A 72,089-nucleotide genomic window follows, 5' to 3' on the forward strand; every position below is an offset into this window, starting at 1 on the left:
CCTGTGGTGTTCGGTCAGGGCGACCGACGCTGCTTGGGGTCCACTGGGGTGATGTGATGGCAGCTAGATGGTGAACCTTCCCACAGGTGAAGTATGTCCCCAGGGCTTCCCAGTAAGGTGGATGGTGATGGTGTGAGGTGCAGACAATAACGAGGACACAGGGTTGCAGTCTCTTTACCTCTTTACTGAAGACTTCAGGATCCGCAATCCAGAGCACAGTTAACAGGGCTGTCTGAGATCAGCCGGTCCAAAGGCACATCCAGAGTTCCCTTTGCAGGTGGAAATCGTTGCCTATCACTAGCGCCTGTGTGTTGTAGTGCTTCCCTGCTGAGCATTCGGGATAGTGCTCACAACTTCTATTCTCGTTCTTTCTAATTCGTTCCAGTTCTTTCTAGTTCTCCGTCCCCCAGGTATGTTATGGCTAGGACGCACCCGTTTGATGGGAAGGCTCGGAGTTCTTCTGGGACCCTAGAGACGCCCCTCTCCACGCGTTGCCCCCTATGTCTGCTTAGGTGATGTAAGGTAGATAGCCAACCTATAATTAACTGTCCTGCTGGAGTTTGAAGTAAGGCATAGTCAGTTACTTCCTCGGTGTTCCGGCCACCGGTTACGCGCCTCAGTAGGATGTTGCCGTTCTCCGGGCACGACTCCTACTGGCTCTCCTTTGTGCTTGATCTCGTTTCTCACTGTCCACAATAACCTTCGCTTCGTGTCTCTTTCTTAGGATACCACCGCGGGTGGTGCAGGCGCGGTTCCGGCCTAATAAATAAAACCTTTTGCTCCCCCTAGTGGCCGGAGTGTGAAGTGTAATGTGTGCTGGTGATACCTGGTCAGATGAACTCCTTTAGTGCCATCAGACGTACCATCACTCCCCTTAGTGGTAAAGCGATACTACTGCAACGACCAGGTCTCTGGGGAGCTGCACATACAATCGGATCCTAGTACTGCTCTTTATGTTTTTAACTTTTATTTTTTCTATTATTATTTCCTTAGTTTTTATGAATTCATGCACGGATCAGCATATCCCAGATATATTCTCATGTGTCTCCAGTTGGACCCTAAAGTCTCCTATGTATGCGCCTGATACAAAGGCATCTCTTCCTCCATTGAGATGTACACATTATCTGATGAAAAGAGGATTTCCCTTTGACTGCAAACAGAACAAGAATGATGGACGTTTTTTATCATATGCGTTTATGTTTACATAGGGGATGGGAGAACTACAATACCCAGATAGATTAGCGAAATTAGGATTATTTAGTCTAGAAAAAAGACGACTGAGAGGCGATCTAATAACCATGTATAAGTATATAAGGGGACAATACAAATATCTCGCTGAGGATCTGTTTATACCAAGGAAGGTGACGGGCACAAGGGGGCATTCTTTGCGTCTGGAGGAGAGAAGGTTTTTCCACCAACATAGAAGAGGATTCTTTACTGTTAGGGCAGTGAGAATCTGGAATTGCTTGCCTGAGGAGGTGGTGATGGCGAACTCAGTCGAGGGGTTCAAGAGAGGCCTGGATGTCTTCCTGGAGCAGAACAATATTGTATCATACAATTATTAGGTTCTGTAGAAGGACGTAGATCTGGGGATTTATTATGATGGAATATAGGCTGAACTGGATGGACAAATGTCTTTTTTCGGCCTTACTAACTATGTTACTATGTTACTATGTTACATACTTTGTATCGGTGGTGACATGTTGTGGGGAGCTGTGTGGGTTAATTTTATCCAGCCGTGCGCGTGCGCGCTATTGATGCGGTGGCTCCTTCCCCTGCCTCGGCGTCTCTAGGCTCTCTGCAGCTGCGCAGTGAATAATTATTCCTGCGCGTGCACAGTCATGCCTGACGCCAACGGCCGGTGCAGGACCCGCGGCTCGCAGTGCGCACGTGCCGCTTACGCTGGAGCTATTGGCCGGTTCACAACAGGTGAGCAGCCGCACAATTACCACCAATGGGATATAAAAGGTCCTTGCAGGGATATAGAGCTATCCCCTTGACAAAGCTGACATACTAAAAAGCGAAACGTGCGTTGGGGCGCTCTTGGATGCGATCTAGTGCCACCTTCCCCATTTATCCTTGGTAAGTTTTGCTCCTGCTGCATATTTGCACATTTAGACCACATGATCCTGACACAGATATATTGCATTTGGAACATATCTTCCCTTTTACTTTTCACTATGTATTATGTACTATTGGGGTATAGGTGGCGCTATTGATCTGGCACATCATCCGGTTTTAGCATTATAATATTTTTTTGGAATATATTTATATTACTTGATATGTTTTTGTAATAAAGTTTAATATTTTTTAACCCTAAATACTCCTGCTTCTTCCGATTTTCTTTGTTGATTTATTTCTAGATGCTAGGATCTATACAAGCAAATATGATATGATGCTTGCTCCATGTGGATGGTGTACTCACGTCTTGAGAGACACCCTCCACATAGAAAGCTTGCACTTGCAGGCGTCAGGAGATTTTCTCCATGTTACGAGAGGACTTCCTGAATACTGTTTCCTCAGCCTAGGATTGAGAAAGTTGCCTACCCTTGGTTAGGCTGCTGAATTTTCTTTAGGTTCTCTATATTTACTTACTTTTTTTCATCTTTTTCTTTATCTGCTTTCTGTTCCCCATTCGTTCTTTTCTTCCCATCCTTCCCTAACCTTCTATTTACCCTCCCAGGCCCTACCCTCAGGATATTTGGCACATCCTACACCCGGGGGACAGAGACTATTCATACTTCTCCCATCTTCACAACTCCTATAGTAGGATAGACCATTTTCTGGTCTCACATCACTTTCTTAGCTGGAGTCCCACAGCATCCATAGGGGTAATGACATGGTCAGATCATGCTCCCATCTTTTTCTCATTCCAGCCACCCAATTTGAACCACAGATCTTGGCAGTGTCGCCTAAGTCCGAACATTCTTCAGGACCCTGAGACACTTAACACAATTAAAACCACCATCCAAGAATTTTTAATAAACCATGGGGGAGACCCTACCCCATTGCCCACCCAGTGGGAGGCCCTAAAATGCATAATTAGGGGGATTTTACTACAGGAGGGTTCCAGACATAAACAGGACAAAGACTGCGCACCTGAAGGAGCTGCTTGTGCAGATACACACCCTGGAACAGGAACATAAACATGATCTAGCTAGTGCAACCCTTATTAAGTTAAAAAAAGGCAAGAGAGGACTTGAACAAATTAGTAGATCAAGGTTTTACCAAATACAGGGAAAGATTGCAGGGTTTCTTTTATGAGTTTGCTGACAAGTGCGAGGGCCCGTTGGCTAGAAGTATTCACCCATGGAGCCCCAATACCTATATACCCTCTGTTCGCAATACTGGAGGGGTGGAGATGAATGAATCAGGCCAGATTGCTAAATCATTCAGGGACTATTATGAATTGCTCTATAACATCACGGGCCACTATGCAGACATGTCCCCCACACGTGTGCAAACGAAAATAGATTAATATATCAGAGAGACTGCCCTACCCTTGTTATCGGCGGATGTCAGGGAGACCCTGGATTTGCCTTTTAGTGATGAGGAGCGTACGCAAGCAATCAAAATGTCCCCAACTAATAAAAGTCCTGGCCCAGACAGCTACACAGCCAAATTTTACAAATTACTAGCCCCCCAATTAGCACCCTTTTTGACCAAAGTAACATAGAAACGTACATAGTATTTAAGGTTGAAGGAAGACTTTAAGTCCATCTAGTTCAACCCATAGCCTAACATGTTGATCCAGTGGAAGGCAAAAAAAACCCATACGGCAAACACTAAGCTCCACATTGGGGGAAAAAAATTCCTTCCAGAGTCCACATACGGCAATCAGACTAGTTCGCTGGATCAACGCCCTATCAAGGAATCTAGTATATATAACCTGTAACGTTATACTTTTCAAGAAAGGCATCCAGTCCCTTCTTAACTTAACTTATTTATCTCCCTAATCTCCCATTGCCTCTCTGGCGTGGCACGTGGTACAGGCAAAATGATAGCAATGAGATTGGTCACCTATCTACCAGACTTAATTCATACTGACCAGGTAGGGTTTGCCCCTAGGCGAGGGACAATACTATTAAGACACTGCTACTTATGTCCCACAGTGGGTCCTAACCTACAGGAGAAGACAATGGCTTTATATCATAACCCCACTGCTATAGTAAAATGCAACGGTGTCTTTTCAGATTATTTTAAGATATCAAATGGAATGAGACAGGGCTGCTCGCTGTCACCGCTGCTGTATATTATAGTGATGGAGCACCTAGCGATAGCCTTTAGAAACAACCCCAATATTACGGGTATACAGGTTGGTCCTAGAGTACATAAACTCTCCTTGTATGCAGATGACTTATTGCTGTATATCACGAACCCGAGACTTTCACTACCCGTGGTCATGAGGGAGTTTGATAGGTATAGCAGGGTAAGTAACTTTAAAATCAATCCATCTAAGTCTGAGATACTTAATATTACGGTGCCAGGTTGGGAGAGGGTGTTGCTACAAAACTCTTTTCCCTTTCAGTGGTGTTCCACATCAATGCAATATCTTGGGGTACAGTTGACATCAGAGACATCTCAATTATATCAGGCAAACTTCACCCCTCTTTTAACGCGTATTACAGCCAATCTTCAAAGATATGAGAGAGCTAGATTGTCCTGGTTTGGTAGCATGAGTTTCAAAATGATTATTCTCCCCAGACTGTTGTACCTGTTCCAGGCAGTCCCGTTGATACTCAAAGGTACATTTGTTAAGTATTTAGATGCAGTCTGTAGTAACTTCATATGGGGACTGAAGAGACCTCGACTTGCTCGCTTACTGCTTAGCAAACCCAAATCAGAGGGCAGTACGGGCATGCCAAACTTGAGAAACTACCATCGGTCAACTATAGTGATACGGGCCTTGGACTGGTTTCATGATCAGGGAGGAAAACAATGGGTCTCGAAAGAAAGGTCTCTTTCACCACTAGCCCTGACTTTGCTACTTTGGATCCCTAAGACACATCGATACTGGACCAACTCCCTACCTTTTCTGACACGTGATCTACTTAAAATATGGGACTGTTCTATTTTGGCACAGAGTTTCTCAAACAGCCCCAGTACCATGACCTCTGTGTTTGACAATCCCGAGTTTCCCCCGGGAGTGTTGGAGTAGTGGTCCAACACCCCCAAACTCCGAGTGATGCACATCTCTAGGATGTTAGAGAGATGGCAATCACTTCTGGAACTGAGGGAGGAATTTCCAGAACTCCACATCTCATGGTTTGCATATTTGCATCTACGTTCCTTCGTCCCTCCAGCTGGCTTCATTAAACGAGCCACTGGAATCATTCATGATGCAAGAAACGAGCCCTGCACACTCAGTCTCACAAGTATACACAATTCTAAAGTCAGAGAGAGTTGAGAATAAGTCATGGTTTGCCTTGGATTGGGAACGGGAGATTGGGCTAGAGTTTTCTTTTGAGCAATGGAAAAGAGCTTTTTTTTGTGCACACAGGCTCCCTTTGGCTTGTAGGTCTCAGGAAACAAACTTTAAACTTTTAACTAGATGGTACAGATGTCCATCCCTCCTTCATAAGATTTATCCACTGGTATCTGACCTCTGCTGGAGATGCAAGGTATCTTAGGGTACCATGCTCCACATCTGGTGGGATTGTCCACCAATTAAAAGACTTTGGAATAAGGTGTTTGAAATGTATTCAAAGGTTTCTTGTGACGTCATTCAAAGTAACCCACACCTGGGCCTACTGTCAATGAGTGCAGGCTCCTTCAGGAGCATCAAGGTAGGACTCCTAAAACATTGCATAACGGCCACTCATACTATTATTACTAGGATGTGGAATTCTAAGACAACCCCCAATATCGGGGATTGGATAGTTGAAATGGATTTCCTATGCAGGATGGAGAGGCTATTTACCGTTACGACATAGCGTGAGTATACGTTTTACAAAACATGGCAGAATTGGATAATGTTTTGCAAATCATCTGAATTCCTAACACTCTTGGAGACAAATTAGGGGAGTAGGGTAGAACAGAGAGGCAGTTAACACAAATAGGAGAGATTTAACTCTCCCCATACTTCTCCTCTCAGTTCCCATCTCTTCCCACACTCCCCCACTTTCTTGTCTGTTTAATCCGACCCCCCCCCCCCTATTTCCTCCTTTCTCTTTTTTCCGTACTTTCAATTACCTACTCTACACTCTTTTTTCTTTTCATTATATCTTGTTTCTCGGATGTTTATGATTATAAGGAATATGATACTGAAGACAGCATTATGCCAACGCTCTGGACAATCAATTAATGGTTATTGGGTGAATCCGACTCATGTGAGGCGGTTATGCTTTACTTGATTGTTTCGATGTCTTACTTGACTGTTTTGCTATTTTTGCTTTTCCTTGTTGTTGCATGGATACTTTACTTTTTTGTATGTTATATATGAAAATATTCAATAAAAACTGTTTAAGTAAAAAACTCGGTTGACTCCTTTGTAAAAATCCTTTTCTTTTTAACCCCTTAATGTCCAATGATGGGCACAGTCCGTCATTGGACACCGCCCCCGTTTAGTACTGACATGTGCCCGGAGCAGCTGCGGGAGGAATCACGATTCACCCGCGGCTGTTAAGATGTTAAATGCCACTGTCAAACGCTGACAGTGGCTTTTAAGGCCGGTTTCACATTTGCGGTTGTGTCCGCAGCGTTTCTTCCACAATTATCCGAATGCGTTGTGTATTCCTAAATTTAACGTTAGAGACACATGTGTCTGTGATTGGTTGCGTTTTGCCACGTTTGACGACGCATGCGTCGTTTCGTCGTCTGCGGTTTGGCGTGGTAAACGCTACATGTAGTAATTTTAGAGGCGTCAATTTGCCGCCTAGAAACGTATGCGGTTGTTAGCGGAAAGAATGCGGCAAAAAAACGCATTGCTGTCTATGTGAACACATGCGGCAGCAAGCACACGCATTTGCTTGCGTTTGTGAACGGATGCGTTGCACTGTAGGAAACAGGTCTAGACACTGATTAGCCACCCCCCCTCCCCCCCAAATACAAAGTGATAAAGGGAGGGAGTGGATATTTGCAGGTCACTACTGAGCAGACAGAAAAGCTTTCCTGATGCAGCAGAGCAGACACAGGAAGGAATCTACACTCTGAACAATGTGAGTATATCCTAGCCAATGTCTTTATTTTCTATTTTCTGTCTCTATATGCCCTAATTTCTGCCATTTCTTTCTTTCTGCATACATCAGAATGTCATCTTCTTCTGAGGAGGAGCAACGTCCTGGGCCTTCACAAGCTGAACATCAGTGAAGTGAGTACTCTCCTCCTCAGATTAGTAAGTATTCACTGTCACATCTACACGTGTGACTTTTTTTTTCTTTTTCCTTTTTATAGAGCACTCCTTCCACTGCGGCAGAGGCTGAGCAGCAGCAGCGGGTTCACGGTCGGGTGGCAAGACAGCAGCATGTAAGTATAGCTGGCTGACAGTTTATTGCATCCTCACTTTACTATTCTTGAATCTTCCTTTCTTTACTTTACTCTTTCTTTACATTTTTTTTCTCGACTCCTTTTTTATCTTGACTTTCATTATTCATGCCAGTTTTCTGTCTCTGTTTTCTTTCTTTTCCTTGTGTTAATGTCTCCAACCTTAATGTCTTAATTTGTTTTTTAGGTTCCAGAACGGGATGAGGACCTAATTGAAAATGACCTCCTTATCTCCCTGGTCCATGAGCGAGTCCCGTTGTGGGACTCGGACAACGTGATGATCCGGCGGCTATGGAATGAGGTGGCCAAAGCGATGTGGGATGGCTGGGACAACGCCCCGACTTGGGTCCGAAATGCATTTTCTAAGTATTGCAATGTAGTGTGATGCAGCAGAGACCTTTGCCGGGATCACACAACTGTGTTTCAGGAGTTTCTCTTTATCACACACAGTTGTGTGAGCATGGGCAAAAGTCCATTGTCTAACCATTATTTTTTGTTTTTTCAACAGTGCTCAAAGTCAAAATACGCTGGCATTCGATGAAGGACTGCTTCAACAAGGAGCTTTGTCAAGAGAGCCATGTTCCTAGTGGTTCTGGTAAAGAAAGGTAGGAGACAAAAAAAGCGCAAATAGGGTCTTATCCCCAGGATTGTTTCTAATCAATTATGAGAGAACTGCTCACCTGGTGGTACACAGTAAAAGCGTGTAGTTGTCAGCTGCTGCAGATCCACAGGTCGGCGCTGCGACCTCTTAGAACCGTTAGTGGTTCTGGAGCAAGGATCCGAAAATATAAATACCACCACATTCTGGCATTTTTAAGACCGGTCCTTGACCAGAGAACATAAGTATTTTTTCAGTGTATTAGGTTGTGTTGTATTGCCATAATCTGTATGTTTCTATTCCAAAGGAGTTGGCTTTTGTAAATGCTTGGTATTAATTTTTTTTTCTTTTTTCACAGCACATGGAGCAGCACTCTTGACGCTGGTTGTGGAGCGGTCCTTCATCAGACAGCCACGGACCCGTCCCAGCCATCCAGCAACGCTGCAGCAAGTGGGCCTGCCACACTAACTGGAGACCAGTAAGCTGGTCCATCAGGTGTTCCCCTTTCCCAGTCCTCTGCCTCTGCCCCTTTTTTGGGGGGGCAATTCCCAGCAGCGGCAGAGTGCCTCGGACAGGTCACTCATGCCCGAGTTTTTGCACTTGAGCTCGGTTTTTCACTATGGACTCAAGGCATTGGGTGACCGCCTGTATACTGCCATTAGCCATATGAATACACGTATCCAGGAGGTCACCAAAAGCCTTGACCAAGTAAAAGCCTCCAGAGGCCAGCACATCATTTTTTTATCAAATTGAACAGGGCATGTCAGAACACCTTACTCCTGATCTCCAGCTTAGTGTCATGCAGGCCTGCAATGCTGCTTACATGCAGGCTATAATTATGTAGATACCCTATAGCTAAAAAAAACTTTTATTGTTAAAATCTAGGCAAACTATCCCACTTGTAGTGACAATCAAAAAACAAAAGAACGTGCTCAACCCAAAAACCTTGTGGGTGATCCTAGAAGACTCTGGACAAGCACCTAAAATATTCCCTGCCTAACTGCGGAGGTAGACGCCCTAGGGGGGAACGTTATGGCGCCCCCGCTCCACAATGGCTGACCCTAAAGGCCCTAATGTACCCTGCAGCCACTAGTGTGATCCTCTACCCACAGGCTACAGGAACCCCTGCAGCTAGACAAAGTGGTGCTGTACTAAGGACAAAAACTAGATCCCCGAAAGAAATAGAATAAAAACAAACATGATCACATAGGGCGATATGCAGTGTTTAGATAATTGTTGTCTGCAGACAGTAGAGCAAACTGATCTAACAAATGTGGTTGGTATTAGATATAAACTTCGATGAACTCCGGCACTCAGAAAAATTAGTTCATGTGATTATTTTTATTATAATCAATTTATTCTCAATTGATTCTCATATATGATGCCACAGGTGATAGTAATATGAACAAAAAATGTTTACAGACTATTTACACAACGTTTCGACTTATCATGCCTTTTTCAAGTTATGTCTGTTTTTAGTATACGAGTTCCTATATAGATGAGAGGTATGGCATCCCACTGTAACAAGATATCAAATTCACATAGCCAGCAGGGCAGAGAGAGCTTAGTGAAGTCCGGGATGTGGAGCCTGGCTGCGTTCCAAAGTGAAAGTCACTTTGGAATGCAGCCAGGCTCCACATCCCGGACTTCACTAAAGGTACCTTCACACATAACGATTTCGTTAACGATATCAAAAAAGACAGCAAATTGGTCCCGCATGTGGCCAACTTCAGCAGTTGACCGCAGCGGGTGATGCTGGTAATCTGGCAATGGGTTTGCAACTGGTTCATCCAGTTCAATGTTGGGTTGCTCCTTAGCCATTATGTAATTGTGGAGAACCACACAGGCTTTGATCACCTCGTCGACTGTCTCCATTTTTAGATTAATGGCTGTTGCAAGAATGCGCCATTTTGAGACTAGAATCCCAAAAGTACACTCTACTGTTCTTCGGGCCCTGGTCAGTCTGTAGTTAAAGATCCTTTTGGTGCGGTTCAAGTCCCGACTGAAATATGGCTTCAGTAGGTTTTCACACATCTGAAAGGCCTCATCCCCAATCATAACAAATGGCATTGGTGGGCCTTGAGTGTTGGGGAGAGGTCATGGCCATGGAAAATTAAAATTTTTGCCATACACATGTCAGCCCATATCCAAGTTCTTGAAAGTCTGGGAATCGTTGCCACGGCCAAAAGCTCCAATGTCCACGGCGATGAAGCGACAGTCCGCATCTGCTATTGCCATGAGCACAACAGAAAAATATTTTTTGTAGTTGAAGTACTCCGATCCAGTTCTGGCTGGTTTGATAATGTGGATGTGCTTTCCTTCCACCGCACCCAAACAGTTGGGGAAATCACACACACCCTAGAATTTCTCTGCAATTCCCATCCACATGTCCTCGGTGGGTAGGGGTATAAACTCATCCCAGAGAACATTCCACAAAGTCCGACAGGTGTCCGCAACTATTCCGGAAAGGGTGGAAATTCCAAGCCGGTGTTGGAAGTGGAGGGATGATAAGCTTTCTCCGGTTGCCAGAAATCTGTAATAAAATAAAAAATAAATTACAATCAATTCTATTTATGGTGCTGTTCTGCTAAAGACAAAGGAAAATACAAAGAATACATGTCAGACCAAACAAAATTATGACTGGCATTTGTTTAGAATTGTTACGTACCTTAATGTAACCAGCAGACGTTTCTCTGCTGGAATCGCTCTACGGAGCTGGGTGTCCTGGCTCCTTGGACACGAGCAAGCAAATCCCAGAAAGAGTCTTGCGACATCCTGGTATATTCCGGGAATTTGCCGGGTTGGCATTAAGCTTGCCATATAGCGTGTGATAGGCTCCACGGCTCTCACGTAGTTCAATAATGGGGTGTCTCCAAAAATGCCTACGACGTCTCCTTCTCCATCTTTCGCAATTTCGGTCTTGCTCCCAAGCAAACGCACAGGCTAGAAACAGCTTGATGCTTAAATCCAGGTTAAAGGGCCTCTGTCACCTGAATTTGGAGGGAACAATCTTCAGCCATAGGGGCGGGGTTTTCGGGTTTTTGATTCACCCTTTCCTTACCCGCTGGCTGCATGCTGGCTGCAATATTGGATTGAAGTTCATTCTTTGTCCTCCACAGTTCACGCCTGCACAAGGCAAGATTGCCTTGTGCAGGCATGTACTACGGAGGACAGAGAATGAACTTCAATCCAATATTGCAGCCAGCATGCAGCCAGCGGGTAAAAAAAGAGTGAATCAAAAACCCGAAAACCCCGGCCCTATGGCTGAAGATTGTTCCCTCCAAATTCAGGTGACAGAGTCCCTTTAAAATAAAAGCTCTCAATGCGAAGATCCATCATGACACAGGATACAATAGCACACTGTTAAGATTTCAGCAGTCCTAGGGTCTATATATAGATATCCCATAATACATGCCCTCTGTAGTCCCGTTGGCGGTGTCTGGTTATCTAGATTTTTCTCCTGTAAAATTTTCCACCATGTGCACAAAAAACGCAAACGCATGACAAAACGCATGGAAAAGCGTGAAAACGCGGCGTTTTATAAACTGCATGCGTTCCCGCATGCGTCTAAAAAACACTGCGTTTGTATGTGTTTCTATGCGTTTTTTCCTGCACTTGCAGATGCGGATTAAACGCTGCGGATTCGAACGCAAATGTGAAACTAGCCTTACATGGATGCACAGGAAGCTCGTCTTTACCTACTCTGATCACTACCCATCTCATATTACTGCAGGTCACCAATGGGTTGGCATGACAATCCGGGGTCAGCAGGAGACCCCTGTGGTTGTCATTGCTGGATAGCTATGAGCGCTGCCTGGTGGTCGGCGCTCATAGCAAGTGAGCATATCTGCTACATTGAGTAGGGCTGCAGCCCTGCTCTATATAGCAGAGCCGATCCGACAAGTGCAGCTTCTAGTCTCCCATGGAGACTATTGGAGCAAGTAAAAAAAAAATGTTTTAAAAATATTTAAAAAATAAAAAGAATATAAAAGTTCAAATCGCCCTTTCGCCCCATTCAAAATAAAACAATTAAAAAAAAATATACACATATTTGGTATCACCACATTCAGAATTGCTCGATCTGTCAATATATAAAAATAATTAATCCAATCGGTTAACGGCGCAGTGAGAAAAAAATAAAAATGCCAGAATTACATTTTTTTTTTGCTGCAACATTGCAATAAAATAAATATAAAATATAAAAGAATTTATATGGTATCAATAAAAATGTATAATAGGCGTGTAAAAAATAAGCCCTCATCAAGCCCCAGATCCTGAAAAATGGAGACGCTACGGGTCTCGGAAAATGGCAACTTTGTATTTTATTTTTTTTGCAAAATTTGGAATTTTTATTCACCACTTAGATAAAAAATAACCATGACATGTTTGGTGTCTATGAACCCGTAATTACCTGGAAAATCATAATGGTAGGTCAGTTTTAGCATTTAGTGAACCTAGTAAAAAAGCCAAATAAAAAACAAGTGTGAGATTGCACTTTTTTTGCACTTTTTTGCTATTTCACCGCACTTGGAATTTTTTCCCCATTTTCTACTGCACAACATTGTAAAGCCAATGGTGTCATTCAAAAGTACTACTCGTCCCACAAAAACCAAGCCCTGACATGGCCATTTTCACCAAAAACTAAAAAAGTTATGGCTCCGGGAAGAAGGGGAGCAAAAAATGAAAATGCAAAACCAAAAATACCCCTGGTCGGTAAGGGGTTAATAAAGCTGTAGAAAACATGATCTGTGTTATCCCAACATCCCTATGAGGCCGGAGTCACACTACAGCGAGATACGGCCAAGTCTCACAGGTTAAACACAAGCTCTGGCACCGGCACTCAGGAGCGGAGTGTGCAGCTCCATGTATTGTTATGCAGCCGCACGCTCCGCTCTGGAGTGCTGGTGCCAGAGCTTGCTTTTAACCTGCGAGACTCGGCCGTATCTCGCTGTGTGTGATCCCGGCCTAAATGAAAGTTAAACCCAATAGTGATCTCATGGCTGATGGCCATATGGCCACAATTAATACTGATTTGTGCAAATGCTATAAGGACATATTCCTCTGCCCTACTCAGGGGTGTCAAACTGCATTCCTCGAGGGCTGCAAACAGGTCATGTTGATTTCCTTGTACTGCACAGGTGATAATTTAATCACCTACACAAATAATGAGTTGGTGATTAAATTATCACCTGTGCAGTACAAGGAAATCCTGAAAACATGACCTGTTTGCAGCCCTCAAGGAATGCAGTTTGACACCCCTGCACATGACAAATGAATGCTCTGGAGTTTCATGCTAGTTACCCAACTACAAAATTAGCTTTATGAACAGTTAGCAGCTACCAAAAAATCACTCCACTTTCTCATTTCATACTGCTGAATTTATCATGTGTTCAAATTTTACAAAACCACAGCCAAAATGACTAATTTTTCTTGTGCCAATACCATAACTCCTGCTAATAAGCAAACAAATAGGAATATTTTGTATTATTGCAAATATCATAATTTGCATATAAAATAGAATCTTAACGGAGGAAAGGTTTAATTAATATGTCTAATCGGCCAAAGAATAGCCTACGCAGGAGGGCTTCGTAATGAAGTGTTATAATCTATATATATAATTGTCTAAGGGGTACTTCCGTCTTTCTGTCTGCAACTTCCGTAACGGAAATCCCGTGTCACTGATTGGTCTCGCCAGCTGCCTGTCATGGCTGCCGCGACCAATCAACGACGGGCACAGTCTGATTAGTCCCTCCCTACTCCCCTGCAGTCAGTGCCTGGTGCCCGCATACTCCCCTCCACACACCGCTCACACAGGGTTAATGCAAGCAGTAACGGGCTGCGGGTACCGCACTCCATTACCGCTATTAACCCTGTGTGTCCCCAACTTTTTACTATTGATGCTGCCTATGCAACATCAATAGTAAAAAGATGTAATGTTAAAAATAATTAAAAAAAAAAAAAAACCTGCTATGCTCACATTCCGTAGTCTGGCGATGCGCTCGCGGCTGCAGCCATCTTCCGTTCCCAGAGATGCTTTGCAAAATTACCCAGAAGACTTAGCGGTCTCGCGAGACCGCTAAGTCATCTGGGTAATTTCGCAATGCATCCTGGGAACGGAAGATGGTGGCAGCCGCACGCATAGGGACAGCTTTGCTGGATCCCGGCTGGAGAGTATATAACTATTTTTTATTTTAATTATGTTTTTTTAACATGGATATGTGCTCATACTGCTAAATACTACGTGGGCAGTGTTATATAGCACGTGGGCTGCGTTATATACAGCGTGGCTGCTATATACTATGTGGCCAGAGTTATATACTACGTGGGCAGTGTTATATACCGCGTGGGCTGCATTATATACCGCGTGGGCTGCGTTATATACCACGTGGCTGCTTTATACTACGTGGGCAGTGTTATGTACTATGTGGGCAGTGTTATATACCACGTGGGCAGTGTTATATACCACATGGGCTGCGTTATATACCACGTGGCTGCTATATACTACGTGGGCAGTGTTATATACTATGTGGGCAGTGTTATATACCACATGGGCTGCGTTATATACCACGTGGCTGCTATATACTGCGTGGGCAGTGTTATATACCACGTGGCTGCTAAATACTACATGGCCAGTGTTAGATACTATGTGGGCAGTGTTATATACTGCGTGGGCAGTGTTATATACTGCATGGGCTGCGTTATATACTGCGTGGCTACTATATACTACGTGGCCAGTGTTAGATACTATGTGGGCTGTGTTGTGTACTGCGTGGCCTGTGCTATATATTACATGGCCACTGTTATATACTGCATGGCCTGTGTTATATACTAAGTCGCCTGTGTTATATACTGCGTGGCTGCTGTATACTGTGTGGGCTGTGTTATATACTATTTGGGCTGTGTTATATACTGCATGGCCACTGTTATATATTGCGTGGCCTGTATTAATGCATCAGGTATTCTACAATATGTATGTATGTATATAGCAGCCACATAGTATATACCACAGGCCACGCAGTATTTGTCTGCTATATACTACATGGCTCCTATATACTATGTGGCCTGTGCTATATACTATGTGGCTGCTTTATTTATACATACAGTACAGACCAAAAGTTTGGACACACCTTCTCATTTAAAGATTTTTCCGTATTTTCATGATTATGAAAATTGTAAATTCACCCTGAAGGCATCAAAACTATGAATTAACACATGTGGAATTACATACTTAACAAAAAATTGTGAAACAACAGAAAATATGTCTTACTTTCTAGGTTCTTCAAAGTAGCCACCTTTTGCTTTGATGACTGCTTTGTACACTCTTGGCATTCTCTTGATGAGCTTCAAGAGGTAGTCACCAGAAATGGTTTTCACTTCACAGGTGTGCCCTGTCAGGTATAATAAGTGGGATTTCTTGCCTGATAAATGGGGTTGGGACCATCAGTTGTGTTGTGCAGAAGTCTGCTGGATACACAGCTGATAGTCCTACGGAATAGACTGTTAGAATTAGTATTATGGCAAGAAAAAAGCAGCTAAGTAAAGAAAAACGAGTGGCCATCATTACTTTAAGAAATGAAGGTCAGTCAGTCCGAAAAATTGGGAAAACTTTGAAAGTGTCCACAAATGCAGTGGCAAAAACCATCAAGCGCTGCAAAGAACCTGGCTCACATGAGGACCGCCCCAGGAAAGGAAGACCAAGAGTCACCTCTGCTTCTGAGGATAAGTTTATCCGAGTCACCAACCTCAGAAATCGCAGATTAACCGCAGCTCAGATTAGAGACCAGGTCAATCCCACACAGAGTTCTAGCAGCAGACACATCTCTACAACAACTGTTAAGAGAAGACTTTGTGCAGCAGGCCTTCATGGTAAAATAGCTGCTAGGAAACCACTGCTAAGGACAGGCAACAAGCAGAAGAGACCTGTTTGGGCTAAAGAACACAAGGAATGGACAATAGACCAGTGGAAATCTGTGCTTTGGTCTGATGAGTCCAAATTTGAAATCTTTGGTTACAACCACCGTGTCTTTGTGCGACGCGGAAAAGGTGAATGGATAGACTCTACATGCCTGGTTCCCACCGTGAAGCATGGAGGAGGAGGTGTGATGGTGTGGGGGTGCTTTGCTGGTGTCACTGTTGGGGATTTATTCAAAATTGAAGGCATACTGAACCAGCATGACTACCACAGCATCTTGCAACGGCATGCTATTCCATCCGGTTTGCGTTAAGTTGGAAAATGATTTATTTTTCAAGAGGACAATGACCTCAAACACACCTCCAGGCTGTGTAAGGGCTATTTGACCAAGAAGGAGAGTGATGGGGTGCTACGCCAGATGACCTGATGGTTTGGGGTGAGCTGGACCGCAGAGTGAAGGCAAAAGGGCCAACAAGTGCTCAGCATCTCTGGGAACTCCTTCAAGATTGTTGGAAGACCATTCCCAGTAACTACCTCTTGAAGCTCATCAAGAGAATGCCAAGAGTGTGCAAAGCAGTCATCAAAGCAAAAGGTGGCTACTTTGAAGAACCTAGAATATAAGACATATTTTTTGTTGTTTCTCACTTTTTTGTTAAGTATATAATTCCACATGTGTTAATTCATAGTTTTGATGCTTTCAGTGTGAATTTACAATTTTCATAGTCATGAAAATACAGAAAAATCTTTAAATGAGAAGGTGTGTCCAAACTTTTGGTCTGTACTGTACATACATACATACATATTCTAGATCTAATGTTACAAATAATAATGGCAATGGCTGGGCAATATACTACGTGGGCTGTGCAATATACTACGTGGACATGCATATTCTAGAATACCCGATGCGTTAGAATCGGGCCACCATCTAGTAGGAATATAAACAGATGAGAAAAGACATTCCATAGTCAGAGACAGTCTATAGGAAACCAGTAAGTGACAGCATGACATAAGCAATATTTCTGAACACTCTACCAATAATCCCCTCCAATAACTATGTGTCAGTGTCTATTGCTGGCACCGAGTCCTCTGTACAGTGTAGTATATTATAAATGACTGCTATTTAAAATGTGACAGGTTTTGCATGTTTATTTAATTTTTCTGCATTATTCCTAAATATTAAGTATAAAAGTTTAATGCTTGAGCATAGTTAAATTCTGGCAAGCTATGCTGCAACTATTTATGTGATATAATAACAATTACTGGTCCCTAATCATGTATGAGAGAATAATTACAATTCACATAATGTTAAATTGCATGGACCAAATGTCATGATGTGCTGACATACAGGAGGTCATAATAGCCTATTGGAGCAGTCTAGTGCCAGAATATAGATCGTAATAAACTTCATGTGTACTTTGCTGGCATGGCTTCAGGGCACTGTCTGAATTTTTCACAGTCCTGCAGATTAATGTTGATCATTATTTCTTGTAAAATGGTTCATTTCTGTAGTAAAGTTATGTTTAAAGTGGTAATAGGAAGACCGACATTGATGTCATATCTCTACTAGGGATGAATGAATGTGCTCGATAATACTCGGATATCACTCAAGTATCTGGGTGCTTGGTTCTCGAATTTGAAACTCGAATACCCACCCACCTGTATTTCCCTTGTTACACAATCAATAAGCATGCGGGGATTGCCTGTGAGTCACTGAAATGCCGTAGCCATCTTGGTAGTGGCATTACTGTCAATGGTTGGCCGCATTATCTCATCAGAGGTTATAAAAGGACCAGCACTGCTGCTCTCGGCTCACTGACGCCATTGCATAGCTCAAGGACAGTTCTTATTGGACAGAAAGATTGCTTGTCGAGGCCTGTGTATGCAAAGTTAAATGAATCAGAGTCCTCTAGTGTTGATTCTGGTGTTGCTGCTGAACCATAATACTAATAGTCCTTGTAAGGCCGGAGTCACACTACTATACTGACGAGTGCTATGCTATAAAAAATCGCATAGCACTCGGACCAATGTTAATCTAAGGGGCAGCTCCCATCATCTGTTTTTTTCTCGTCCGTATTATACGTGCGAGTGAAATCGCAGCATTCTGAAATTTGCACCATATATCGGCCGAGACTCGCTAATGAAAGTCTATGGGTGCAAGGAAAACTCGCACACCACACAGGCCATCAATGTGACTTGCGAGAAATACGCACTGGTGTCCTTTCGAAAAGCTGGCAATTCAGGGAGTTGTAATGTAAAATCAATTAACACTGACAGGTTAAAATAGAATAGATAAAATAAATGTATACACATAGTATAGGTATATATACAGTTAGGGCCAGAAATATTTGGACAGTGACACAAGTTTTGTTATTTTAGCTGTTTACAAAAACATGTTCAGAAATACAATTATATATATAATATGGGCTGAAAGTGCACACTCCCAGCTGCAATATGATAGTTTCCACTTCCAAATCGGAGAAAGGGTTTAGGAATCATAGCTCTGTAATGCATAGCGTCCTCTTTTTCAAGGGACCAAAAGTAATTGGACAATGGACTCTAAGGGCTGCAATTAACTCTGAAGGCGTCTCCCTCGTTAACCTGTAATCAATGAAGTAGTTAAAAGGTCAGGGGTGGATTCCAGGTGTGTGGTTTTGCATTTGGAAGCTGTTGCTGTGAGCAGACAACATGCGGTCAAAGGAACTCTCAATTGAGGTGAAGCAGAACATCCTGAGGCTGAAAAAAAAGAAAAAATCCATCAGAGAGATAGCAGACATGCTTGGAGTAGCAAAATCAACAGTTGGGTACATTCTGAGAAAAAAGGAATTGACTGGTGAGCTTGGGAACTCAAAAAGGCCTGGGCGTCCACGGATGACAACAGTGGTGGATGATCGCCGCATACTTAATTTGGTGAAGAAGAACCCGTTCACAACATCAACTGAAGTCCAGAACACTCTCAGTGAAGTAGGTGTATCTGTCTCTAAGTCAACAGTAAAGAGAAGACTCCATGACAGTAAATACAAAGGGTTCACATCTAGATGCAAACCATTCATCAATACCAAAAATAGACAGGCCAGAGTTAAATTTGCAGAAAAACACCTCAAGAAGCCAGCTCAGTTCTGGAAAAGTATTCTATGGACAGATGAGACAAAGATCAACCTGTACCAGAATGATGGGAAGAAAAAAGTTTGGAGAAGAAAGGGAATGGCACATGATCCAAGGCACACCACATCCTCTGTAAAACATGGTGGAGGCAACGTGATGGCATGGGCATGCATGGCTTTCAATGGCACTGGGTCACTTGTGTTTATTGATGACATAAGAGCAGACAAGAGTAGCCGGATGAATTCTGAAGTGTACCGGGATATACTTTCAGCCCAGATTCAGCCAAATGCTGCAAAGTTGATTGGACGGCGCTTCAAAGTACAGATGGACAATGACCCCAAGCATACATCCAAAGCTACCCAGGAGTTCATGAGTGCCAAAATGTGGAACATTCTGCAATGGCCAAGTCAATCTCCAGATCTAAACCCAATTGAGCATGCATTTCACTTTCTCAAATCCAGACTTAAGACGGAAAGACCCACAAACAAGCAAGACCTGAAGGCTGCGGCTGTAAAGGCCTGGCAAAGCATTAAGAAGGAGGAAACCCAGAGTTTGGTGATGTCCATGGGTTCCAGACTTAAGGCAGTGATTGCCTCCAAAGGATTTGCAACAAAATATTGAAAATAAAAATATTTTGTTTGGGTTATGTTTATTTGTCCAATTACTTTTGACCTCCTAAAATGTGGAGTGTTTGTAAAGAAATGTGTACAATTCCTACATTTTCTATCAGATATTTTTGTTCAACCCTTCAAATTAAACGTTACAATCTGCACTTGAATTCTGTTGTAGAGGTTTCATTTCAAATCCAATGTGGTGGCATGCAGAGCCCAACTCGCGAAAATTGTGTCACTGTCCAAATATTTCTGGCCCTAACTGTAGGTATATACTGTATATGTCATTGACACAAATATATATACCGTATATATTATTATTATTTTATAATAAAAACAGGTACAATAATCTTGAACAATACAAGTCACAACTAGTACAGGAGGAGAGAGGACCCTGCCCGCAAGGGCTCACGATCTTCAAGGTATAGATGAGGATACAGTAGGTGAGGATAGAGCTGGTCGTGCAGTGGTTTGGTCGATCGGTGGTTACTGCAGGTTGTAGGCTTCGCGGAAGAGGTAGGTCTTCAGGTTCTTTTTGAAGGTTTCGATGGTAGGTGAAAGTCTGATATGACGTGTTGAAGTGGGAGCCCACGCAATTTTTTTTGCTTGGAGGATGGAACTTGTGGAGCCAATAAATAGGCTTCCACATTATTTATTCATGATTATTTGGGCCGGGATACATTATATGTCCATTTTGAAAGCCGGCTAAAAAAGTTCGCCATACAAATGTCACACGGATGCTTAGATGCGAGAAAATCGCATCCTCGGAACGCTCATGGATGACATACGGATCACGATTCGGAGAACATTTGTGCGATTCTCGGCAGACAAAATCAGACCGATTTTTTTATACGTTGTATCTGACTCTGGCCTAAGGGCTAGTCTTGTGTTTTGCCGTTTGTATTAGTTATGTTCTGCATTTATCCTAGGGAAAGACAACTGTAGGAGTAGGAAGAGTGGCTGAATACTGTTGTGAATTCTGTTGTCGAACTCCCTCCTGTGGTCGTGAATGGTACTTCGGCGAGTTCTGTCCATGGACTCCCTCTGGTGGCTGTGAGTGAAGCTGCTGCTTCTGAGGTTCCTCACACAGGTGACGTGGTTTATCCTTTGGTTGGCTGCACTATTTAACTCCACTTAGATCGTTACTCCATGCCAGCTGTCAATGTTCCTGCATTGGTTCAGTTCGCTCTTGGATCTTTCTGGTGACCTGTCTTCTCCAGCAGAAGCTAAGTTCCTGATAGTTATTATTTGTTCATTGTTTCCTTGTCCAGCTGGTTATCATGATTTTGTCTTGCTAGCTGGAAGCTCTGGGATGCAGAGTGGCATCTCCGCACTGTTAGTCGATGCGGAGGTCTTTTTACACACTCTGCGTGGTCTTTTGTAGTTTTTTGTGCTGACCGCAAAGATACCTTTCCTATCCTCTGTCTGTTTAGTAAGTCTGGCCTCCCTTTGCTGAAACCTGTTTCATTTCTGCGTTTGTGACTTTCATCTTTACTCACAGTCAATATATGTGGGGGGCTGCCTTTTCCTTTGGGGAATTTCTCTGAGGCAAGGTAGGCTTTATTTTCTATCTCTAGGGCTAGCTGGCTCTTAGGCTGTGAAGAGGCATCTAGGGAGTGTCAGGAACGCTCCACGGCTATTTCTAGTTGTTGTATAGGATTAGGGCCTGCGGTCAGCAGAGCTCCCACATCCCAGAGCTTGTCCTGTGTGAGTTTAACTATCAGGTCGTGCTGGGTGCTCCTAACCACCAGGTCCATAACAGAATACAGTCTCTAGGTATGGTTTTGCAGTCCATTGCTAAATAACTCTAGGCATCTAGGGAGTGTCAGGAACGCTCCACGGCTATTTCTAGTTGTTGTATAGGATTAGAGCCTGCGGTCAACAGAGCTCCCACATCCCAGAGCTTGTCCTGTGTGAGTTTAACTATCAGGTCGTGCCGGGTGCTCCTAACCACCATGTCCATAACAGTACAGCTGGCCCAAAGTATTAATGCATCTCAATAGAGGGATAAGAGAAGTTCTGAGACCATTTTTTTTTCTTTGCACTGTGTTTTGTCTTTCTTTTCCCCTAAACCTTTGGGTGGTTCAGGACACAGGTGTAGATATGGACATTCAAGGTCTGTCCCCTTGTGTGGATCATCTCACTGCAAGGGTACAAAACATTCAAGATTTTGTGGTTCAGAATCCTATGTTAGAGCCTAGAATTCCTATTCCTGATTTATTTTCTGGGGATAGATCTAAGTTTCTGAATTTCAAAAATAATTGTAAACTGTTTCTAGCTTTGAAACCCCGCTCCTCTGGTGACCCCGTTCAACAAGTAAAAATCATTATTTCTTTGTTGCGTGGTCACCCTCAAGACTGGGCATTTTCCCTTGCGCCAGGAGATCCTGCATTGCGTGATGTTGATGCGTTTTTTCTGGCGCTTGGATTGCTTTATGATGAACCAAATTCAGTGGATCAGGCAGAGAAAATCTTGCTGGCTTTGTGTCAGGGTCAGGATGAAGTGGAGGTGTACTGTCAGAAGTTTAGAAAGTGGTCTGTGCTTACTCAGTGGAATGAGTGTGCCCTGGCGGCAATTTTCAGAAAGGGTCTTTCTGAAGCCCTTAAGGATGTCATGGTGGGATTTCCCACGCTTGCTGGTCTGAATGAGTCTATGTCCTTGGCCATTCAGATCGATCGGCGCTTGCGTGAGCGCAAAGCTGTGCACCATCTGGCGGTATTCTCTGAGCATAGGCCTGAGCCTATGCAGTGTGATAGGACTTTGACCAGAGCTGAACGGCAAGAACATACATCGGAATGGGCTGTGTTTTTACTGTGGTGAATCCACTCATGCTATCTCCGATTGTCCTAAGCGCACTAAGCGGTTGCTAGGTCTGCCACCATTGGTACGGTACAGTCTAAATTTCTTTTGTCCGTTACTCTGATTTGCTCTCTGTCATCCTATTCTGTTATGGCATTTGTGGATTCAGGCGCTGCCCTGAATTTGATGGACTTGGAGTTTGCCAGGCGCTGTGGTTTTTTCTTGGAGCCCTTGCAGTATCCTATTCCATTGAGAGGAATTGATGTTACGCCTTTGGCCAAGAATAAGCCTCAGTACTGGACTCAATTGACCATGTGCATGGCTCCTGCACATCAGGAGGATATTCGCTTTTTGGTGTTGCATAATCTGCATGATGTGGTCGTTTTGGGGTTGCCATGGCTACAGGTCCATAATCCAGTGTTGGATTGGAAATCTATGTCTGTGTCCGGCTGGGGTTGTCAGGGGGTACATGGTGATGTTCCATTGTTGTCAATTTCGCCTGCCACTCCTTCTGAAGTCCCTGAGTTTTTATCAGATTACCGGGATGTATTTGAAGAGCCCAAATCCGGTGCCCTACCTCCTCATAGGGATTGCGATTGTGCTATTAATTTGATTCCTGGTAGTAAATTTCCTAAGGGCCGTCTGTTTAATTTATCTGTGCCAGAGCACGCCGCTATGCGGAGTTATATAAAGGAATCCTTGGCGAAGGGTCATATTCGCCCGTCGTCGTCACCATTGGGAGCAGGGTTCTTTTTTTGTGGCCAAGAAGGATGGCTCTTTGAGACCTTGTATTGATTACCGCCTTCTTAATAAGATCACAGTCAAATTTCAGTATCCTTTGCCGCTGCTGTCTGATTTGTTTGCTCGGATTAAGGGGGCTAGTTGGTTCACCAAGATAGATCTTCGAGGGGCGTATAATCTTGTGCGAATTAAACAGGGCGATGAATGGAAAACAGCATTTAATACGCCCGAGGGCCATTTTGAGTACCTGGTTATGCCATTCGGGCTTTCTAATGCTCCATCTGTATTTCAGTCCTTTATGCATGACATCTTCCGAGAGTACCTGGATAGATTCATGATTGTATATTTGGATGACATTTTAGTCTTTTCGGATGATTGGGAGTCTCATGTGAAGCAAGTCAGAATGGTGTTCCAGGTCCTTCATGCGAATTCCTTGTTTGTGAAGGGGTCAAAGTGTCTCTTTGGAGTTCAGAAGGTTTCATTTTTGGGTTTCATTTTTTCCCCTTCTACTATCGAGATGGACCCTGTTAAAGTTCAGGCCATTTATGATTGGACTCAGCCGACATCTGTGAAGAGCCTGCAGAAGTTCCTGGGCTTTGCTAATTTTTACCGTCGCTTCATCGCTAATTTTTCTAGTATTGCTAAACCGTTGACTAATTTGACCAAGAAAGGTGCTGATGTGGTCAATTGGTCCTCTGCGGCTGTAGAGGCTTTTCAGGAGTTGAAGCGTCGTTTTTCTTCTGCCCCTGTGTTGTGCCAGCCAGATGTTTCGCTCCCGTTTCAGGTTGAGGTTGATGCTTCTGAGATTGGAGCAGGGGCTGTTTTGTCGCAAAGAAGTTCTGATGGCTCGGTGATGAAACCATGTGCCTTCTTTTCTAGAAAATTCTCACCTGCTGAGCGCAATTATGATGTTGGCAATCGAGAGTTGTTGGCCATGAAGTGGGCATTCGAGGAGTTGCGACATTGGCTTGAAGGAGCTAAACATCGCGTGGTGGTCTTGACGGATCACAAGAATTTGACTTATCTCGAGTCTGCCAAACGGTTGAATCCTAGACTGGCTCGATGGTCGCTCTTTTTCTCCCGTTTTGATTTCGTGGTTTCATACCTTCCGGGATCTAAGAATGTGAAGGCTGATGCCCTGTCAAGGAGTTTTGTGCCTGACTCTCCGGGTATTCTTAAAGAGGGGGTAATTTTGTCTGCCATCTCCCCTGATTTGCGGCGCGTGCTGCAGAAGTTTCAGGCTGATAGACCTGACCGTTGTCCTACGGAGAAACTGTTTGTCCCTGATAGATGGACTAGTAGAGTTATCTCTGAGGTTCATTGTTCGGTGTTGGCTGGTCATCCTGGAATCTTTGGTACCAGAGATTTGGTGGCTAGATCCTTTTGGTGGCCTTCTTTGTTACGGGATGTGCGTTCTTTTGTGCAGTCCTGTGGGACTTGTGCTCGGGCTAAGCCCTGCTGTTCTCGTGCCAGTGGGTTGCTTTTGCCCTTGCCGGTCCCGAAGAGGCCCTGGACGCATATTTCCATGGATTTTATTTCTGATCTCCCAATTTCTCAAAGGACGTCGGTCATTTGGGTGGTTTGTGATCGCTTCTCTAAGATGGTCCATTTGGTACCCTTGTCTAAATTGCCTTCCTCCTCTGATTTGGTGCCATTGTTTTTCCAGCATGTGGTTCGTTTGCATGGCATTCCAGAGAACATCGTCTCGGACAGAGGTTCCCAGTTTGTTTCGAGGTTTTGGCGGTCCTTTTGTGCTAAGATGGGCATTGATTTGTCTTTTTCTTCGGCTTTCCATCCTCAAACTAATGGCCAAACCGAACGAACTAATCAGACTTTGGAAACATATCTGAGATGCTTTGTTTCTGCTGATCAGGATGATTGGGTGTCCTTTTTGCCATTGGCTGAGTTTGCCCTTAATAATCGGGCCAGCTCGGCTACTTTAGTTTCTCCTTTTGTCTGTAATTCTGGTTTCCATCCTCGTTTCTCTTCAGGGCAGGTTGAGCCTTCGGACTGTCCTGGTGTGGATACGGTGGTGGACAGGTTGCAGCAGATTTGGACTCATATGGTGCACAATTTGACATTGTCCCAGGAGAAGGCTCAACGTTTCGCTAACCGCCGGCGCTGTGTTGGTCCCCGACTTCGTGTTGGGGATTTTGTTTGGTTGTCATCTCGTCATGTTGCTATGAAGGTTTCCTCTCCTAAGTTTAAGCCTCGTTTCATTGGGCCGTATAAGATTTCCGAAGTTCTTAATCCTGTGTCATTTCGTTTGGACCTTCCAGCTTCTTTTGCCATCCATAATGTGTTCCATAGGTCGTTGTTGCGGAGATAAGTGGCGCCTATGATTCACTCCGTTGATCCTCCTGCCCCGGTGTTGGTCGAGGGGAAGTTGGAGTATGTGGTGGAGAAGATTTTGGATTCTCGTGTTTCGAGACGGAAACTCCAGTACCTGGTCAAGTGGAAGGGTTATGGTCAGGAAGATAATTCCTGGGTTTTTGCCTCTGATGTTCATGCTGCCGATCTAGTTCGTGCCTTTCATTTGGCTCATCCTGATCGGCCTGGGGGCTCTGGTGAGGGTTCGGTGACCCCTCCTCAAGGGGGGGGTACTGTTGTGAATTCTGTTGTCGAACTCCCTCCTGTGGTCGTGAATGGTACTTAGGCGAGTTCTGTCCATGGACTCCCTCTGGTGGCTGTGAGTGAAGCTGCTGCTTCTGAGGTTCCTCACACAGGTGACGTGGTTTATCCTTTGGTTGGCTGCTCTATTTAACTCCACTTAGATCGTTACTCCATGCCAGCTGTCAATGTTCCTGCATTGGTTCAGTTCGCTCTTGGATCTTTCTGGTGACCTGTCTTCTCCAGCAGAAGCTAAGTTCCTGATAGTTATTATTTGTTCATTGTTTCCTTGTCCAGCTGGTTATCATGATTTTGTCTTGCTAGCTGGAAGCTCTGGGATGCAGAGTGGCATCTCCGCACTGTTAGTCAGTGCGGAGGTCTTTTTGCACACTCTACGTGGTCTTTTGTAGTTTTTTGTGCTGACCGCAAAGATACCTTTCCTATCCTCTGTCTGTTTAGTAAGTCTGGCCTCCCTTTGCTGAAACCTGTTTCATTTCTGCGTTTGTGACTTTCATCTTTACTCACAGTCAATATATGTGGGGGGCTGCCTTTTCCTTTGGGGAATTTCTCTGAGGCAAGGTAGGCTTTATTTTCTATCTCTAGGGCTAGCTGGCTCTTAGGCTGTGAAGAGGCATCTAGGGAGTGTCAGGAACGCTCCACGGCTATTTCTAGTTGTTGTATAGGATTAGGGCCTGCGGTCAGCAGAGCTCCCACATCCCAGAGCTTGTCCTGTGTGAGTTTAACTATCAGGTCGTGCTGGGTGCTCCTAACCACCAGGTCCATAACAGAATACAGTCTGTAGGTATGGTTTTGCAGTCCATTGCTAAATAACATATAGCTGCTTTTCTTTTTCAGTGAAAAAATTGCCTCTATTGTCATCCATAGAGTATTAAGTGCTTTGTAGTACATTTTGGTGTTATATAACACTTCCAAAAACTTTTCTGTATACAATCACTCATCCATAGAGCATTACGTGCTCTGTGGTACAATTCTGTGCTATATAACAGGGGTCCCCAACTTCAGTCCTCAAGGCCCACCAACAGGTCATGTTTTCAGGATTTCCTTTGCATTGCACAGGTGATGCAATTATTACCTGGGCAAGACTAAGGAAATCCTGAAAACATGACCTGTTGGTGGGCCTTGAGCACTGGAGTTGGGGACCCCTGCTATATAACACTCGAAAAAAAAGTTGAAAACTTTTTACGGAATCAATTATTCACCCATAGAGTATTTTGTGGTTTCCGGTACGTTTTCATGCTATATAACACTTAAAAAAGCATTGAAAAAAAATCTGGATTCAATTACTCTCCCATTGAGTATTATATGCATTGCTGAAGATTTTGGTGTTATATAACACTCCAAAAAAAAGTTTAAAAAAAATTCTTGATTCAGTTACTTATCCATAGAGTATTAGGTACTTTCTGGTACATTTTGGTGGTATACAACACTCCAAAAAAGTGTTGAAAATTGTTTCTGAATTCAATTACTCACTCTTAGAGTATTGCATTCTTTCTGCTAAATGTTGGTGGTATATAACACTACAAAAATGTTGAAAAATATTTCTGGATTCAATTACTCACCCATAGACTATTGCTTGCTTTCTGTTCCGTTTCATCGGTATATAACACTACAAAAAAGAGTTGAAAATTTTTGCTGGATTCAATTAGTCATACAGAGAGTATTATGGGCTTAGTGGTTGACAAAGATGGCAGACCCCCGCAAGACTCCCGAGAGAGAGACCAGAGGACTATTGGAGCCAGATGAAGCTGGCACAACAGCAAAGGATCCAGGAGCCTGTGGTCCGGAACAGACTGCTTTCACGGAACCACCATGTCCCCAAACCAGGCCTCGGCCTTCAGTTCTTGCAGACTGTCGATTGGTGAGCCAGGATCCAGCAACTAGTAAGCGGACTGCAGTGCCTAGGCCTATCGGAAGAGAGAAGGAGGGAAGCCGGACCAGGACTTACGACATGCTAGTGGGCTCAATAGCTTCAAAGTACTGACAGTTGGCGTCCGGGAGGAAGTGTGTTGTGAATTCTGTTGTCGGGCTCCCTCTTGTGGTCATGAATGGTACTTCGGCTGGTTCTGTCCATGGACTTCCTCTGGTGGGTGTTTCTGAGTTTCCTTCCACAGGTGATGAGGTTAATTCGTTAGCTGGCTGCTCTATTTAACTCCACTTAGATCTTTGTTCCATGCCACCTGTCAATGTTCCAGTATTGGTCTAGTTCTCTCCTGGATCGTTCTTGTGACCTGTCTTCCCAGCAGAAGCTAAGTTCCAGCTTGTATTTCTTTAATTTGCTATTTTTCTGTCCAGCTTGCTATTTTTATTGTTGTCTTGCTTGCTGGAAGCTCTGGGACGCAGAGGGAGCGCCTCCGCACCGTGAGTCGGTGCGGAGGGTCTTTTTGCGCCCTCTGCGTGGTCTTTTTGTAGGTTTTTGTGCTGACCGCAAAGTAACCTTTCCTATCCTTGGTCTGTTCAGTTAGTCGGGCCTCACTTTGCTAAATCTATTTCATCTCTGTGTTTGTATTTTCATCTTTACTCACAGTCATTATATGTAGGGGGCTGCCTTTTCCTTTGGGGAATTTCTCTGAGGCAAGGTAGGCTTTATTTTTCTATCTTCAGGGCTAGCTAGTTCCTTAGGCTGTGCCGAGTTGCATAGGGAGCGTTAGGCGCAATCCACGGCTATTTCTAGTGTGTTTGATAGGATTAGGGATTGCGGTTAGCAGAGTTCCCACGTCCCAGAGCTCGTCCTTTATTATCAGTAACTATCAGGTCATTCCGTGTGCTCTTTACCACCCGGTCCATTATTTTCCTGACCACCAGGTCATAACAGTACAGGTGGCCAAAAGTACTAATGCATCTCAATAGAGGGATAAGAGAAGTTCTGAGACCATTTTTTTTTTCTTTGCAGTGTGTTTTGTCTCTCTTTTCCCCTTTACCTCTGGGTGATTCAGGACATAGGTGTAAACATGGACATTCAAGGTCTGTCCTCTTGGATGGATAATCTCACTACAAGGGTACAAAACATTCAAGATTTTGTGGTTCAGAATCCGATGTCAGAGCCTAGGATTCCAATTCCTGATTTGTTTTTTGGTGATAGATCTAAGTTCTTGAATTTCAAAAATAATTGTAAATTGTTTCTTGCCTTGAAACCTCGTTCCTCAGGTGACCCTGTTCAACAAGTAAAGATCATTATTTCTTTGTTACGTGGTGACCCTCAAGACTGGGCATTTTCCCTTGCGCCAGGAGATCCGGCATTGCGTGATGTTGATGCGTTTTTCCTGGCGCTTGGATTGCTTTATGACAAACCTAATTCAGTGGATCAGGCAGAGAAAATCTTGCTGGCTCTGTGTCAGGGTCAGGATGAAGCGGAGATATATTGTCAGAAGTTTAGAAAGTGGTCTGTGCTCACTCAGTGGAATGAATGTGCCCTGGCAGTAATTTTCAGAAAGGGTCTCTCTGAAGCCCTTAAGGATGTCATGGTGGGATTTCCCATGCCTGCTGGTCTGAATGAGTCTATGTCCTTGGCCATTCAGATCGATCGACGCTTGCGTGAGCGTAAAGCTGTGCACCATTTGGCGGTACTATCTGAGCATGGGCCTGAGCCTATGCAATGTGATAGGACTTTGACCAGAGCTGAACGGCAAGAACACAGACGTCGGAATGGGCTATGTTTTTACTGTGGTGATTCCACTCATGCTATCTCCGATTGTCCTAAGCGCACTAAGCGGTTCGCTAGGTCTGCCACCATTGGTACGGTACAGTCTAAATTTCTATTGTCCGTTACTCTGATTTGCTCTTTGTCATCCTATTCTGTTATGGCATTTGTGGATTCAGGCGCTGCCCTGAATTTGATGGACTTGGAGTTTGCTAGGCGCTGTGGTTTTTTCTTGGAGCCCTTGCAGTATTTTATTCCATTGAGAGGAATTGATGCTACGCCTTTGGCCAAGAATAAGCCTCAGTACTGGACCCAATTGACCATGTGCATGGCTCCTGCACATCAGGAGGATATCCGCTTTCTGGTGTTGCATAATCTGCATGATGTGGTCGTTTTGGGGTTGCCATGGCTACAGGTTCATAATCCAGTATTGGACTGGAAATCTATGTCTGTGTCCAGCTGGGGTTGCCAGGGGGTACATGGTGATGTTCCATTTTTGTCTATTTCGTCTTCCACTCCTTCTGAAGTTCCAGAGTTTTTGTCGGATTATCGGGATGTATTTGATGAGCCCAAAGCCAGTGCCATACCTCCTCATAGGGATTGCGATTGTGCAATTAATTTGATTCCTGGTAGTAAGTTTCCTAAGGGCCGATTGTTAAATTTATCTGTGCCAGAACACGCCGCTATGCGGAGTTATATAAAGGAATCCTTGGAGAAAGGCCATATTCGCCCGTCGTCATCACCGTTAGGAGCAGGGTTCTTTTTTGTGGCCAAGAAGGATGGTTCTTTGAGACCTTGTATTGATTACTGCCTTCTTAATAAAATTACAGTCAAATTTCAGTATCCTTTGCCGTTGCTGTCTGATTTGTTTGCTCGTATTAAAGGGGCTAGTTGGTTCACCAAAATAGATCTTCGAGGGGCGTATAATCTTGTGCGTATTAAACAAGGCGATGAATGGAAAACTGCATTTAATACGCCCGAGGGCCATTTTGAGTACCCGGTTATGCCATTCGGGCTTTCCAATGCTCCATCAGTATTTTAGTCCTTTATGCATGACATCTTCCGAGAGTACCTGGATAAATTCCTGATTTTGTATTTGGATGATATTTTGGTCTTCTCGGATGATTGGGAGTCTCACGTGAAGCAGGTCAGAATGGTGTTCCAGGTCCTTTGTGCGAATTCCTTGTTTGTGAAGGGGTCAAAGTGTCTCTTTGGAGTTCAGAAGGTTTCATTTTTGGGGTTCATTTTTTCCCCTTCTACTATCGAGATGGACCCTGTTAAAGTCCAGGCCATTTACGATTGGACTCAGCCGACATCTGTGAAGAGCCTGCAGAAGTTCCTGGGCTTTGCTAATTTTTATCGGCGCTTCATCGCTAATTTTTCTACTGTTGCTAAACCGTTGACTAATTTGACCAAGAAGGGTGCTGATGTGGTCAATTGGTCTTCTGCAGCTGTAGAGGCTTTTCAGGAGTTGAAGCGTCGTTTTTTTTCTGCCCCTGTGTTGTGCCAGCCAGATGTTTCGCTCCCGTTTCAGGTTGAGGTTGATGCTTCTGAGATTGGAGCAGGGGCTGTTTTGTCGCAAAGAAGCTCTGATGGCTCGGTGATGAAGCCATGTGCTTTCTTTTCTAGAAAGTTTTCGCCTGCTGAGCGTAATTATGATGTTGGTAATCGTGAGTTGTTGGCCATGAAGTGGGCATTCGAGGAGTGGCGTCATTGGCTTGAAGGAGCCAAGCATCGCGTGGTGGTCTTGACAGATCACAAGAATTTGACTTATCTTGAGTCTGCCAAACGGTTGAATCCGAGACAGGCTCGATGGTTGTTATTTTTCTCCCGTTTTGATTTTGTGGTTTCGTACCTTCCGGGCTGTAAGAATGTGAAGGCTGATGCCCTGTCAAGGAGTTTTGTGCCTGACTCTCCGGTGGTCCTGAGCCGGCGGGTATTCTAAAAGAGGGGGTAATTTTGTCTGCCATCTCTCCTGATTTGCGGCGGGTGCTGCAAAAATTTCAGGCTGATAGACCTGACCGTTGCCCAGCGGAGAAACTGTTTGTCCCTGATAGATGGGCTAGTAGAGTTATCTCTGAGATTCATTGTTCAGTGTTGGCTGGGCATCCTGGAAACTTTGGTACCAGAGATTTGGTGGCTAGATCCTTTTGATGGCCGTCTTTGTCATGGGATGTGCGTTCTTTTGTGCAGTCCTGTGTGTTATGAACTGGTGATTCAGAAACACAATGGACCTGGTGGTTAAGAGCACACAAAGTGACCTGATAGTTACTAATAACATAGGACGAGCTCTGAGACGTGGGAACTCTGCTGACCGCAATCCCTAATCCTATCACACCACACTAGAGGTAGCCGTGGAGCGCTCCTGACCAGACCTAGGCGCCTCGGGCACAACCTGAGAAACTAGCTAGCCCTGAAGATAGAAAAATAAGCCTACCTTGCCTCAGAGAAATTCCCCAAAGGAAAAGGCAGCCCCCCACATATAATGACTGTGAGTAAAGATGAAAATACAAACACAGAGATGAAATAGATTTTAGCAAAGTGAGGCCCGACTTACTGAATAGACCAAGGATAGGAAAGATAGCTTTGCGGTCAGCACAAAAACCTACAAACAACCACGCAGAGGGCGCAAAAAGACCCTCCGCACCGACTAACGGTACGGAGGTGCTCCCTCTGCGTCCCAGAGCTTCCAGCAAGCAAGAAAAACCAATATAGCAAGCTGGACAGAAAAAATAGCAAACAAAAGTAACACAAGCAGAACTTAGCTTATGCAGGGCAGACAGGCCACAAGAACGATCCAGGAGAGAGCAAGACCAATATTGGAACATTGACTGGAGGCTAGGAACAAAGAACTAGGTGGAGTTAAATAGAGCAGCACCTAACGACTTAACCTCGTCACCTGAGGAAGGAAACTCAGAAGCCGCAGCCCCACTCACATACACCAGAGGAAGCTCATGGACAGAACCAGCCGAAGTACCACTCATGACCACAAGAGGGAGCTTGACCACAGAATTCACAACACCTGTGGGACTTGTGCTCGGGCTGAGCCCTGCTGTTCTCGTACCAGTGGGTTGCTTTTGCCCTTGCCGGTCCCGAAGAGGCCCTGGACGCATATTTCTATGGATTTTATTTCGGATCTCCCCGTCTCTCAAAAGATGTTGGTCATTTGGGTGGTTTGTGATCGCTTTTCTAAGATGGTCCATTTGGTACCTTTGTCTAAATTGCCTTCCTCCTCTGATTTGGTGCCATTATTTTTCCAGCATGTGGTTCGTTTACATGGTATCCCGGAGAACATCGTTTCTGACAGAGGTTCCCAGTTTGTTTCGAGGTTTTGGCGATCCTTTTGTGCAAGGATGGGCATTGATTTGTCTTTTTCCTCGGCTTTCCATCCTCAGACAAATGGCCAAACCGAACGAACTAATCAAACTTTGGAAACATATCTGAGATGCTTTGTTTCTGCTGATCAGGATGATTGGGTGTCCTTTTTGCCGTTGGCTGAGTTCGCCCTTAATAATCGGGCCAGCTCGGCTACTTTGGTTTCGCCGTTTTCTGCAATTCTGGTTTCCATCCTCGTTTCTCTTCAGGGCAGGTTGAGTCTTCGGACTGTCCTGGTGTAGATACTGTGGTGGATAGGTTGCAGCAGATTTGGACTCATGTGGTGGACAATTTGACATTGTCCCAGGAAAAGGCTCAACGTTTCACTAACTGCCGGCGCTGTGTGCGTCCCCGACTTCGTGTTGGGGATTGGTTTGGTTGTTGTCTCGTTATGTTCCTATGAAGGTTTCCTCTCCTAAGTTTAAGCCTCGTTTCATTGGTCCGTATAAGATTTCTGAGGTTATCAATCCTGTGTCCTTTCGTTTGGCCCTTCCTGCTTCTTTTGCCATCCATAATGTGTTCCATAGGTCGTTATTGCGGAGATACGTGGCGTCTGTGGTTCCATCCGTTGATCATCCTGCCCCGGTGTTGGTTGAGGGGGAGTTGGAGTATGTGGTGGAGAAGATTTGGGATTCTCGTGTTTCGAGACGGAAACTCCAGTACCTAGTCAAGTGGAAGGGTTATGGTCAGGAAGATAATTCCTGGGTTTTTGCCTCTGATGTTCATGCTGCCGATCTGGTTCGTGCCTTTCATTTGGCTCATCCTGGTCGGCCTGGGGGCTCTGGTGAGGGTTCGGTGACCCCTCCTCAAGGAGGGGTACTGTTGTGAATTCTGTTGTTGGGCTCTCTCCTGTGGTCATGAATGGTACTTCGGCTGGTTCTGTCCATGGACTTCCTCTGGTGGGTGTTTCTGAGTTTCCTTCCACAGTTGACGAGGTTAATTCGTTAGCTGGCTGCTCTATTTAACTCCACTTAGATCTTTGCTCCATGCCACCTGTCAATGTTCCAGTATTGGTCTAGTTCTCTCCTGGATCGTTCTTGTGACCTGTCTTCCCAGCAGAAGCTAAGTTCCAGCTTGTATTTCTTTGGTTTTCTATTTTTCTGTCCAGCTTGCTATTTTTATTGTTGTCTTGCTTGCTGGAAGCTCTGGGATGCAGAGGGAGCGCCTCTGAACCGTGAGTCGGTGTGGAGGGTCTTTTTGCACCCTCTGCGTGGTCTTTTTGTAGGTTTTTGTGCTGACCGCAAAGTAACCTTTCCTATCCTCTGTCTGTTCAGTTAGTCGGGCCTCACTTTGCTAAATCTATTTCATCTCTGTGTTTGTATTTTCATCTTTACTCACAGTCGTTATATGTGGGGGGCTGCCTTTTCCTTTGGGGAATTTCTCTGAGGCAAGGTAGGCTTTATTTTTCTATCTTCAGGGCTAGCTAGTTCCTTAGGCTGTGCCGAGTTGCATAGGGAGCGTTAGGCGCAATCCACGGCTATTTCTAGTGTGTTTGATAGGATTAGGGATTGCGGTTAGCAGAGTTCCCACGTCCCAGAGCTCGTCCGTTATTATCAGTAACTATCAGGTCATTCCGTGTGCTCTTTACCACCCGGTCCATTATTGTCCTGACCACCAGTTCATAACAGAAGTGGTTATGAACAATAGACAGCGAAGATGGAAGTCCATTGAAGAGTTTTGGACCCATAATCACATCTTGTTAAACCAGCGGGCAGAAGAGATGGAACATTTGCCTCAAAGGCTGCAAGCGTTGATGGCTGGAACCTATACAGGATAAGGTGATATTGCAGGTGACAAAGGGGGCTGTCGCCCATTTCTACATGCCAGGAGTTCCAGCACTACCCAAAGCCAGGTCCCTTTCAGCCCTAGCACCTGGGAATCGGGCTCCAGGAAACAGATGGAGGCAGTCCTCCCAGCCTCTCGAGGAAGGAGAAGAAGTGAACACCTGAAGAGGATTACTGTATTTCCCTCCTTATAATTTTTTCCTGGCTTTGCACTTTGTGCAAAACCTTAATGAGTGTGAGAGACTGGAGAACATCAACTACACTTTCAAAATAGTTGAATGAGGCCCACCAGTTGTTGCCTTTCTGAGTGTCTGTGGATGACTGGATGGCCCACCTTATAAATTTTTCCTGGCTTTACCCTTTCTGAATGCAGAAGTGCCACAATTTTTATGAGCCACTCCATTTGGTGCCTTGAAGGGTGTATTGATGACCCTGCTTGTAATTTTTGGCTTACTTTGCACTGCGTGCAGAGTTTTCATGAGTGTGAAAGTACCACAACTACAGTTTTTTCATAATATTTGAACGAGGTACTACAGTTGGTGCCTTCAAGAGTCAGTGGATAACTTTCCTTTTAAATTTTTCCTGACTGCATTTTTTGTAAAGTCTTTGAGTGTGGGAGTACATCAACTATACTTTCAAAATATTTATGTTCAAAAGTTTTTCTGGATTCAATGAGTCATCCATAGAGTATTACTTGCTTTTTGTTACATTTTGGTGGTATATAGCATTCCAAAAAAGAAATTTTCTGGATTTAATTAGTCATCCATAGAGTACTACATTTCAGTGGAATACAGTATAACACTCAAAAAGAGAGTTTGTTTTTTTCTGGATTCAATTAGTAAAATTTGGTTGTAAAAAAAAAATTGATTATTGTCATATATACTGTAGAAGTTGGTTTGTGTGAAATTTTGCTGGTTTGAACTGAAAACCAAAATTGACCTGCTACAGTTGTACAAATTTGATTGTTCAAAAATTGACTATTGTCATATATACTGTAGAAATTAGTTTGTGCGAAATTTCGTTTGACATAAAATACAAAATTGGCCTGCTATAGGTGTACAAATTTGTTCAAAAATTGACTATTGTCATATACACCTCTATATATGTATACCTCTTCCACATCAGCCGGAAGCTGGAAGCTCTGCAGCACTGCCTCAGCGAAAGCGGCAACAGGTTCTGCTGAAGCTAATTTGTCTAGGACACAAACCGCACACCATGGCAGAGTTAAGGTACCTTCACACTCAGCGACGCGGCAGCGATACCGACAACGATGTCGATCGCTGCAGCGTCGCAGTTTGGTCGCTGGAGAGCTGTCACACAGACAGCTCTCCAGCGACCAACGATGCCAGTAACCAGGGTAAACATCGGGTTACTAAGCGCAGGGCCGCGCTTAGTAACCCGATGTTTACCCTGGTTACCATCGTAAAAGTAAAAAAAACAAACACCACATACTTACCTTCCGCTGTCTGTCCCCGGCGCTGTGCTTTCCTGCACTGACTGAGCACAGCGGCCGGAAAGCAGAGCGGTGACGTCACCGCTGTGCTTTCCGGCTGGCCGGCGCTCACAGCCAGTGCAGAGAAGCACAGCGCCGGGGACAGACAGCGGAAGGTAAGTATGTAGTGTTTGTTTTTTTTAACTTTTACGCTGGTAACCAGGGTAAACATCGGGTTACTAAGCGCGGCCCTGCGCTTAGTAACCCGATGTTTACCCTGGTTACCAGTGAAGACATTGCTGAATCGGCATCACACACGCTGATTCAGCGATGTCTGCAGGGAGTCCAGCGACAAAACAATGTGCTGGACTTTCTGCAGCAACCAACGACATCACAGCAGGATTCTGATCGCTGCTGCATGTCAAACTGAACGATATCGCTAGCTAGGACGCTGCAATGTCACGGATCGCTAGCGATATCGTTCAGTGTGACGGTACCTTTATTGAAAGGAATAACAGACCAAACAGATCTGTGGCTCTCACTGCTGAACCTCCAGCCAGGCATGGCTTACTCTGGTGGCAGGTGTGAAGCTTGGCAAGCTGACGCACATACCATGCTTTGCCCACATGCTCAACTTGGTAGATCAGTGGTTTCTGAAAATCTACCCAGATTTGCCAGAGCTTTCGGTCAAAGTATGGAACGTCAGCTCCCATTTCTGCAAGTTAGCTACAGCTGCCGCCACTCTGCTAATGCTATAACATTGCATGCAAGTGCCAGCTCACCGACTGGTGTGTGAGGTCACCACTCACTGGAACTCCACAATGCACATGCTGACAAGGCTCTGTGAGCAGCAGAGGCCAGTTGTTTAATACCAGCTCCAACACACCCATCGGTATCCTGGTCAGCCTCCGCATAGAACAACTGAAGAGTGGGCATGGATGTCTGACATTTGTGAGGTTCTCAGAGACTTTGAGGACTCCACAAAGATGATGAGCAGCCATGATGCCATAATGAGCACAACAATCTAGCTTGCTTCTTCTTAAAGGGAATCTGTCACCTGAATTTGGAGGGAACAATTTTCAGCCATAGGGGCGGGGTTTTCGGGTGTTTGATTCACCCTTTCCTTACCCGCTGGCTGCATGCTGGCTGCAATATTGGATTGAAGTTCATTCTCTGTCCTTCGTAGTACATGACTGCACAAGGCAACCTTGTGGAGGACAGAGAATGAACTTCAATCCAATATTGCAGCCAGCATGCAGCCAGTGGGTAAGGAAAGGGTGAATCAAACACCCGAAAACCCCGCCCCTATGGCTGAAGATTGTTCCCTCCAAATTCAGGTGACAGAGTCCCTTTAACCAATTGCTGCTGATGATTAAACATGAAGCTTTGCATGCTTTCCAGGTGGAGATGGAGGAAGACATGAGACAAAGAGATACTACCCAGCCCAAGCTCACCTGATCTGCTCAGTGCAGTTTGGATTGCAAAGAGGAGGTGGATGCTGAGGAGGAGGAAGTGGAGCTAGTTGCTAGTGCAACAGAGGCTAGTACTCACACAAGCTTTGTCCCATCTCTCCAATGTGGATGCGCTGAGGAGTGGAATAAGGAGGAAAAGATGGAGGAGGAGATGGAGAGTAGTCATCATGGTGGAGACTGGAAAGTGTTAGCTGTAGGGACCTTGGCACATACTGTATGGTCAACTTTATGTACCGCTGCCTTTCCGTGTCCCTCGCGTTTCCTTCATCTTTGCCAAAAAAGAGTACTGTTTTTTTACCCTGCTAGACCTACACTACAAGGAGAACATTGCATTTCTCCTTCCTGAGGTGGACAAGTCTAATAAAATGGTGCTATGGCAGAAGGCCATTGTAGAAAAGGAAAGCTTCCTTGCCCAACCAAGGAGGAGAGGCGAGGGAGTCACACACCAGATACAACAGAGTCAGGGGTACATTGTCAAAAGCCTGTGCCAATTTCATGACAACCTCCCAGGATCTAGGCCCTGATGACCGGGTATTTTTTTACAAGGAGATAAAAGTTTTTAAAGATGGTCCAGACAAAAATAGCCTAATCTCTAATTCCTCTGCGACCTTCAGCTATTGGGTCTCAAAGCTGGACACCTGGCATGAGCGGTCCCTCTATTCCTGGAAGGTATGTATGCTGCCCTGCAGCTGGCGTCTTGTCTTAGTGGGTTATTATTGCTGCCGGGGGGTCAAAACTGACAGATGCTTTCACCTGTCAACAGAAAGTGCTGACAGGCTCACTATGATAGAAATGAAAAAAGCTTGGATTAGTACCAACTTTTCAACACCATCAGAAGACAGCAGCACATAAAGTATTTTTAATCTTCAATATTTCAATGAGGTCTGCAAGTTGTTGCCTTCAAGGGTCTATGGATGACTGGATGACCATACGTATAATTTTTCATGGCTTTTAACTGTGTACAGAGCCTTTATAAGTGTAGAAGTGCCACAACTACACTTTCTTAATTTTTTTATGAGGCACTCCAGTTGGTGCCTTCAAAGGTGTATGGATGACTCTGCTTGTAATTTTTGTCAGACTTTCCACTTAGCCTTTATGAGTCTAGGTGTACCACTACATGACAAATTGAAAAGACTAGTCTTTAATATAGGGTGTATGTAAGTCGCTCTTCCATCATATTTTTGGCAGTTCTTGCTTGCTTCATAAATTACACTGAAATTTCCAATGTTTTGTTAAAAATGTCAATTTTGGTTTATTGACATTATTATTTTTTGAAACAAGCATTTGAGCATTAGAAATGGCTTGGTTAGAGTAAAGAGTATCCAAGCATTTTAGTGCTTGCTCATCTCTGATGGTAGTACTATGTTACTAATGATTTGAGATAGGTGTGAATAGTTTAGCTACATTACATATACTATATAAAGTTACTATTTGGTAATGTTGGTAAAGACTCTGGTTCAGACTGGTAGTGGTAGGTTGTACATCCCCCGCACTTTATCAGCAGCACTATGATTCATTTTTGCTTTTGTTTTTATTCAGAAGTTTAATAAAGATTTATTTTGGTTTGATATACTTTGAAGTATCTTAGGCTTATTTATGCCTGTGATTTTGTTGTGGCAACATTGTATAATGAGTTTTGACAAGTGACGGGCGAAGAACCTGAACAGTAAAGTTCGGGGTCTGTACCGAACACCTACTGTTCAAGCACGAACCCCAAAAATGGACTTCTCCAGGAAGTCTGTGCTGCTGTTTGGGTTTGGTATCCTGAACATCCTGACAACTCTGATTGGCAGTAAGATTATTACTGCTGGTCAGAGTGCCGTGTTTCCCTCAATGAGTCTTATAGATGCCTCTTCATTACTAACCGCTGGGCTTGATGTCATCTGACAATACAAAGGTGACATCAACCCCACAAATATTACCTCACTTGCCTCCACCACAAGGTAAGTGGGAAGAGCCAGGAAAAGCACCAGAATTGGTGCATCCAATAGATGTGTCTTTCCTGGGGCAGCTGAAGGCTGCTATTTTTGAGGCTCGGGGAGCCAATATCCATGGCCCCTTACCAGAATGGGAATGCCAGCCCTCAGTTGTTTGCTTTCGCTTGGCTGGTTGTCAAAAATGGGGGGACATCACGCCGTTTTTTTAAGTTATTTTTTTTTTAAGTGGCTTGGGGACCCTCTATTTTTGATAACTGGCCATGATAAAGCTGACAGCTGAGGGTTGCAGCCCGCAGCTGTTAGTTTTACCAGCGCTAGTTATCAAAAATAGAGGAAAAAGGAAAGTGTCAGCTTCATAAAATTCCAAAATTCATTCCTGTTAATAAAATAGATTTATGTCAAGGAAAAGAAACACCAATGCATTCGAAATGCATACACTGCGTTCTTTGTCAGAGGTGCACACATAATGACTACAGACTTATTTATATGACCCATCACCAGTCAAAATGCACAGTGTATTCACATGACATAATGTCACCGGTATGTCAGAGACTGCAAATGCCTTCCTAGTTCTTTGGAACCCATTAATTGTGAAACCCCTTACTGACATGATAAGGACGAGGTTGGACTTTTCCAAATAGTCAAACGATGCCCTGAGGGATATTTCCTGCCTTAAGAACTGTTTTTCCACAGCACCTATACTTAGTTAACCCAATGTCTCTAAGCCCTTTTTTGTGGAGGCTACTGCGTCAGAAGTGGTTGGGGCTGTGTTGTCTCAGGGTCCATCCCCTAGTAAATGGCTTCTATGTGCCTTCTTTTCTAAAAACATTTTGGCAATTAAATTGGCATTAGTGGAATGGCAACATTGGTTGGAGGGAATTGTCCATCCTATTACAGTTATCACTGACCATAAGAACTTGTCATATCTTCAATCGGCTAAATGTATCAACCCTAGGCAAGCTAGATGGTCCCTGTTTTTTACTAGGTTCAATTTTGTGGTCACTTTCCATCCAAGGGTCAAAAAGTCCTTGGTGATGGTGACCATGAGGAACCTGTCCTGATTTTGAAGAAGGGGGTAGTCATTTTGGTATTGTACCCTGAGCTGAAGGGTGTAGTGTTGGAGGCTCAGGGGGATGCCCCGACCTTCTGCCCTTTAGGAAGGTTATTTGTGCCATCAAACCTGCACCTCAATGCAATTGGGGAACATCACAACTCGTGCTTGCTGGTAATCTGGGTGGTAAGGCAACTGTGGACCTCCATTCTCGTCGATTTTGGTGGCCGGGGTTGCATCGGGATGCGGTTGAACAAGTAGCTCCTTGTAGTATCTGCTCACGTTCTTAAGTATCGCATACCCATCCATCTGGTACAATTCTTCCACTACCTATTCCTAGTAGACCATGGACACACTTGTCCATGGATTTTATTACTGACATACCGGTATCTGCAGGCAAAACTGTGGTTTTAGTGGTTGCAGATATGTTCAGTAAAATGGTTCATTGCGTCGCATTATAAATGAGATTATGAAGCTTCACTGTGTTCCCTCCGATGTGGTGTCAGATCGTGTGACCCAGTTTGTTTCCAAGTTCTGGGGGACATTCTGTTGTTGGGGGTGCAGCAGTCCTTTTCCTCTGCTTTCCGTTCTTAGTTGAATGGACAGGCTGAGCGCGCTAACCAGAATTTGGAGACCTACTTCAGGTGTTTTGTCTTCAATAATCAGGAGAATTGGGCATCCTACTTACTGCTGGCAGAATTTGCTATCAATAAGGCATCCGTTACACAGCGGCACTAACGCTATGTAACGGATGTGTTAGCGCACCCATTGACTGCCATTATGTAGCGCATCGCTAACACATGTCATAATCGGCATGCGTTAGCGATATGCCGTCATTCTGTGACGGACCCTCGGACACAGTCTGCAGCGTTTCCAGGTCCGGCACCGATAGCGTAGGCAGAGCATCTGCGCTATCGCGATCGCAGAATGTGATCTTTAAAAGGCTCTAGCGTTGGTGCTGTCCGTTTAACGTGTGCGTTGAACGGACTGCACCAGCGCAATGTAAACCCAGCCTAATCACCTAAAGAATCTGCCATTAGGTCACCGTTCTTTGGTGAATATGGTTACCATTTACAGTTTGGTACCTTTAGCAGAGGAGGGACTTTTGAGTTCTGAAAGATGAATGTTTTGCTTCGTCGCTCTCCTCAGTGTGTTGGGGTGTTCTGAGCAATTTGAAGATTATGGAAGACAGGTACAAACGTATGGCTGACAGAAAATGCTTGCCAGGTCCGGACAAGAATGTGAATGACTTTGTGTGGTTGTCTACCAGGAACATCAGGTTGAAGGTTCCTCCCTGGAAGTTGGGACCTAGATTTATTGGTCCCCATAAATTAACCGCTGTCATTAATCCAACAGCGTTTCGTCTTGAGCTACCTCAGGCTCTTAAGAGCCTCAATGTCTTCCATAATCCTTTGCACTAGAAATATGTGGAATATTTTGAGCCCTCATCCCTACTGCTGCCCCCAATCATGGTTGATGGAAACCTAGCTTTTCAGATTTTGAGGATTGTAAATAGTGTTGAGCCACCTCCCTAGTGTTCGGGTTCGGTTCGGTTCGTCGGACAGGGAGGTGTTCGCCGAACTGTTCATCAAACGTTCGATGAACACCGTCGAACCCCATTGAAACCAATGGCAAGCAAACACAAACACATACAAACACATGGAAAACACATAGAAAACACCTTAAAAGGTGTCCAAAAGCTGACAAACTGCTCAGAAGACACAACAAACATGGAAAAGGCACAACTACATATAGTCATGCGAAAAGAAAAGAGGTGGAGGAGATACAGATATAGGCATGTCATGTCCTTCTAAAATCAAGAAAGGCTGGAGTAAAAATCTAAACTCACTCTACCAGACGTCTTGACAAAAAAAATAAAAAAAGAAATATCTTTAGGTAGAATGGCGGCGGGTCCATTCAGAACACTTTCCTTAGAAGACGCAGTGGTACCCCCATTTGGAGTTGTGCCAAAAAATGAACCCAATACATTCAAACTAATCCACTATTTGTCATATCCAAGGGGCAGGTCAGTAAACGACAACATCGACGCGGAACCAAGTACAGTACTATGTACTGTACATCCGTTGATGAGGCAATCAGGCAGGTCAAGAAGTTGGTAAGGGGCACCCTAATGGCCAAAACAGACATTGAGGGGGCTTTCCGGTTACTACCTGTGCTTCCGAATAGTGTTCTCCCATTGGGCTGCTTCTGTGAAGGAGCTTACTACATAGATCGCTGTTTGCCCATGGGGTGCTCCATATCCTGCTATTTCAGACGTTTAGTTGCTTCCTCGAATGTGTCATCTTGGACGTCTGTAAGGCGGCACATATTATCCATTACCTCGACAACTTCTTATGCCTGGGCCAAAAAGATTCGTCACAGTGTGAAAACACGCGGTAGTCCACCTGTGAGAAGGAGAGAGTTGGAGGGAGAGTGGACACCCCAGAGCTGAGGGGTTAGATTGAGAAAGAAAGAAGGCGGTGTAGCTTGCTTCATGGGTGGGGTACGCTGCTGAGTAGCACTAAATTCTACTAGACCCAAACGGATTTCCTGGGCTAGATGCCGTTACAAAATAGTAGTTAGGTAAACAGGTGGTGTAGCTTGCTTCATGGGTGGGGTACTCTGTTGAGTAGCACAAAATGCTATTAGGTACAAAACGATTTCATGGGCTAGATGCAATTAAAAATTAGTAATTAGATCAACAGGTGGTGTAGCTTGCTTCATGGGTGGGGTACGCTGCTGAGTAGCACTAAATTCGACAAGGCCCAAATGGATTTCCTGGGCTAGATGCCATTAAAAAATAGTAGTTAAGGTACCGTCACACTTAGCGACGCTGCAGCGATACCGACAACGATCCGGATCGCTGCAGCGTCGCTGTTTGGTCGCTGGAGAGCTGTCACACAGACCGCTCTCCAGCGACCAACGATGCCGGTAACCAGGGTAAACATCGGGTAACTAAGCGCAGGGCCGCGCTTAGTAACCCGATGTTTACCCTGGTTACCATCCTAAAAGTAAAAAAAACAAACACTACATACTTACCTACAGCCGTCTGTCCTCCAGCGCTGTGCTCTGCACTCCTCCTGTACTGTCTGTGTGAGCACAGCGGCTGGAAAGCAGAGCGGTGACGTCACCGCTCTGCTTTCCGGCTGACCGACGCTCACAGCCAGTACAGGAGGAGAGCAGAGCACAGCGCTGGAGGATAGACGGCTGTAGGTAAGTATGTAGTGTTTGTTTTTTTACTTTTAGGATGGTAACCAGGGTAAACATCGGGTTACTAAGCGCGGCCCTGCGCTTAGTTACCCGATGTTTACCCTGGTTACCAGTGAAGACATCGCTGAATCGGTGTCACACACACCGATTCAGCGATGTCTGCGGGGAGTCCAGCGACCAAATAAAGTTCTGGACTTTCTTCCCCGACCAGCGACAGCACAGCAGGGGCCTGATCGCTGCTGCCTGTCACACTGGACGATATCGCTAGCGAGGACGCTGCAACATCACGGATCGCTAGCGATATCGTCTAGTGTGACGGTACCTTTAGGTAAACAGGCGGTGTAGCTTGCTTCATGGGTGGGGTACGCTGCTGAGTAGCACTAAATTCTACTAAGCCCAAACGGATTTCCTGGGCTAGATGCTGTTACAAAATAGTAGTTAGGTAAACAGGCGGTGTAGCTTGCTTCATGGGTGGGATACGCTGCTGAGTCACACACAGAGTTTCTCAAGGAAGCGGTGATGCTGTGTGCGACATGCTGGTGTAGCGCAGGCAAAGCTTTCTTTGGGAAGTAGTGGTGACTGGGCATCTGGTACTGTGGCACTGCGACGGACATAAGGTCTCGAAAATCCTCTGTGTTCACCAGGCGGAAAGGCAGCATCTCTGTAGCCAACAGCTTGCTGATGGAGAAATTCAACCTCTTAGCTTTGTCATGGCTAGGAGGAAATGGTCTTTTACTTGTCCACATCTGAGGGACTGAGGGCTGACTGCCATGCTTAGACGGAGTTGAGTAGGGTGTCCCCGGCAAACTGCTGGTCTATGAGGAAGGTGCTGGCGGAGATGTTATGTTGCCTTGATCAAAATGTTGTGTCGATGTCGGAGAGCGCTCAACACCAGCAGGTGTTTCCACTAGCAAATGTCCTGACGACCTGCCATTCACACTGGCTGTTGTGGGTAAAGAGGTGGAAGGTCTGCATCCAAAACCATGTGCGACTGCTGTCCCCACAGTCACAGAGAATGAAGAGGACGTGGATGCACTTGATGGGGCAGACGGTGGTTGACCCGGCCAACTAGGCCGCATTGTAGCACAGTAAGCTTCCCACTGCAACTTATGCCTCATATCCATGTGACGGTTCATGCATGAAGTACTCAAGCTAGTGATTTTTTGGCCTCTACTGAGATTTTGTTGACAAATCTTACAGACAACATGAGTTGGGTCATCCTTTGCGATGTCAAAAAATGCCCAGGCTATGCAAGGCTTAGAGCCCGTGCGACCTGAATAGCCACCACAATTTCTGGTCTGAGGCACAGTTGGGGTTGAGGATGCACTTGTTGACGTGCTTCCAGTACTCCGTCTCTGTCCAGGAAGGCGCACTGTTACCTCGTTGTCAGACTCGTCACTAGCATCCTCCTCCACCTCCTCTGCTGACTTCATGAACTGGCGGACTGGGGGTTGACAGTAAGTGGGGTCTACAACCTCGTCATCATCATCCTGTGTGTTCTCACACCCATCGTCCTCAGAGCCAAACTCTTCCTGCCACGACCGAAAAGTCAAGTTTTCGTTCCAATCAGGTATCTCAGTCTCATCAGTGAAAATAGAGATACACAGGCGGTATAGTTTGTTTCACAGGCGGGCTACTCTGCTGACGTGCAGACACTGCTCCTAGGCCCTAAACTAATATCTGGATTAGATGCAGTGAAAATAGAGATACACAGGCAGTATAATTTGTTTCCCAGGCTGGCTACTCTGCTGATGTGCAGACACTGCTCCTAGGCCCAAAACTATTAACTGGATTAGATGCAGTGAAAATAGAGATACACAGGCGGTGTAGTTAGTTTCAGAGGCGGGCCACTCAGATGACTATCAGACAATGCTACTAGCCCAAAAGGATGGGCTGAGCTAGATTACACCAAATGCTGTGACAAACACTTGCACAGCACTGGCACAGACCTGCCTGGCAAACAGTGCTATGAACTGCTGTAACCTACCCTGAAAAGGGCTGATATTACAACTAGTCCCGACTCCTCCCGACTCCCTAAACCAATCTCTATGACAATTCACTCCAAAAAAAACTCTTTGTCTGTATAGTGGCCACAGCAGCAGCGGTGCCGTCTATAACACTAAGCTGCAGCAGTGAGGAAATGGTGGCGATGGGGCAAATGGCTGGTTCTTATAGGGCAAGGACATGTGACATACACAGCCAATGACACATGCCCTTGCTTGTGTGCATCACATGCACATTGCTGTGTGTGTGCGCACTGCTGATAGGCTGAGAGACTGCACCGCCCCTCTGTAAATGCGGGAAAGAAAAAAAAAAGGAGATCAGCGTTATTTCAGCACAGATCTATCCCCCGCCCACTATACACTGAAACAGTCTATTAACAATGATAAACAGTTTTAATGTGCAAATCAAGCGAGGCTTGCTGAATGAACAGTTATCGAACAGAAACTCGAACAGCCGAATTTTAAGCAAATTGTTCGGGTTCGTCGAACAACTCAAACACCGCCCAAAACAGCTCAAATTTGAGATTGACGAACAATTCGACTCGAACACCGCTCATCTCTAATTGTAAATTCTCACCTTCAACATCGTTCCCTACAATATTTGGTGCACTGGAAGGGTTATGCCCTAGAGGAAAGGATGTGGGTCTCAGTATCAGAGGTGAATGCCCCCAGCCTGGTTCATTGATTTCACACTTCTTGTCCCAAGAAGCCTGGTCCTGGGTGTCCGGAAACCACTCGTTGAAGGGGGTACTGTGATGGTGTGCCAGAGACTGCAGACTTTCGCACAGCATCTGGTTGCAGAAGGTCTCGGCAGTTGGCTTTGCAAATGCCTTCTTAGTCTTTCTGACTCTTGGACCCAATGGCAACCTCCCCCCAGCTCTAATTGACATACCTGGACTGGGTGTTTATAGACTTCCTATCTGCTTCTGGGAATCGCTGGTGATATTTCCATTTTCCCCTGTTGAGGTTTGGCGCTATAGCAGTCGGCTATCTTCCTCTTTGTCATTGCTGAAGTGTTGTGAATTCTGTTGTTAAGCTCCCTCCTGTGGTCATGAATGGTACTTCGGCTGGTTCTGTCCATGGGCTTCCTCTGGTGCTTGTGAGTGGGGCTGCGGCTTCTGAGGTTCCTTCCACAGGTGACGAGGTTAATTCGTTAGCTGGCTGCTCTATTTAACTCCACCTAGATCATTGCTCCATGCCACCTGTCAATGTTCCAGTATTGGTCTAGTTCGCTCCTGGATCGTTCTTGTGACCTGTCTTCCCAGCAGAAGCTAAGTTCCTGCTTGTTTTTCTGTTTGCTATTTTTTCTGTCCTGCTTGCTATTTTGATTTTTGTCTTGCTTGCTGGAAGCTCTGGGACGCAGAGGGAGCGCCTCCACACCGTGAGTCGGTGCGGAGGGTCTTTTTGCGCCCTCTGCATGGTCTTTTTGTAATTTTTTGTGCTAAGTTACCTTTCCTATCCTCTGTCTGTTCAGTAAGTCGGGCCTCACTTTGCTAAATCTATTTCATCTCTGTGTTTGTAATTTTCATCTTAACTCACAGTCATTATATGTGGGGGGCTGCCTGTTCCTTTGGGGAATTTCTCTGAGGCAAGGTAGGCTTTATTTTTCTATCTTTAGGGCTAGCTAGTTCCTTAGGCTGTGTCGAGTTGCATAGGGAGCGTTAGGAGCAATCCACGGCTATTTCTAGTGTGTGTGATAGGATTAGGGATTGCGGTCAGCAGAGTTCCCACGTCTCAGAGCTTGTCCTGTATTATTAGTAACTATCAGGTCATTCCGTGTGCTCTTAACCACCAGGTCCATTATTGTCCTCACCACCAGGTCATAACACTGAAGGACATCTGTGTTACTTCTCTGTGTCTACTCCAAGATAAATGTACCCTTTGTTTGTCTATCCCCGCTGTCTTTAGTTGTAGTGGTGATTAAGTAGTGTTACTCTGTCCTTCCCTAAGCAGGGCTTATGGTGATTAAGCAGTGTTACTCTGTCCTTCCCTAAGCAGGGCTTATTGTCAGGGTCAGACAGGGATTTAGGTTCCTGGTCGGCAATAGGTGCAGAACCTATATAGGGATGTTTAGGGCAGATAGGGTGACTCTAAATCTGCCACAGGGTCCCCACTTTCCCCTTCCTTAGTGTTGGGTTCCCTTCCCTTCATGCCTTCGTGTTGCACTTAGTCAACAAAAAACCACAGAAAAAGTATTAGAGCAAGCAAACAAAAAAAAATCAAATTTAATGAGAACCATTGCATAAAAAAAACCTGAAAACCCAAGGAATTACATTTGTTAATAATGGAACATTAATTATCATAGCATATTAAGTCCATTAGGATGGCATGCGTTTAAATTGTAGATCCAATACACCTCACTGTCAAGTATGCGCTTCCTGATGTTGCCACCTTTCAGACTCGTCAGCACTCTTTCTATGCCGAACACCTGAAGAGAGAGTGTGTCACGATTGTGATGCTGGATAAAGTGCCTGGATGTGTACGAAATGGCACAGTTAGTATCAGACATATTATATATATATATATATATATATCGAGTAGGTGTTCTGAAATTCATTTTTTAATCTTTTGAGTAATGCACCCCAAGTATAATTAATTTATCACGTATTAAGCACTTTATATCTCATATGGAGCAGTAGAATTCTGCTACTCTTATTAAGGTCGGGGGGATGGACACCATCTAAAGTCTTCACTAGAACCTTGTCCAACCAGCTATCTACAATTATAAACATCATCTTCATCACCACTAAATATGCCAGCCTAAAAAAAAATATTTTGACTATGTCAAGCAGTATTTTATCATTTTAAATTGGCTCTGATTCAAGAGAAAACTATGATGTGGATACAACATAGTGTATGTGCTAGCAAACTGGAGTGAAACACTTTAAACAGTCACAAAATGTTATGACTTTTGAGGTTTTTGTGGCAGTTTCAAGCAGCTCTGCAAAAATTGGCAGTCCTGGAGAGTCGCCTGAATGGTTTGGAGAGTGGCTATGCTCACCTGCAAATTCATCTAAAGTGGCGGCATTTCTTTGCCTCACTAGAGTAACATTTCAGGCATTGTTATATGTAGGCACCCGCCACTGATAACTCATAAAGTAACTGAATTTGCCCCATGTTATTTCTACATGCCCCTCATTAAGACTGGAATACATAACACCAGTCTTAATAAATCAGATACAGTTGTGCTCCAAAGTTTACATACACCGACAGAATTTTTTCTTTCTTGGCCTTTTTCCGCAAATATGAATGATAACACCAAAACTTTTTCTCCACTCATAGTCAGTGGTTGGGTAAAGCCATTTATTGTGAAGCTCCTGTGTTTTCTCTTTTTAAATCATAATGACAACTCAAAACATCCAACTTACCCTGATCAAAACTTCACATACCCCATTTCTTAATACCTTGTATTGCCCCTTCTAGCATCAATGACAGCTTGAAGTCTTTTGGGGTAGTTGTGGATTAGGTCCTCTATTTTCTCAGATTGTAAAGCTGCCCACTCTTCTTGGCAAAAAGCCTCCAGTTCCTGTAAATTCCTGGACTTTCTAGCATGAACTGTGCGCTTGAGATCTCCACAGAATGGCTCAATGATATTGAGGTCAGTAGACTGAAATGGCTACTCCAGAACTTTCACTTTGTCCTGCTGTAGCCAATGACCGGTCGACATGGCCTTGTGTATTGGATAGTTGTCATGTTGGAATGTTCAAGTAAGTCCCATGCACAGCTTCTGGGCTGATGAGTGCAAATTTGCCTTCAGTATTTGCTAATAACGTGCTGCATTCATCTTTCCTTTAACTTTGATCAAGTTTCCTGTGCCTTTGTAGCTCACACATCCTCAAAACATCAGTGATCCACCTCCATGCTTTAACCCCTTCCCGACCTTTGACGCCACGTAGGCGTCATGAAAGTCGGTGCCATTCCGACCCATGACGCCTATGCGGCGTCATGGAAAGATCGCGTCCCTGCAGATCGGGTGAAAGGGTTAACTCCCATTTCACCCGATCTGCAGGGACAGGGGGAGTGGTAGTTTAGCCCAGGGGGGGTGGCTTCACCCCCTCGTGGCTACGATCGCTCTGATTGGCTGTTGAAAGTGAAACTGCCAATCAGAGCGATTTGTAATATTTCACCCATTATAACGGGTGAAATATTACAATCCAGCCATGGCCGATGCTGAAATATCATCGGCCATGGCTGGAAATACTAGTGTGCCCCCACCCCACCCCTCCGATCGCCCCCCCAGCCCTCCGATCTGGCCGGTACACTGCTCCGGCTCCCCTCCGTCCAGTGCTCCGCTCCCCCCCGTGCTCTTGTCCGCTCCCCCCGTGCTCCAATCACCCCCCGTGCTCCGATCCCCCCCCCGTGGTCCCCCCCCACCCCATCATACTTACCGATCCAGCCGGGGTCCCGTCCGTCTTCTCCCTGGGCGCCGCCATCTTCCAAAATGGCGGGCGCATGCGCAGTGCGCCCGCCGAATCTGCCGGCCGGCAGATTCGTTCCAAAGTGCATTTTGATCACTGAGATATAATCTATCTCAGTGATCAAAATAAAAAAAATAATAAATGACCCCCCCCCTTTGTCACCCCCATAGGTAGGGACAATAAAAAAATAAAGAAATTTTTTTTTTTCCACTAATGTTAGAATAGGGTTAGGGTTAGGGGTAGGGTTAGGGGTAGGGTTAGGGCTAGGGTTAGGGGTAGGGCTAGGGGTAGGGTTAGGGTTAGGGGTAGGGTTAGGGGTAGGGTTAGGGTTAGGGTTAGGGCTAGGGGTAGGGTTAGGGTTAGGGCTAGGGTTAGGGTTTCGGTATGTGCACACGTATTCTGGTCCTCTGCGGATTTTTCCGCTGCGGATTTGATAAATCCGCAGTGCTAAACCGCTGCGGATTTATGGCGGATTTACCGCGGTTTTTCTGCGCATTTCACTGCGGTTTTACAACTGCGATTTTTTATTTGAGCAGTTGTAAAACCGCTGCGGAATCCGCACAAAGAAGTGACATGCTGCGGAATGTAAACCGCTGCGTTTCCGTGCAGTTTTTCCGCAGCATGGGCACAGCGATTTTTGTTTCCCGTAGGTTTACATTGAACTGTAAACTCTTGGGAAACTGCTGCGGATCCGCAGCGTTTTCCGCAGCGTGTGCACATACCTTTAGAATTAGGCTATGTGCACACGGTGCGGATTTGGCTGCGGATTCGCAGCAGTGTTCCATCAGGTTTACAGTACCATGTAAACATATGGAAACCAAATCCGCTGTGCCCATGGTGCAGAAAATACCACGCGGAAACGCTGCGTTGTATTTTCCGCAGCATGTCAATTCTTTGTGCGGATTCCGCAGCGTTTTACACCTGTTCCTCAATAGGAATCCGCAGGTGAAATCCGCACAAAAAACACTGGAAATCCGCGGAAAATCCGCAGGTAAAACGCAGTGCCTTTTACCCGCGGATTTTTCAAAAATGGTGCGAAAATATCTCACACGAATCCGCAACGTGGGCACATAGCCTTAGGGTTAGGGTTGGAATTAGGGTTGTGGTTATGGTTAGGGGTGTGTTGGGGTTAGGGTTGTGGTTAGGGGTGTGTTGCGGTTAGGGTTGTGTTTAGGGTTATGGCTACAGTTGGGATTAGGGTTAGGGGTGTGTTGGGGTTAGTGTTGGAGGTAGAATTGAGGGGTTACCACTGTTTAGGCACATCAGGGGTCTCCAAACGCAACATGGCGCCACCATTGATTCCAGCCAATCTCGTATTCAAAAAGTCAAATGGTGCTCCCTCACTTCCGAGCCCTGACGTGTGCCCAAACAGTGGTTTACCCCCACATATGGGGTACCAGCATACTCAGGACAAACTGCGCAACAATTACTGGGGTCCAATTTCTCCTGTTACCCTTGTGAATCAAAAAAAATGCTTGCTAAAACATAATTTTTGAGGAAAGAAAAATGATTTTTTATTTTCACGGCTCTGCGTTGTAAACGTCTGTGAAGCACTTGGGGGTTCAAAGTGCTCACCACATATCTAGATAAGTTCCTTGGGGGGTCTAATTTCTAAAATGGGGTCACTTGTGGGGGTTTCTACTGTTTAGGCACACCAGGGGCTCTGCAAACGCAACGTGACACCCGCAGACCATTCCATCAAAGTCTGCATTTCAAAAGTCACTACTTCCCTTCTGAGCCCCGACGTGTGCCCAAACAGTGGTTTACCCCCACTCATGGGGTATCAGCGTACTCAGGAGAAACTGGACAACAACTTTTGGGGTCCAATTTCTCCTGTAACCCTTGGGAAAATAAAAAATTCTGGGCTAAATAATTATTTTTGAGGAAAGAAAACGTATTTATTATTTTCACGGCTCTGCATTATAAACTTCTATGAAGCACTTGGGGGTTCAAAGTGCTCACCACACATCTAGATAAGTTCCTTTCGGGGTCTAGTTTCCAAAATGGGGTCACTTGTGGGGGGTTTCTACTGTTTAGGCACATCAGGGGCTCTGCAAACGCAACGTGACGCCCGCAGAGCATTCCATCAAAGTCTGCATTTCAAAACGTCACTACTTCAATTCCAAGCCCCGGCATGTGCCCAAACAGTAGTTTACCCCCACATATGGGGTATCACCATACTCAGGAGAAACTGGACAACAAATATTGGGGTCAAATTTCTCCTGTTACCCTTGGGAAAATTAAAAAATTGTGGGCTAAATAATTATTTTTGAGGAAAGAAAACGTATTTATTATTTTCACGGCTCTGCATTATAAACTTCTATGAAGCGCTTGGGGGTTCAAAGTGCTCACCACACATCTAGATAAGTTCCTTTCGGGGTCTAGTTTCCAAAATGCGGTCACTTGTGGGGGGTTTCTACTGGTAAGCCACATCAGGGGCTCTACAAACGCAACGTGACGCCCACAGAGCATTCCATCAAAGTCTGCATTTCAAAACGTCACTACTTCACTTCCGAGCCTCGGCATGTGCCCAAACAGTGGTTTACCCCCACATATGGGGTATCAGCGTACTCAGGAGAAACTGGACAACAACTTTTGGGGTCCAGTTTCTTCTGTAACCCTTGGGAAAATAAAAAATTCTGGGCTAAATAATTATTTTTGAGGAAAGAAAACATATTTATTATTTTCACGGCTCTGCATTATAAACTTCTATGAAGCACTTGGGGGTTCAAAGTGCTCACCACACATCTAGATAAGTTCCTTTGGGGGTCTAGTTTCCAAAATGGGGTCACTTGTGGGGGGTTTCTACTGTTAAGCCACATCAGGGGCTCTGCAAACGCAACGTGACGCCCACAGAGCATTCCATCAAAGTCTGCATTTCAAAACGTCACTACTTCACTTCCGAGCCCCGGCATGTGCCCAAACAGTGATTTACCCCCACATATGGGGTATCAGCGTACTCAGGAGAAACTGGACAACAACTTTTGGAGTCAAATTTCTCCTGTTACCCTTGGGAAAATAAAAAATTGCAGGCTAAAAGATCATTTTTGAGAAAATAATTTTTTATTTTATTTTCATGGCTCTGCGTTATAAACTTCTGTGAAGCACTTGGGGGTTCAAAGTCCTCACCACACATCTAGATTAGTTCCTTTGGGGGTCTAGTTTCCAAAATGGTGTCATTTCTGGGGGATCTCCAATGTTTAGGCACACAGGGGCTCTCCAAACGTGACATGGTGTCCGCTAATGATTGGAGCTAATTTTCCATTTAAAAAGCCAAATGGCGTGCCATCCCTTCCGAGCCCTGCCGTGCGCCCAAACAGTGGTTTACCCCCACATATTGGGTATCTGCGTACTCAGGACAAACAGGACAACAATATTTGGGGTCCAATTTCTCCTATTATCCTTGGCAAAATAGGAAATTCCAGGCTAAAAAATCATTTTTGAGGAAAGAAAAATTATTTTTTATTTTCATGGCTCTGCGTTATAAACTTCTGTGAAGCACCTGGGGGTTTAAAGTGCTCAATATGCATCTAGATAAGTTCCTTGGGGGGTCTAGTTTCCAAAATGGGGTCACTTGTGGGGGAGCTCCAATGTTTAGGCACACAGGGGCTCTCCAAACGCGACATGGTGTCCGCTAACAATTGGAGCTAATTTTCCATTCAAAAAGTCAAATGGCGCGCCTTCCCTTCCGAGCCCTGCCAAGTGCCCAAACAGTCGTTTACCCCCACATATGAGGTATCGACGTACTCGGGAGAAATTGCCCAACAAATTTTATGATCCATTTTACCCTACTGCCCATGTGAAAATGAAAAAATTGAGGCGAAAAGAATTTTTTTGTGAAAAAAAAGTACTTTTTCATTTTTACAGATCAATTTGTGAAGCACCTGAGGGTTTAAAGTGCTCACTAGGCATCTAAATAAGTTCCTTGGGGGGTCTAGTTTCCAAAATGGGGTCACTTGTGGGGGAGCGCCAATGTTTAGGCACACAGGAGCTCTCCAAACGCGACATGGTGTCCGCTAACGATGGAAATAATTTTTCATTCAAAAAGTCAAATGGCGCTCCTTCCCTTCCGAGCCTTACCATGTGCCCAAACAGTGGTTTACCCCCACATGTGAGGTATTGGTGTACTCAGGAGAAATTGCCCAACACATTTTAGGATCCATTTTATCCTGTTGCCCATGTGAAAATGAAAAAATTGAGGCTAAAAGAATTTTTTTGTGAAAAAAAAGTACTTTTTCATTTTTACGGATTAATTTGTGAAGCACCTGGGGGTTCAAAGTGCTCACTATGCATCTAGATAAGTTCCTTGGGGCGTCTAGTTTCCAAAATGGGGTCACTTGTGGGGGAGCTCCAATTTTTAGGCACACGGGGGCTCTCCAAACGTGACATGGTGTCCGCTAAAGAGTGGAGCCAATTTTTGATTCAAAAAGTCAAATGGCGCTCCTTCCCTTCCAAGCCCTGCCGTGCGCCCAAACAGTGGTTTAACCCCACATATGAGGTATCAGCGTACTCAGGACAAATTGGACAACAACTTTCGTTATTCAGTTTCTCCTTTTACCATTGGGAAAATAAAAAAATTGTTGCTAAAAGATAATTTTTGTGACTAAAAAGTTAAATGTTCATTTTTTCCTTCCATGTTGCTTCTGCTGCTGTGAAGCACCTGAAGGGTTAATAAACTTCTTGAATGTGGTTTTGAGTACCTTGAGGGGTGCAGTTTTTAGAATGGTGTCACTTTTGGGTATTTTCAGCCATATAGACCCCTCAAACTGACTTCAAATGTGAGGTGGTCCCTAAAAAAAATGGTTTTGTAAATTTCGTTGTAAAAATGACAAATCGCTGGTCAAATTTTAACCCTTATAACTTCCTAACAAAAAAAAATTTTGTTTCCAAAATTGTGCTGATGTAAAGTAAACATGTGTGAAATGTTATTTATTAACTATTTTGTGTCACATATCTCTCTGGTTTAACAGAATAAAAATTCAAAATGTGAAAATTGCGAAATTTTCAAAATGTTCGCCAAATTTCCGTTTTTATCACAAATAAACGCAGAATTTATTTACCTAAATTTACCACTAACATGAAGCCCAATATGTCACGAAAAAACAATCTCAGAACCGCTAGGATCCGTTGAAGCGTTCCTGAGTTATTACCTCATAAAGGGACACTGGTCAGAATTGCAAAAAACGGCAAGGTCTTTAAGGTCAAAATAGGCTGGGTCATGAAGGGGTTAAAGTAGGAATGGTGTTCCTTTCATCATAGGCCTTGTTGACCTCTCTCCAAATGCAAAGTTTATGGTTGTGGCCAAAAAGTTCAATTCTGGTCTCATCATCACTCCAAATTTCCTTGTTCCAGAAGTTTTGAGGTTTGTCTCTGTGCTATTTTACGCATTGTAGGCCAGATACTTTGTGGCATTTGCACAGTAACAGCTTTCTTATGGCAACTCGACCATGCAGCCCATTTTTCTTCAAGTGCCTCCCTATTGTGCGTCTTGAAACAGCCACATCGCTAGTTTTCAGCGACCTGCATTTCAGCTGATATTACTTGTGAGTTTTTCTTTGCATCCCAAACAACTTTCCTTGTTTTGTTTTTACAGAGCCCCTTATTTTCCATTTGTTAATCACTGTTTGAACACTGCTGACTGGCATTATCAATTCTTTGGATATCTTTTTGTATCCCTTTACTGTTTTATACAGTTCAACAACCTTTTCCTGCAGATCCGTTGACAATTCTTTTGCTCTCCCCATGACTCACAATCCTTAAACGTCAGTGTCTGGATGAAAGATGCAAGAGTCTTTCTGGATCCCAGAAACTCACTCAGCTTTTATGCACACACACTGATTACAAGCAAACAGGTCACAGGTGAGGATGTTACCTTTAGTAGCCATTCAAACCCATTTGTGTCAACTTCTGTGCATGTTATCAGGCCAAAATCACCAGAGTATGTGAACTTTTGATCAGGGTCTTTTGGGTGTTTTGAGTTGTCATTATGATTTAAAAAGATCAACCACAGTAGTTTGACAATAAATGGCTTCACCCAACCACTAACCATGAGTGGAGAAAAAGTTTTGGTGTTATCATTCATATTCTCTCAAAAAATGCCAAGAAAGCAAAAATTCTGCCAGTGTATGTAAACTTTTGAGAACAACTGTACATAAAGAATTCAATAAAGAGTCTTAGGAGTTACTGGTGTACTGGCCTGTTATGGCATGTTGTGGTTAATGCTGTTCTCCGACTCTGTACTTTATATAAAGCTATCTATAAAATAAATTCTATATATAAAGTCCAGACAGATGAAAATTGTCAATTAATGTTAATGAAAAAAAAAAAAAATCAAATATGCAACGTGATTAGTTTGGGAAGCAAATAGCCGTTGCTGGTCCTATATTGTGCTGCCTTTTTCCAAATACTGAATAGAACTCCTGCCGTTATTCAGACTAATATCCAGTCAGTCATCTGCATCAAAGTTGACAAGTAAATCCTTCTCCTACTGTTTGACACAAGGATCTGCATCATTGCAGTCAGAACGAAGAACTGATCTCTAAACACAAGAGATTATGGCTTGATTAGCATACCATAAGCAGAATGTTTTCATTTGATTTTTTTTTTATTTAATACGCTTGAACCAAGAGAAGTGATGTCAGGAATCTAAAATATTATTGCTGTGACAGTCGAGTTTGCGAAATGTTTATCAGTGTTTTACAATAATTCTAACCAAATATATTAACTGTAAATTCGCAAAAAAATGTTTTTCAAATGAATGTCTTTAACTACAGACTAATGGGCAGGAGGAGATTAAAGGGAATCTGTCATTAGGTTTTTGCTACCCCATCTGAGAGAAGCATAATGTAGGGGCAGAGATCCTGATTCCAGCAATGTGTCATTTACTGAGCTACATGCTGTCATTTTTATTTAATCACTATTTTACCTGCTGCAGATCTAAAAGTTCTCTGAATGCTGAGCTCAGGATAACTCCACCCACACCACTGAATGGCAGCTATCTGCACATGTACTGTGTACACAGAAAGCTACCAATCAGTGGTCGGGGTGGGGTTATATTGAGCAAATGAATATGCTTGACTACTTGGCAACAGGTGTACTAGTCCTCTAGTGAGAATCTTCTGCTGATAAAACTACACTAAGCAGCCAAGTAAGTGATACATCGCTGGAATCATTGTCTCAGCCTGTACATCAGGCTGATCTCAGATTAAGTGGCAAATTTTGTGTAAAATTTAATGACCAAGCCAATTTTTACAATTCTGACCTCTGTTACTTAATGAAGTAATAACTCTAGTACGCTTCAACCGATCCCGGTGATTCGAAGATTGTTTTTCATGACATATTCTACTTTGGGATAGTGGTAAAATTTCTTCGGTATGACTTGCGTTTATTTGTGGGAAAAAACTGAAATTTGCCAAACATTTTCATGCACTTAATCCCTTAATCCCATATGACATACTATCCCATCAAGGTGACCTGGGACATAATTCCCAGTGACGGGATAGTACGTCATATGCGATCGGCAGCACTCATGGGGGGAGCGCGGCCGGGTGTCAGCTGACTATCGCAGCTGACATCCGGCACTAGATGCCAGGAGTGGTCACGGACCGCTCCCGGCACATTAACCCCCGGCACACTGCGATCAAACATGATCGTAGTGTTCCGGCGGTACAGGGAAGCATCGCGCAGGGAGGGGGTTCCCTGCGTGCTTCCCTTAGACGATCGGTACAAGGCTATGTGCTCACCTTGTACCGAGCGTCTCTTCCCTGCAGGCCCCGGATCCAAAATGGCCACGGGGCTACTTCCGGGTCCTGCAGCGACTACTTCCGGGTCCAGAGCAGGCGCTGGTAACCAAAGAGCAGGGCACGTCAGATCGCTGATCTGACACAGTGCTCTGCAAAGTGTCAGATCAGCGATCTGTCACTATACAGTGATGTCCCCCCTGGGACAAAGTAAAAAAAGTAACCAAAAAAAAATTTAGATGTGTAAAAAAAATAATAAATTCCTAAATAAAGAAAAAAAAATAAAATATTGTTCCCATAAATACATTTCTTTATCTAAATAAAAAAAAACATAAAAGTGCACATATTTAGTATCGCCGCTTCCGTAACAACCCCATCTATAAAACTGTCCCACTAGTTAACCCCTTCAGTGAACACCGTAAAAAAAAAACCGAGGCAAAAAACATCGCTTTATTATCATACGGCCGAACAAAAAGTGGAATAACACGCGATCAAAAAGACAGATATAAATAACCATGGTACTGCTGAAAACATCATCTTGTCCTGCAAGAAACGAGCCACCATACAGCATCATCAGCAAAAAAATAAAAAAGTTACAGTCCTCAGAATAAAGCGATGCAAAAATAATTATTTTTTCTATAAAATAGTTTTTATTGTATAAAAAAGCGCCAAAACATTAAAAAAGATATAAATGAGATATCACTGTAATCGTACTGACCTGAAGAATAAAACTGCTTTATCCATTTTACCAAACGCGGAACAGTATAAACGGCCCCCCAAAAGAAATTCATGAGTAGCTGGTTTTTGGTCATTCTGCCTCACAAAAATTGGAATACAAAGCAATCAAAAAATGTCACGTGCCCGAAAATGTTACCAATAAAAACGTCAACTCGTCCCACAAAAAACAAGACCTCACATGACTCTGTGGACCAAAACATGGAAAAATTATAGGTCTCAAAATGTGGTAACGCAAAAAATATTTTTTGCAATAAAAAGCGTCTTTCAGTGTGTGATGGCTGCCAATCATAAAAATCCACTAGAAAACCCACTAGAAAAGTAAATCAAACCCCCTTCATCACCCCCTTAGTTAGGCAAACATAAAAAAAAATAAAAAAATTTATTTATTTCCATTTTCCTATTAGCGTTAGCGCTAGGGTTAGGGTTAGGGCTAGGGTTAGGGCTATGGTTAGGGTTGGGGCTAAAGTTAGGGTTAGGGCTGGGGCTAAAGTTAGGGTTAGGGCTAAAGTTAGAGTTAGGGTTGGGACTAAAGTTAGGGTTAGGGTTGGGGCTAAAGTTAGGGTTGGGGCTAAAGTTAGGGTTGGGGCTAAAGTTAGGTTAGGGTTTTGATTACATTTATGGTTGGGATTAGGGTTAGGGGTGTGTCAGGGTGAGGGGTGTGGTTAGGGCTATGGTTGGGATTAGGGTTAGGGGTGTGTTTGGGATAGGGTTTCAGTTAGAATTGGGGGTTTCCACTGTTTAGGCACATCAGGGCTCTCCAAACTCGACATGGCATCCGATCTCAATTCCAGCCAATTCTGCGTTGAAAAAGTAAAACAGTGGTCCTTCCCTTCGGAGTTATCCCGTGCGCCCAAACAAGGGTTTACCCCAACACATCTAGATAAGTTCCTTGGGGGGGTCTAGTTTCCAAAATGGTGTTACTTGTGGGGAGTTTCTACTGTTTAGGTGCATCAGGGGCCCTGCAAATGCAACGTGACGCCCGCAGACCAATCCATTTAAGTCTGCATTCCAAATGGCGCTTCTTCCCTTCCAAGCTCTGTGATGCGCCCAAACGGTGGTTCCCCCCACATATAGGGCATCAGCGTACTCAGGACAAATTGGAAAACAACTTTTGGGGTTCAATTTCTCTTGTTACCTTTGGGGGAAAAAAAATGGGGGGGCTAAAAAAAACATTTTTGTGGGAAAAAAAATTAATTTTTATTTTCACGACTCTGCTTTATAAACTGTAGTGAAACACTTGGGGGTTCAAAGCTGTCAAAACACATCTAGATAAGTTCCTTGGGGTGTCTAGTTTCCAAAATGGTGTCACTTGTGGGAGGTTTCTACTGTTTAGGTGCATCAGGAGCTCTGCAAATGCAACGTGACGCCTGCAGACAATCCATCTAAGTCTGCATTCCAAATGGCGCTTCTTCCCTTCTAAGCTCTGCCATGTGCCCAAACGGTGGTTCCCCCCCACACATATGGGGTGTCAGCGTACTCAGGACAAATTGGACAACAACTTTTGGGGTCCAATGTCTCCTGTTACCCTTGGAAAAATATAAAACTGGGGGCTAAAAAATAATTTTTGTGGAAAAAAATGATTTTTTATTTTCACGGCTCTGCGTTAAAAACTGTAGTTAAACACTTTGGGGTTCAAAGATCTCACAACACATCTAGATAAGTTCCTTGGGGGGTCTAGTTTCCAAAATGGTGTCACTTGTGGGGGGTTTCTACTGTTTAGGTCCATCAGGGGCTCTCCAAACGTGACATGGTGTCCCATCTCAATTCCAGTCAATTTTGCATTGAAAAGTCAAACAGCGCTCCTTCCCTTCCGAGCTCTGCCATACGCCCAAACAGTGGTTTACTCCCACATGTGGGGTATCGGCATACTCAGAACAAATGGCACAACAACTTTTGGGGTCCAATTTCTTCTCTTACCCTTGGGAAAATAAAAAATTGGGGGCGAAAATATCATATTTGTGAAAAAATATGATTTTTTATTTTTATGGCTCTGCATTATAAACTTCTGTGAAGCACTTGGTGGATTAAATTGCTCACCACACATCTAGATAAGTTCCTTAGGGGATCTACTTTCCAAAATGGTATCACTTGTGGGGGGGTTTCAATGTTTAAGCACATCAGTGGCTCTCCAAACGCAACATGGCGTCCCATCTCAATTCCAGTCAATTTTGCATTGAAAAGTCAAACGGCGCTCCTTCCCCTACATATGAAGTATCAGCCTACTCAGCAGTGGGGTATCAGCATACTCAGAACAAATGGCACAACAACTTTTGGGGTCCAATTTCTGCTCTTACCCTTGGGAAAATAAAACAAATTGGAGCTGAAGTAAATTTTTTGTGAAAAAAAGTTAAATGTTAATTTTTTTTAAACATTCCAAAAATTCCTGTAAAACACCTGAAGGGTTAATAAACTTGTTGAATGCGGTTTTGAGCACCTTGAGGGGTACAGTTTTTAGAATGGTGTCACACTTGGTTATTTTCTATCATACAGACCCCTCAAAATGACTTCAAATGTGATGTGGTCCCTAAAAATTATTGGTGTTGTAAAAATGAGAAATTGCTGGTCAAATTTTAACCCTTATAACTCCCTAACAAAAAAAATTTGGGGTTCTAAAATTGTGCTGATATAAAGTAGACATGTGGGAAATGTTACTTATTAATTATTTTACATGACATATCTTTGAGATTTTAGTGCATAAAAATTCAAATTTGGGAAATTGCAAAATTTTCAAAATTTTTGCCAAATTTCCATTTTTTCACAAATAAACGCAAGTTATATCGATGAAATTTTACCACTATCATGAAGTACAATATGTCACGAGAAAAAAATGTCAGAATCGCCAAGATCGGTTGAAGCGTTCCAGAGTTATAACCTCATAAAGGGACAGTGGTCAGAATTTTAAAAATTGTCCCGGTCATTAACGTGCAAACCACCCTTGGGGCTTAAGGGGTTAAATCACAGAGATATATAACACAAAATAGTTAATAAATAACATTTCCCACATGTCTACTTTACATCAACACAATTTTGCAAACATAATTTTTTGGATGTTATAAGGGTTAAAAGTTGACCAGCGATTTTTCATTTTTCCAACAAAATTTACAAAACCATTTTTTTAGGGACCATCTTTCATTTGAAGTCACTTTGAGAGCTCAATATGATAGAAGATACCCAAAAGTGACACCATTCTAAAAACTGCACCCCTCATGGTGCTCAAAACATTCAAGAAGTTTATTAACCCTTCAGGTGCTTCACAGGAATTTTTGGGATGTGGAAAAAAATGAACATTTAACTTTTTTCACAAAAATGTATTTCAGATCTAATTTTTTTATTTTGACAAGGGTAACAAGAGAAATTGCACCCCAAAATTTGTTGAGATAGAAAACCACTGTTTGGGCACACAGCAGAGCTCGGAAGGGAAGGAGCACCATTTGACTTTTTGAATGCAAAATTTGCTGGAACAATTGGCGGATGCCATGTCACATTTGGAGAGCCTCTGATGTGCCTAAACAGTGAAAATCCCCCACAAGTGACACTATTTTGGAAACTAGACCCCTCAGGGAACTGAAATAGATATTTGGTGAGCACATTGAACCCTCAGGTACTTCACAAAAGTTTATAATGTTGAGCTGTAAAAATTTTAAAAAATCAAATTTTCCACACAAATATGTTTTAGCCCAAAATATTGCATTTTCATAAAGGTAACAGGAGAAATTGCATCAATATGAGGGAGAAAACTACAGTTTTGGTAGATGGCAGTCCTTGGAAGGTAAGGAGCGTCATTTGACTTTTTGAATGTAAAATTAGCATCCCCATGCTGTAAAAACTGTCAGCTGTGTACTGACAGAGAAAGTCATGCACTACGCATGATCAGCAACTTTCCTAGCTCTAGTGACCCGAATGTCATCATGATGACATTGGGCCACCATGGCAACGATCAGTACCCTGTGTCACGACACAGGGTCTCCGATCCAAAACCAGAGATGGCGTTCGATCACATCATTCAGTGGGTAAAAGTGCCAGGTGTGGTGTGTGACTGCTCCTGGCACTTAGTGCCGAGTGTAAGCTGTCAGAATCAGCTGACACCCAGCGGCAGTAGCCCGCGCACAGCCCGTGGGAGCGGGCGATCGCGAGGACATAATAATCTGTCCCTGGTCAAGTAGGCCCAGGGCACATGGATGGATTATTACTAGAGTTGAGCGAATTTTGCAAAATTTGGTTCCAATTACGATCGGCAGCGAATATTGTTTTTGCAATATTTGCCAAACGTCATTCGAGTCAATGGGAGTAGAAATTAACAAATATGTTTGGAACCAATCATCAAACATAAATTAGGCATGAATAGGGTAGCAATATGGCACGAATATGGCAAATTCATATTCGGCGACCAAATCCGAACATATTCGCTCCACTCTAATTATTACGTCCGATGACAAAAAGGGGTTTAGCTATACCTACCATAACTAATTACAAATACAAAACTTATAATTATAAATACAGATATCAGAACAAACTTACAATTAGTAGAAACCACCCCGGGAGTTGGCTCATATATTTAAAAAGTATTATTCTTACTAAAAAGTAAAATCTGCTCAGCTCTATTTCTTCATACATTATCTGTAAAAGTATAATTATGACACCTTTATAAGAAGAATTCTATCCTTACTATTATTACACTAGATGGTGGCCCGATTCTAACGCACTGGGTATTCTAGAATATGTATTGTAGTTTATTTATGAAGATTTAAGAATAATGCAATGAATACACAGGATTTTCCAGGTAAAATATATACATTATCAGTGAAGTGGTGTTTAAATCCCACACCAATATCACTGATTGGTCGCGGCCGGCCGCGACCAATCAGCACGGCAGGATTTAAATCTCGAGCCAATATCGTTGATTTGTCGTGGCCGGCCGGGCACGACCAATCAGGGAAGCGGGGATTAAATCCCGAGCCATTATTGCTGATTGGTCACGGCCGGCCGGGCACGACCAATCAGCGAAGCGGTGTTTAAATCCTGGGCCAATATCGCTGATTGGTTGCGGCTGGCCGGGCACGACCAATCAGCAACGCATGGTTCAAATCCTGGGCCAATTCGCGGCCGGACTGCGCCTGTCGCTGAATGATCGCGGCTGGGCATGATCAATCAGCAAAGCGTGGTTCAAATCCTGTACCAATTCGCGGCAGGACTGCACCTGTTGCTGATTGGCCGTGGGCAGCTGGCGAGACCAATCAGCGACACAGGATTTCCGTTACAGACAAACAGACAGAATTAGGCGATTATATAGTAGATACCCGATGCGTTAGAATCGGGACACCATCTAGTATTCATATGAACATTGGTGCTTACATTTATGTTTTAACCCATTGGACACACTGCCATTGTTTTTCTCCTGTCTTTATTTTAAGAGTCAAAACTTTATTAGTCATCTATTGCTGTATGACAGCTTGTTTTCTACAGGATGACTTATAGTTTTCAAAGACACCATTTATTTTACCATATGATAAACTTAAAAACAGGGAAAGTTTTTATTCTCTCCCTTATACACTGTCCTCCATGTTGTTCTCTCCCTCACAGACTGTCCTCCATGTTATTCTCCCCCTCACAGACTGTCCTCCATGTTATTCTCTCCCTCACAGACTGTCCTCCATGTTAATCTCTCCCTCACAGACTGTCCTCCTTGTTATTTTCTCCCTCACAGACTGTACTCCTTGCTATTCGCTCCCTCACAGACAGTCCTCCATGTTATTTTCTCCCTCACAGACTGTCCTTCATGTTATTCTCGCCCTCACAGACTGTCCTCCATGTTATTCACTCCATCACACACTGTCCTCGGTGTTATTCTCTCCCTCACAGACTGTCCTCCATGTTATTCTCGCACTCACAGACTAACCTCCATGTTATTCTCGCCCTCACAGACTGACCTCCATGTTCTTCTCGCCCTCACAGACTGACCTCTATGTTATTCTCTCCCTCACAGACTGTCCTCCATGTTAATCTCTCCCTCACAGACTGTCCTCCATGTTATTTTCTCCCTCACAGACTGTCCTCCTTGCTATTCTCTCCCTCACAGACAGTCCTCCATGTTATTTTCTCCCTCACAGACTGTCCTTCATGTTATTCTCACCCTCACAGACTGTCCTCCATGTTATTCACTCCCTCGCACACTGTCCTCCATGTTATTCTCTCCCTCACAGACTGTCCTTCATGTTATTCTCGCCCTCTGACTGTCCTTCATGTTATTCTCTCCCTCAAAGACTGTCCTCCATGTTATTCTCTCCCTCACACACTGTCCTCCATGTTATTCTCGCCCTCACAGACTAACCTCCATGTTATTCTCACCCTCACAGACTGACCTCCATGTTCTTCTCGCCCTCACAGACTGACCTCTATGTTATTCTCTCCCTCACAGACTGTCCTCCGTGTTATTCTCTCCCTCACAGACTGTTCTCCATGTTATTTTCTCCCTCACACACTGTCCTCCATGTTATTCTCTCCCTCACAGACTGTCCTCCATGTTATTCTCTTCCTCACAGACTGTCCTCCGTGTTATTCTCTCCCTCACAGACTGTCCTCCATGTTATTCTCTTCCTCACAGACTGTCCTCCATGTTAATCTCTCCCTCACAGACTGTCCTCCATGTTATTTTCTCCCTCACAGACTGTACTCCTTGCTATTCGCTCCCTCATAGACAGTCCTCCATGTTATTTTCTCCCTCACAGACTGTCCTTCATGTTATTCTCTCCCTCACAGACTGTCCTCCATGTTATTCACTCCATCACACACTGTCCTCGGTGTTATTCTCTCCCTCACAGACTGACCTCTATGTTATTCTCTCCCTCACAGACTGTCCTCCATGTTAATCTCTCCCTCACAGACTGTCCTCCATGTTATTTTCTCCCTCACAGACTGTCCTCCTTGCTATTCTCTCCCTCACAGACAGTCCTCCATGTTATTTTCTCCCTCACAGACTGTCCTTCATGTTATTCTCACCCTCACAGACTGTCCTCCATGTTATTCACTCCCTCGCACACTGTCCTCCATGTTATTCTCTCCCTCACAGACTGTCCTTCATGTTATTCTCGCCCTCTGACTGTCCTTCATGTTATTCTCTCCCTCAAAGACTGTCCTCCATGTTATTCTCTCCCTCACACACTGTCCTCCATGTTATTCTCGCCCTCACAGACTAACCTCCATGTTATTCTCACCCTCACAGACTGACCTCCATGTTCTTCTCGCCCTCACAGACTGACCTCTATGTTATTCTCTCCCTCACAGACTGTCCTCCGTGTTATTCTCTCCCTCACAGACTGTTCTCCATGTTATTTTCTCCCTCACACACTGTCCTCCATGTTATTCTCTCCCTCACAGACTGTCCTCCATGTTATTCTCTTCCTCACAGACTGTCCTCCGTGTTATTCTCTCCCTCACAGACTGTCCTCCATGTTATTCTCTTCCTCACAGACTGTCCTCCATGTTAATCTCTCCCTCACAGACTGTCCTCCATGTTATTTTCTCCCTCACAGACTGTACTCCTTGCTATTCGCTCCCTCATAGACAGTCCTCCATGTTATTTTCTCCCTCACAGACTGTCCTTCATGTTATTCTCTCCCTCACAGACTGTCCTCCATGTTATTCACTCCATCACACACTGTCCTCGGTGTTATTCTCTCCCTCACAGACTGTCCTCCATGTTATTCTCGCACTCACAGACTAACCTCCATGTTATTCTCGCCCTCACAGACTGACCTCCATGTTCTTCTCGCCCTCACAGACTGACCTCTATGTTATTCTCTCCCTCACAGACTGTCCTCCATGTTAATCTCTCCCTCACAGACTGTCCTCCATGTTATTTTCTCCCTCACAGACTGTCCTCCTTGCTATTCTCTCCCTCACAGACAGTCCTCCATGTTATTTTCTCCCTCACAGACTGTCCTTCATGTTATTCTCACCCTCACAGACTGTCCTCCATGTTATTCACTCCCTCGCACACTGTCCTCCATGTTATTCTCTCCCTCACAGACTGTCCTTCATGTTATTCTCGCCCTCTGACTGTCCTTCATGTTATTCTCTCCCTCAAAGACTGTCCTCCATGTTATTCTCTCCCTCACACACTGTCCTCCATGTTATTCTCGCCCTCACAGACTAACCTCCATGTTATTCTCACCCTCACAGACTGACCTCCATGTTCTTCTCGCCCTCACAGACTGACCTCTATGTTATTCTCTCCCTCACAGACTGTCCTCCATGTTATTCTCTTCCTCACAGACTGTCCTCCGTGTTATTCTCTCCCTCACAGACTGTCCTCCATGTTATTTTCTCCCTCACACACTGTCCTCCATGTTATTCTCTCCCTCACAGACTGTCCTCCATGTTATTCTCTTCCTCACAGACTGTCCTCCGTGTTATTCTCTCCCTCACAGACTGTCCTCCATGTTATTCTCTTCCTCACAGACTGTTTTCCATGTTATTCTCTCCCTCACAGACTGTCCTCCATGTTGTTTTCTCCCTCACACACTGTCCTCCATGTTATTCTCTCCCTCACAGACTGTTCTCCATGTTATTCTCTTCCTCACAGACTGTCCTCCATGTTATTCTCGTTCTAGTATATGTATGTAGTTTATTTATGAACGCTGATTGGTCGAAGGCCCGCCGGGCGTGACCAATCAGTGACGCGGGATTTTTGTTACAGACAAACAGACCCTTAGACAACTATATATATAGATAATAGTAAAATACTTATTATTATTGTTATTATTACTATTATTATTATTATACTTATATTTATGAGTTACTCACATGATAATTTTGACTCCCGGTAACCATCAGAGTAGTGTTTTTCTTGTGATTTTAATTTTTTTACCCATTAAATCCTCCACTCAGCAATGCCATTCTGGTAGACATATTTGGTGTTGTGGCGATGATGTTGCATACATCATTTATAACCTGCAGCCATTTACTAGCCAAAGTGGTGATGTTTGCAAGCGTGCTATGCTGCAGTAATTGACTGCAATTCAATTGTAAGGTCAATGATGTATGTGCTTGCTGCAAGACCAGTGGGGACTTCAGAGCATTGGTGCTTTGCATTTTATTAGTTAGGGCTCATTCCCACTTGCGATGAAATCGGACTAATACAATCCAATAAAAATTCGGATTGAATTCGGACTAATTTATTCTATGATTATGTGTTCATCTGCATCGAATCACGATCGGACTGGAAAAAGTTGCAACATGCTGCTGGAAATCTAATCGCATACCGCAATAGAAGTCAATGGTTGTGAGAAAAAAATTACACAGCACTTGGATCATGCGAGTGCTGTCGGATGTTTACATACCAATCGCATTTGAATAGCCAGCAATTCATGTGCTGTGTACAGTAAAATCACACTGACAGGGTAGAATAGAATAGATAAAATAGATATATACACAATGAATTTTAAACAAAACAGTTCAGATGCAGTTGAAGTTCAGACTTTCAGCTTTCATTTGAGGGTATCCACAATAAAATTGGATGAAGGGTTTAGGAGTTTCAGCTCCTTAACATGTGCCACCCTGTTTTTAAAGGGACCAAAAGTAATTGGACAATTGACTCCAAGGCTATTTCATGGACAGGTGTGCGTCCTGGATAGCGATCTCGTTGTGTTTGACACACAGCAGCGATCAGGATCCTGCTGTGACATCGCTGGTCGGAGCTAGAAGGCCAGAACTTTATTTAGTCGCTGGATCACCCGCTGTCATCGCTGGATCGGCGTGTGTGACGCCGATCCAGCGATGTGTTCACTTGTAACCAGGGTAAACATCGGGTTACTAAGCGCAGGGCCGCGCTTAGTAACCCGATATTTACCCTGGTTACCATTGTAAAAGTAAAAAAAAAACACAACATACTCACATTCCGGTGTCTGTCACGTCCCCCGCCGTCAGCTTCCCGCACTCACTGTGGGCGCCGGCCGTAAAGCACAGTGGTGACGTCACCGCTGTGCTGTGCTCTATGGCCGGCGCTGACACATTCAGTGCGGGAAGGTGACGGCGGGGGACGTGTCAGACACCGGAATGTGAGTATGTAGTGTTTTTTTTTTTACATTTACAATGGTAACCAGGGCAAACATCGGGTTACTAAGCGCAGCCCTGCACTAAATAACCCGATGTCTACCCTGGTTACCCGGGGACTTCGGCATCACAATGACTTACCAACGATCAAGGCCAGGTCGTATCGCTGGTCGTGATCGTTGGTAAATCGTTTAGTGTAACGGTACCTTAATTTGAGGGTGCTGAATTCAAATCTGATCTTATAATTTCTCTATCACATCACGTTTTTGCGCTACAGGTATGTAGCCCATTTTCAAGAATTCCATGATAAATATTAGCAGTGTATGAAAAGTGCCGGTTTATACGGTTCACTAAGGTAAATTTAGTTTTCATTTAGTCTCCCAATAAATGTGAGAACATCTTTGTTTTCTTTGAACATGCATAATTCCCATTTGTTATGATAACACCCTGGTTTTCTGTGCTACTGGGACAGTAGAGCTACAGCAGAGCATTGGGTGAAAACTGAATGGCCTCAGCGACAGAGTTTGGCATCTGGCGATAATAATGTTATCCATGATCCTCTAGTGGATAGGAAGGACATTGTCTTTCCTCCCTTACACATAAAACTTGGATTGATGAAGCAGTTCGTCAAAGCTCTCAATCACAGTGGAGAATGCTTTAACTATATATATTCAACTTTTCCTGGTCTTAGTGAAGAGAAGAAAAAGGCTGGAATATTTGATGGACCTCAAATAAGAACACTTATGAGAGACCCAAATTTTATCAGATCAATGAAGGAGACAGAAGAAAGAGCTTGGAACGCATTTTGTAATGTGGTGCAGAATTTTCTAGGGAATAAGAAAGCAGTCAACTATGAAGGGATTGTAGAAGAGCTACTAAGGAGCCTGCGAAATCTTGGATGTAGAATGAGTATCAAGATTCACTATTTACATAACCATTTGGACTTTTTTCCAGGAACCTTAGGGATGTGAGCGAGGAACAAGGGGAGCGTTTTCATCAGGACATTAAAACAATGGAAGAACAGGACTCACATATGATGGCTGACTATTGCTGGAGCTTGATGAGAGACAACCCAGAAGCTGTACAACACAGATCAGCCAAGAAAAGAAAGTTCAAATAACTGCCATTTGTCATTCATCTGTGTGCCATATATATGTTTTTATATTTTGCAGTTTTTTTCTGTAAGTATATTTGATTTGCTGTACACAGACTTTGTAATCTTTGTTAATCCTTGATTAAAAATATACAATGTAGTATCGAAAATCATGTGATTTTATCATAAAACATTAGATAGGAGTAATTTTCATCAAAATTCCAAATATCTCGAAATCCTGATGTGATAGCCAAAAGCGGAGTTCATATTCGTAATCAGCAGCCAAAATTGACTTAAAATATGTTTTAAAACATTTAGCCATTGCATTGACCAGTGTAATTAATAACCAGGAAAAGCTATGCAGACAGCTGCGGGCTGATATCAATAGCCTAGGAAGGGTCCATAGATACTGCCCCCCAGGCTAAAAACATCAGCTGTCACCCACCTCAGAAAAGGCACAACTCTAAGATGTGCCAATTCTGGCACTAAACCACGCTTTTCCCACTTGCCAAGTGGGGTGATAGTTGGCTCCTACAGAAAAGCTAGACACTCCTAATCAACTCATTACCTGCATTAAAGACAGATGACTTACATAGTCACCTTTATAAAAGACTCCTGTTCACAGACTCAATCAGTCAGACTCTAACCTCTACGACATGGGCAAGTCCAAATTTATACAATGTGATTTTCTGGATTTTATTTTTGATATTCTGTCTCTCAATATTAAAATTAACCTACCCTTAAAATTATAGACTGTTCATGTCTTTGTCAGTGGGCAATCTTACGAAATCAGCAAGGGATCAAATACTTATTTCCCGCACTTATTTCCCCCACTTTGTATTTTCATAACTATGAAAATTGTGCATTCACACTGAAGGCATCAAAACTATGAATTAACACATGTGGAATTATATACTTAACCAAAAAGTGTGAAACAACTGAAATTATGTCTTATATTCTAGGTTCTTCAAAGTAGCCACCTTTTGCTTTGATGACTGCTTTGCACACTCTGGCATTCTCTTGATGACCTTCAAGAGGTAGTCACCGGGAATGGTTTTCACTTCACAGGTGTGCCCTGTCAGGTTTAATAAGTGAGATTTCTTGCCTTATAAATGGTGTTGGGACCATCAGTTGTGTTGTGCAGAAGTCTGGTGGATACACAGATGATAGTCCTACTGAATAGACTGTTAGAATTTGTATTATGGCAAGAAAAAAGCAGCTAAGTAAAGAAAAACGAGTGGCCATCATTACTTCAAGAAATGAAGGTCAGTCAGTCCGAAAAATTGGGAAAACTTTGAAAGTGTCCCCAAGTGCAGTGGCAAAAACCATCAAGCGCTACAAAGAAACTGGCTCACATGAGGCCCACCCTAGGAAAGAAGGCCAAGAGTTACCTCTGCTTCTGAGGATAAGTTTACCCGAGTCACCAGCCTCAGAAATCGCAGGTTAACAGCAGCTCAGAATAGAGACCAGGTCAATGCCACACAGAGTTCTAGCAGCAGACACATCTCTACAACAACTGTTAAGAGGAGACTTTGTACAGCAGGCCTTCATGGTAAAATATCTGCTAGGAAACCACTGCTAAGGACAGGCAAAAAGCAGAAGAGACTTGTTTGGGCTAAAGAAAAAAAGGTATGGACATTAGACCAGTGGAAATCTGTGGTTTGGTCTGATGAGTCCAAATTTGAGATCTTTGGTTCCAACCACCGTGTCCTTGTGCAATGCAGAAACGGTGAACAGATGGACTCTACATGGCTGGTGTGGGGGTGCTTTGCTGGTGACACTGGTGGGGGTTTATTCAAAATTGAAGGCATACTGAACCAGCATGGCTACCACAGCATCTTGCAGTGGCATGCTATTCCATCCGGTTTGCAATTAGTGGGACCACCATTTATTTTTCAACATGACAATGACCCCAAACACACCTCCAGGCTGTGTAAGGGCTATTTGACCAAGAAGGAGAGTGATGGGGTGCTACGTCAGATGACCTGGCCTCCACAATTACCAGACCTGAACCCAATCGAGATAGTTTGTGGTGAGCTGGACCGCAGAGTGAAGGCAAAAGGGCCAACAAGTGCAAAGCATCTCTGGGAACTCCTTCAAGATTGTTGGAAGACCATTCCCGGTGACTACCTCTTGAAGCTCATTAAGAGAATGCCAAGAGTGTGCAAAGCAGTCATTAATGAAAAAGGAGGCTACTTTGAAGAACCTAGAATATAAGACACTAGATGGTGGCCCGATTCCATCGGGTATTCTAGAATATGCATGTCCACGTAG

The sequence above is a fragment of the Ranitomeya imitator genome, chromosome 3, assembly GCF_032444005.1.
Source record: "Ranitomeya imitator isolate aRanImi1 chromosome 3, aRanImi1.pri, whole genome shotgun sequence".
Classification (NCBI taxonomy): domain Eukaryota; kingdom Metazoa; phylum Chordata; class Amphibia; order Anura; family Dendrobatidae; genus Ranitomeya; species Ranitomeya imitator.